The 72,089-nt window shown below is 33.4% G+C and overlaps 1 long non-coding RNA gene across 4 annotated transcripts; it reads left to right on the top strand.

Annotated features, from left to right (window-relative positions):
- The first annotated feature begins 14,567 nt into the window (after nt 1-14,567).
- Nucleotides 14,568-59,797, top strand: LOC307176271. Of its 4 annotated transcripts, none has more exons than XR_013824684.1 (4): nt 14,568-14,732; nt 41,207-41,328; nt 42,504-42,612; nt 59,023-59,797. It is a non-coding gene; the product is annotated as an uncharacterized lncRNA (long non-coding RNA). The 4 variants fall into 4 exon arrangements; XR_013824687.1 differs by lacking the exon at nt 59,023-59,797 and adding an exon at nt 18,000-18,223 and having other exon boundaries at nt 42,504-48,832; XR_013824685.1 differs by lacking the exon at nt 59,023-59,797 and having other exon boundaries at nt 42,504-48,832.
- The last annotated feature ends 12,292 nt before the right edge of the window (nt 59,798-72,089 follow it).

Genomic DNA, 72,089 nt, shown 5'->3' with positions numbered 1-72,089 from the left:
TAATGAAAGAATTAATACTCACACTGCTGATTCCTAACACAAACTTAGTTTAATATAGAATATCACTAATAAAGAGTAAATTTGCTAAATAAAATTTCTACTTTATCCATTTTTCAGAACATCAACAACAACAGCAACAAATGGTTGGCTACTTGCAGGAACACAAGTTTTTTAAAGAATAAAAGAAAAAAATGCTAATGGATATAACTCATAAGTACTGACACATTCTATATGAATGCATAAAAATATATACAATGCCACTATATATACATTGCATATATAGGGAGCTATCTATCTATCTATCTATCTATCTATCTATCTATATCTATTTACCTATCCATCCGGATATATATGGATAGCTAGATATATATGGGTATATATAGTTGTATATGTAAACAAATATATGTAGAGATATATGCATACATACAAGTATTCCTTGAAGATGTAATTTCAAGTTGTAATTCTTATCAACTGAAGAACAGAATAAGCTGCCTCAAAATGTGCCGTGTTGGCATGTGGATTGTTTTGAGCTAAAGGCAATCAAGACACAGCAGATTCAAGAAAAGAAAGCTTTTTGACCTTCGCCTTAACTGCCTAAAATAATTTTTAAATAAAGGGCCTGGTCCAGCAAGAAACTATCACCAGAGATAGCTATAAAGAGTATGGGCTACGTGTAATAAGCTGGCAGAGCTTGACAGGACCTGTTCAGAGTCCTCTCTGTGTCAAATTGTCTCTGTTAGGCATGGAAAACACTTGTTTACCAAACATTTGCTCTTCCCATCTTGCTGTGAATTGTCTTCCTTCCCTTTGAGGACCTAGACCCCTATCCGCTTCTCCTTAGCTCAGGATGACATATAAGCCTCAATTGCCTGAATGTCTGAGAGCCTCTCATGTCTATGGGTGGTTCCTGTATACATGAACTTAAGTTTGTTTTTCTCCTGTTAATCTACCTTACATCAATTTAATTACTAAATGAATCAAAAATACCTACAAGGGTAGAGAAAAATTTTCCTTCCTGACGCAACTTAAAAACGTGAGCATAATACAACAAGCAAACATAGGAAGACTCTGAATGATGGAAAAAAAAAATATGGGCTGACTAAGGACCATGGGATTTGAGGAATGAAAAGACAGTGAGCTCCGTGTGTGTTATCTTTGCCTTCTATATAGCCAGGTTGAGGCACAGGGGACTGCAATCTGAAACTATCAAAAGATATAGACAAAAAGACCCAAGAGAAGCCTGTTCTACCTAGCCAAAGAAGAAGGAAAAGGATAAGGATAGCCTAATAGAGTAGTAAACTTATTGACAATGCCCACTGTACTCCACCTAAATACCAGTGGAAAAACTCCCCCGCCCCGCCCCCCCATTCTTTGTATCAGGGGAGCTGAGCACAGAGCCAAAGTTCCACACATCTCTCCCCTACTGCCAATAGACAGCAACAGATAGTGCTCTGATTATCTCACCAGATTGTTATTGTTTGGGCTAAGCAAAGAGCTGAACTTTCACCTTACCAGGCAGTAACAAGGTGGAATAAAGCAGTGTGAGTTGGTGTTATTCAGGACGTTGCACCCACATCTCCCCCAGTATCAATGAAGCCCAGTGGAGTGATGAACCTCCATCCTCACTGTTCTCCACCCTGTTGTCAGCAGTGAGGCAGTACAAGACAGTGCGAGGCAGTACTAACTGGCATTCTGCTTTTGCTGATAGGGTAGTATATTTGTGGATTAACAGGGAGCTGAGTTCTATCCCTATCCACCAGCAACTAGGTAGTACAATGCCATTATCTGCTTTTTCAGGGATAGTGTCAGTAGAGCCCAGTGGGTATCTGAACCTGTACCTCCACACAGACCTATGTGCTACAACTAAACAGGGTGAATCTCCACTAAAACAGATTAAATTGAATCCAGAATCTCACAACATATCCTAGAAGTCCAAAATGCAATCCAAAATCACACATCATTCCAAGAACCAGAACAATCACTACTTGAATGACAAAAGACAATCAGTAGATGCCAACACTGATATAATTCAGCTATTGGAATTATTTGGCAAGGATTTGAAAGCAGTAATCATAAACTTGCTTCATGAGCAATTATGAGCTCTTTTAATAAGTGAAAAAATAGAAAATATCAGCAAAAATGGAATATATTTTAAAATACAAAGAGGAAATATAGAATGTAAAAATGTAAATATGAAAAATGAAATAAAATCTCACTGCACCAGCTCAATAGTAGATTGGAAACAACGGAGGAAAGAATCATGAACTTGATAGACAATAGAAATTACCTAATCTGAACAGTAAAGAAAAAATAGTTAACAGAGCTTCGATGGCGTGTAGATCAATATCAAAAAAAATCTAGTATTCTTATTATCAGAATCCCAAAATGAGAAGAAAATAGAGCATGGGGTTGAAAAACTATTCAAAGAAATTATGGCTGAAAATTTCCCAAATTTGGTTAAATGCATAAGCCAGCAGATTCAAGATGTTGAGTAAAACCCAAACAAAATAAACCCAAAGATGTCCGTGTTAAGATGTATCATGATCAAACTACTGAAAACTAAAGACAAAGAAAAAATCTTACATACAGCTAAAGAGAAATGATACATTGCCTATACAGGAACATTGGTTTGAATGATAGTAGATTTCTGATCTGAAAGTATGGATTCAGAGGGAAGTGTAATTCATTTTTCAAGTACTGAAAGAAAAGAACTGTCAACCCTGAATTCTATAACCAGCAAAAATATTCTTCAGGAATAAATACACTCTCAGATGAAGGAAAATTAAGAGAATTTGTCATCAGCCTACCTATCTTTAAAGAATGTTTAAACTACCTTTAAAGGAAGTTCTCCAAATAAAAAGGAAAATAATAATTGTAAACTTTCATCTGTATGTCATAGTTGAATCACATAGGTTTATCAATCTAACACTATTCCAGTGGTAGTTCTTTCAGTGGGAGTTAGTGTGTTTGTTTATGTAAGTATGTATGTATTTAGTTTGTTCACATATTAGACATCAGGCATAAGATTACAAGCCTTTGCCAAGCACTAGCTAGGTACAGAGAACACAGTCCATGTTAGAATTGCCCATGCATGCAGAGAACATAAAATTTCGTGGGAGGAAATGACATTGCACACATAATGAGACAATTTTTTAAACTTACAATTATTTAAAATCCTGTGAAAATGTGTAAGATTGAGGAGGGTGTATGTCAAAGGAGCCTTACCTCCTCTAGTGGATTGGGTAGGGAGGGCTTTCTGAGAAGGTGCAATTTAAGATGATACTAAAAATTGAGGGTGATAACAGGGTTAAAGGTGGTGGGGGCCAAGGAAGTGTGCAGAAAGAACATTCAGAGTAAAGGGACAACATGGACTGGGGCCTGATGTGGAAAGGAAGGAGTTTGGGGCATTCCGAGAACTAAAAGAAAACCAGCACAACTGAAATTTTACTGTGTAATGGGGAAATGACACTTTTGAGATAGATGGGGCCTGAAAGCCATGTAGACCATTTTGAACTTTATATAGTGATAGCAGTTATCATCAGTTTCCTCTGTTTGTGACAGGGGCAGCTACTGGCAAAAATTATTCCTAGTGACTTCTACTTTCTTTATCAATTTATTGCCCATTTTCTGGAGAAAATTTCAATTGATCATTACTTTTTCAGCACCTTATCTACAGAACATCTTCCAGCAGGATTCTAATCTTCTTAAGTTAAATGAAATTAATAAAATTACACTTAGAATAGTGCCTGACACATAACTTCAAGAAAATGCATTAATTTAAGGTAGTACTTACAGTTTACGCAAAACTTTTTCAAAGTCCACCTAAGACGTCCTGGGAAGCAAGCCTGAGTAACATCACTTACTGGTTATGCTTTTATGAGCTCTGTGCCCACAGATACCCCCTATCCTGAGAGAAAGAGCAGGCATTTATTTGCTTTCCTACCTCAAACTGTTATGTATGCTAGTCTTCTCAAGTGTTGCAATGGAAATTCCTCTAGTAGTATGTCAATTTATTTGATATGCCTAAAATTTATTTTTATGTACATCCCCTGACCCTACTTTTCCTTCCTTATCAGTAAGACACTCATGAATACCTATGTAAACTGGGCCTTGTGAAGACCTCTGAGTACATCACATAATTCTACATGCCAGAGGGGCAAACTTAATAGAAACAATCAATAAAGTCCATGAACCAATCTGTGAGACAATAAAATGTTTATTTTGCTTGTTTATGGATAATGTTTATTTATCCCACAGCTCCTCATAGAGAAAGTAAAGCAGGCAGATCACTCAAAGGTTATCTACTGGCCACAGTTAAGAAGCAGCAGCTAGTTGCTGGCACCTACTTCCTTCATGGATATTCTGCACTTTTGGTATCTTAATCTCATTCTCATTGAACTAGATTCTTTTCCTTCCAGGACCCCATCACTGCTGTACTCACAAACGCACATAGAATCTCTTTCTCTCTCTTCTAGCCACTATAGTGGCCTTATGTTGTTATGTCTGACTTGACAACCAAATTCTGACCTGATGGTTTTATTAGTCTATATCTTAACTTCTGACCCCTAGATTAGATCATGTGTGGTTAACATTAGATCATGTGGGGTTAAACCTCCAACTCTCAGAAAGAGAACACCAGAGTCTTCCATTTGAAAATAAGTAAAAAATAATGATGGCACATTACTCTGTCAAAGGTAATTTTTTATTGAATTATGATTTATTTCTTAATAATCTAACAAAGCAGATTGTTTTAAAAAATTCCATAGACTTTCCTTAATAGACTTATTTTATAATATAAAAAAATATATTAAGGAGACAAACACATGATTGCTGAGGAAATCCTTCAAAACATATTGGTATAAGAACATAAGGAGAAAGTCACTTTTCAGAAACAATGAGATTAAAAAGTAGAGTAACTTTTATACATGGTGGCTCTATACTACTTTTTAAAAATATTTATTTATTTATTTTTGGCTGCTTTGGGTCTTAGTTGCGGCACACAGGATCTTTTGTTGCAACATGTGGGCTCTTCATTGCAGTGTGTGGGTTTCTCTCTAGTTGTGGTGTGCGTGGGCTCAGTAGTTGTGGCTCGTGGGCTCTTTAGTTGTGGCGTACGGGCTGCAGAGCTCGTAGGTTCTGTAGTTGCAGCACGCGGGCTTAGTTGCCCTGCGGTATGTGGGATTTTTTTTTTTTTGCGGTACGCGGGCCTCTCACTGTTGTGGCTTCTCCCGTTGCAGAGCACAGGCTCCGGAAGCGCAGGCTCAGCAGCCATGGCTCACGCTCCCAGCCGCTCCGCGGCATGTGGGATCTTCCCGGACCGGGGCACGAACCCGTGTCCCCTGCATCGGCAGGCGGACTCTCAACCACTGCGCCACCAGGGAAGCCCAGTATGTGGGATCTTAATTCTCCAACGGGGGATCGAACTCGTGTCCCCTGCATTGGAAGGCGAATTCTTAACCACTGGACCACCAGGGAAGTCCCTCTATAATAATTTTTAAACTTTCTTAAATTTAAATACACTTTTAACGTTAAAAAATAATCACTCAGTATAATAATATTAATAGACTTTTTACTAAGTGCCTACGATGTTAGAAATGTACAGATGTATTATTATTATATTTTTATCTTAACAGAATCTCTAAGAGATAGGTATTACATCTTCATTTTAAGGTGACCAAATTGGGACTCAAGGAGGCTTAATGGTTTAATTAAGTTTACATGCTAATAAGTAGTGAAGTTTTGATGGAAATTGAAATCTGCTTGGAAACCCTCTTCTGGATTCCAGTTCAACATGATGATATATTAACTGTTGGCATATGTAATATTTTGACTACTTTATATTATAATAAAAAAAAACACTGACACAGAAATTCCAGTGAGAATTAGTCCTGCTCTAGCTGACAGTCACATACCTGCATATAAATAACAAATATTGGGTTTTTTTTGGAAAACGTACAAAGAATACCACTTTTGAATCTTTAAACAAGCCTGGCTATGAGATTTTTTTACTTTGCTTTTCAAAGACTTGTATGTTCTTTGTGATAAATATGATCAACTATCTTGATTCTTCCTCAGAACGAGACATTTATTTTCACAAAATTCACTGTATGCTTATGAGAGAATATTATAGACTACAACTGTTAACTGCCGTTACTCTCCTAAGCTACTCATTTTCCAAATTTTGGAAACTAATAGTCATTTATTGCCACATTTTTATTACAAAAAATTCCAAATTAGTGAATTTATCAGTTTTTATAATATGGTCTCTTTAGGGATATTGTCCTCCCAATGTAAGAACTGGGTGTGTATTTAACATGTCACACTTTCATATTTACTGTTGCTGCTGAAGACTTCAGTTCAATCTAGCAGGTCTTCGTGAGCAACTCCTATGTGTCAGTGCAGAGCAAGAGCTGCTGAATGAAAAACTAATAACATAATCCCTGCCCTCGATAAAATAATGGCCTAATTCTAGTATATTGTATAGAGTAGCAATTACAGAATTTCATTTTTTAATCCCAATCTAAAATGATCAGTTAAGCTCCTAATAATGAGACTGGCCAAAATTCTAATTTTCTGATTTTATTACACATTAAACAGCAGTAGGTTCCAGTTAGGGCCCTTTGTAAAATGAGATTTAGAGGAAACACTAACTTTGCTCTATACTTACGACAACACTGGGTACTCACTGCCTACAGTCTAATATTTCTTGATTCTAACTTATAATCTTTGGTGTCTTCTAGTATTCTACCTTACAATCTTTTTACTAACTGCCTATAGACTAGTTTCCCTGATTCTACTTTATGAAACACAGGGTTGACTGAATTCAGGGTAGTATCCCCAATTCTTCAGGACTCTTCGAATTATTCTCTGTTATTAGGCACGTTTCCATCTTTACTTATCTTCTGACCAACATCCCAACCACAATATGGTCAAACTAAATATTAATAGCTAACAGTGTTATCTGGCTTTTGAAAATAATTGCATTTCTGGTTTCAAGGAAATCCTCCACTATGCAAAATTGCCGTCTCTCGATGCAAGTGGGAAAAATCCAGCCCCATTAAAAAACAAGGAAGATGGGCTTCCCTGGTGGCGCAGTGGTTGAGAGTCCGCCTGCTGATGCAGGGGACACATGTTCGTGCCCCGGTCCAGGAAGATCCCACATGCCGTGGAGCGGCTGGGCCCGTGAGCCATGACCGCTGAGCCTGCGCGTAGCCTGTGCTCTGCAACGGGAGAGGCCACGACAGTGAGAGGCCCGCGTACCGCAAAAAAAAAAAAAAAAAAAAAAAAAAACAAGGAAGAGAGAGATTTATTTTCTATTGCTAAGTGGGAATTGTAGTTATCACACAAAATAAGTGTATGGTAAAGAGTTCAAATTATGTCAAAATTTTAGAAATGACTTCGTTTAGATACGTGGTTTGCACTGATTTGAGGTTTACATTGAGTACGATGTTATCATTCTCAATGTTATATTATGATTATTGCAATAGAAACACGTTTTTATTTAAAAATCAGTTTATTAACCCATTAATTGGTATCATGAAACCCAATCTCTCGGGAAAAATAATAGTATAGTATAGTAGAAAGACGAAAGAATTTGAAGTTTAGTTTCTTTCTAAAATGGAGTGATGGTACTTTACAAACTTACAATAAGGACAAAACAAGAAAACTCATATAAAATGCTTTTATAAAATGCAATAAAAGTTTTAATTTAGATAAGTATCTGGTAATTAATTGTAAAAATAAGACATCATATTGACTAAGCATATTGGAACAATTCTTAGGAGAGAACCACCTCAATTATATAAAACAAATGTATAGAAGTCCTGCTTTTAGACTTCTTGTAAAAATATGAGAGCTGCTTGACTCCCTAAGATGTCAAAACAGTATAGGTGAAACTACCCCAGGGCTGAGATAATTGGTTTCACTTTTATATTCCCCAGTTTCTACATTTGCATTAGCTGTACTAACAGAAAGACATGTTTGTTTATTTTTTTCTAAGTAGGTCTATAATAATGTTTAGAGAATATAATGAACGGAATATATCTGGTATCATGCACATTAATTTCTCATTTTAACCATGGTTTTTAAATGCAATGCAAACATCTATGAAAGTTTAAGAATGTGAGTAGATCACAGAGGAAGAAAAAGCTGAAACAGCTAATATACTTGCCCAATATGGGGGGGGGGGGAGAAAGCTGCTTGTCATTTGAAAGCTAGAAAAGACCTTGCAGTCACTGCATTTGGATGTAATAGCTACCCAACAGAAACACAAAGTGGAACTTGCTCAGCTAGAACAGCAGATAACACAGCTTGAAAGCGACTTTACAGCTGCCAGGAAACTTTGTAGTTAGAAAGATCAGCTACACCCTTGAGATTCTGAGACATGGGGGAAACAGATATCTGTTTAAAAATTGCATTGCTATTGATAAGGAGACAGAACTGGAAACACTGCTTTGTACATTTTTTCTGAATTATTGAGAAATATCTATTTTACCATAAATTTTGTGAATCCATCTTTCTCTCGTTTGTCTCTAAATTCAATATATACCTCAAGTGTTGGTAATAGAAATGCCATCTAGCTTCATTTAGATAGATATTAAAACTAAATAAAAAAGCAGTATTTATTAACTTACGCCTGTAGATGGCTTGAAGATAAATCTGCCAAAACTGTAAGTGTAAATCCTTCCCTATTCACTTTGTATTTCAGAGGCAAAGCAAACGACACATTTTTCCTAGTGGGGAAAATGACACATGTCTGACAGGTGAAATTAACACCATCTATCCAATTCAATTGACTAAGCTCTTATTGTATAGAGAGCTAAATATAGGACTCTGGGCTAGAAGCTGGCAACACACAGGTAGATAATAGGACAAAGTCCTGATCTACCTGGAGCTCATTTCTTGATGGGGGTTCATTAAGTGTACCACTGTAATACACAGTCTCCTACTATGTTCACTAAAAAATATATTCACTTTACAATGTATGCAATTTTTATTATTCTTAAGAATAGTTTTCCTTTTTCAAAATTTAGGGTGAAAATCAATTATCTGAAATCTAATCAACAAATAGGTAGTCTCTACATCCCAGAATTTTCCAATTTCTAAATCTTTAAACATATATACATAAAAGATGAATAATGAATTCTGTTTCCTAGTACTTTTAAAGCTAACATTATTTTATAAATTTGTGTGTGTGTGTGTGTGTGTGTCTGTGTGTGTGTGTGGTACGCGGGCCTCTCACTGTTGTGGCCTCTCCCGTTGCGAAGCACAGGCTCCGGAAGCGCAGGCTCAGCGGCCATGGCTCACGGGCCCAGCCGCTCTGCAGCACGTGGGATCTTCCCGGACCGCGGCACGAACACGTGTCCCCTGCATCCGCAGGCGGACTCTCAACCACTGCGCCACCAGGGAAGCCCTATAACTTTTATAACGTAGGGGTTTTTTTTGTTTTGTTTTGTTTTGTTTTTTGTTTTTTTGACTCTGGATATTTGTACAGCCTGCTCAGAATAAGGGCATGGAAAAATTGGTCATTGAGAGTTCTAGGACTTTTAAATTTTCCATAGAAAACAAACAAAACAATATAACTCTTACGTTTGTAAGAACTTTTGAAGTGCTTCATTATGTTGAATTGTTTAAAGACTATTAGCAATAGTAATACCAAATCATTCTTGGGTTGGGCTTACAATTTAACAATTGGTTAGGGAAAAGCCATTTAGAATCAAATGGACCTAAATCCATACCTTTTATTAATAATGACAGAAGTAATGGAACATTGAAATACATATTCATAAGAAGATATCACATGCCATTTACTAAGTTTTGTACACCTGAGAAAATATGTTAATATAGATAATTGTTGTGCTAAAATTATAGCCAAACATGTCTGCAGGTTTTAACTGTCTAATCTAATTCTACATTCTCAATGAATAATGTTTAACATTTGAACCAAAAACAGTTTGGCACGAATAATTAAAGGCTTAAGTTAAATACATAGACAGTCATTTAAATTTAGATCTGCAATAACATTTACTATTATTCTCCAAGGCTTTGACTGCTTGACAGAAACAAAGTACTCTGGGATTAATTTCAAGAAATGGTGCCAACTCTGCCGCAATTTGCTGTAATTAAGACATGAAAGAACACTAAATATTCAGATTAAAGAAGCATGATGGAGCATGATAGAGTGTCAAGGTGTGGCAGGGAGCCAATAAAAAAAACAGCCAGGAATACCATATTGATGGATATGAAAACAACACCGGTAAAGTTTGGTGAATTTTCTTTTAAGGAAGCACATTAGTTTATCATTTTAACCTTCGATTATTTTTTATTTCTTTCCTCACTCAAATTTAAAGCTGAGACCTGGTGCTGTTAGAAAGGCAATACAATTGAAAAAGAAAGTGACAAACATTGTGTTCTTCTAAAGCTAATTAGTTCAAGTGTTGTGGAGAAGTCATTAGGAGGGTATCATAATTATCTTTATGGTGAAGGGATTTCCCTGTGTGTCACATTAGTGTAGTTTGCTTTAGAGCTGAATGAAAGAGCCATATAGGTGTTAACTCTAAGAGATTAAATACACTTTTTGTATTCATTAAATTCTTCTTTACAGTTTAAAGAGAAAGTATTCATTTTGATCTAACAAGTCTCCTTTTTAATTCCCTAAGAATCATGGGATATAGTATTCTTTAGTCTTGGAACCTTTATGTATTGATTAACACTTCATTTAGGCTAATGGTGGGTGAATCTTCCAACTGACTTTTTTTTTTTTTTTAATGAAAGTCCCTTTAAGGTTTTGATCCTAGAAAAGATGTGGATACTTGACCCAGTTGCTAATGAGGAGTTGTATAATCTCCAGTATCCTATAGCTCAAAATAGCAGGATGCAATATAAAAAGTCCATCATAAAAGGCGCTATTGGAATGCTTTTTGTCTTCACAGGCAATACGCAAAAAAATAGGACTTTCTAAGAAAGTCAGAAGCTGGTCTCCTGCAGGCACAGGAAGCCATCAAAGTCAAAGTGGATAAGGGGGAGGCGCCTAGACAGTGCAGTCAGGAGACTGAAAGAAAATCCCAGGATCTACAGGGAGGGAAGCTTTGCGAAGAGCAATCTTCCTAGTCGTCAGAGCAGGTCTCCAGCAGCCACGTGGGGACCTGCCGAATCTGCATAGAGCAGGGCTTTGTGAGAGAAACCAGTGTACCCCAAACTGTGAGCTTCACCAGTACGGAAATCTGTTCAGCCTGACAAAAGAGAATTTCATGTTCCAGGTATATGATTAGAGGCTCAAAATAGAAAATGTGGATCTTTTCAGGCTTTGAGGAAGGTGCTGCTAAGAGTCAACATCTTCCAAAGAACCATAAAAACAAAACTGAGTTGTTTACACACACAGAGATCTTTGCAGAAACTGTGTAATGTCTTTTGGATACAGACTTTCTTCTATCTTAGCTTTTTCCCTGATTTTGCAAATCTTCATTTGGGAAAAAAGAAGCTTGAAATAAAGGGCATATTTTATAGTGCTCTTAAACAGTTCAAATTGATATTCTGCCTAGAATCTTAACATTCTAGTAAAAAAAAATGTAGTTGGAGAGATATCAAAGTATTTCACAGACGCTAGTATTTACATAACTTAGATAAGATAGAAATAATATAATTTATTATTTCATAGCATAAATAAGTAATCAATTGTGCTTATAATCTGTGATGCATAATATTCACACAACATTGAATCTCTATAATTAGAAGTCTATATGTTTGCTAAGTTTTTTTTTCACGTAAATAAATAGTATGAAGCTATGAGCATTATTATCTTTATTACATGTGAGCTATTGTTTGACTAAAGTTTGTGGTGTAATACTTTCATGAAATAATATCTGAATGAAGTCACTGGGTACATAATAGACAGCCATCGTCAACCCCTTAATTTTTCCTTCCACTATTCACAACGTTGCCAGATACGTGTTTCTGGATAAAACCCCCTAGAGATCTCCTGCAAATTCTTTTTCAATACAACCAGATCATTGCAGATAATTGTATTACACAGTGTATCGATCCAAAATCGTTGTGCACCGGAAACATCTGAAAAAACATGATTATAGCTTTCTGTTTATTGTTCGTACATCATATAAGCAGGCTTTTGTGTGAATCACCTGTAAAAAAGGCAAGGTGGAAACATCAGAGAAATTACCTCTTTACAAGAATCTATTGATCACTTTAAATCAAAGAAGTATGTTTGACATAAGATTACCTGCCAGTTTGAACATTAGGTACACTATGTTATAGCCTGGGGCAGTTGTAAGTCTGACAAAGGGATTGTAAATAAAGCATGCAGCTGCGAGCGCCTCTGGCTTGGGATCAACTCCGGCTCAAGTCCAAGGCATAGGTAAACTTAAAATAATTTACCCCTTTTTAACCAGCATATAATGAATTAGAGTAGACTCTTAGGAGAACTGTGGGACATAAATCTCTTAGTCAGTTTGAAGTGGCAAACTTCGTAGAAAATTCACATCATACATAGTTGATAAAAGGTCTTTTTTGTATATGTGCCACAAGTTTACTCAAGTAGTCTTGAAGTCAGTCTATTGGTACAGGTAGGTTCTTCAAACAAGAAACTTCCTGAAACATACCTATATCCATAATCGTTTGTATATAGTCTGATTGCTCAAAGTCCTTTTAACTTAATGACCGTTAACCTCTCAATTTCACTGTCTGAAAATTCTCCTTATTTAAAAAGTTTTGGCATAAGTTTTTTTTTTTTTTCATAAGAAATATGTATACTGTGGAAGGTGAAAAGGCATATAAAATGAAACATTGCACTTTACTTATGCAACTACATTAACAATGCTAAAAACATATCACTATGAAAATATTGATTGTTTTTACTTGATTACATTTTCTTATTGGTCAAGAGCAGGGAAAGCTAAAGTGCCTGTATATATTTTTAACCTTGAAGGGTTTTTAAAAAAAGTTTGAAATTGAACTTGTTGTAATCTTTATTGGATTTTTCCCCATACTTGAACATGTGTTGAAATTATTAAACATTTTACTCATTTGTTCAGAGAGATTTCAATGTATTTGAAATTTAATAAAGATGAGCTCTAGATGATGCATTCTTCCTTGTTAAATATTTAGCTGTTTGCGTTAGCTCTGTGGTTTCCTGAGGCACAAATTTAAACTGTTAATATATAGCAGGTTTAAGCTATAAAAATAGTAGATGCTGTAATTTCTTCTGGGGCAAAACTGGTCATTTTGAATACTTGCAAGTAAACAAAGCAAACATGTATGCACATATTTATTAAAATATAAGCACTCAGTTGCTCAAAATCTATAAATAAGAAACTGAGAATCAGATATTCTTAGATCTAATTTATAAGGGAGACATCATTCAACTTCAAAGATGACTGATAAATGCAGAATATTTATATAGAGTTTCTTCTTTATGAGGTTGGCTGTAAAAGATACCTCTGATGTAAGACTGTAATACCTTGGTTTCCAACTTTATTGAAGCTTAATATAAACACCATTTTTTAGACATAAAATGAGAATCATTAAAAGGGAAGATGCTTTTCTTGAAAAAATATGACCTTCTCCATTTCTATTTATATTGATCTGGAGATACTAAAAGTATTTCTTTTTTTTTTTCTTCATTTGAACTGCAAGATTGAAATTACTAATTTTCATAAAATATCATGATCTTTAATGCAATGAATTATATATCCAGTTATATTTAAGAATACCTCTAAAAAGACACTATTTAGCAATGTATATAAATATATACCCAAACATGTGATTAAAAATAAAATTAAAAAACCTGAAAACATTTAAAATTGATAATGTTTTTGAGGAAATTTGAAAAGAAAAAAACAGATAAATACTTTATAAACGGGAAATACGCGAATAAAATATACAGATATATATCTCTAGGAATACGGTCAACAAAGAACAAAGGAAAAATGTCTTTGTCTTTAAATCACTTATTTTTTGAGAGCTTGAAGCATACTGCCTAAGTCTGCTTTGGTCTAATGAAAGACTGCCATCTATTGGATGACCTTGAAAAAGTGTTTAAATTTCATAAGTATTATACATGAAAATAAATCAGTGGAGAGCCATCATTTTGGCATAATTTATAACGTATCAGTCTTTGTCTATATGAACATATATACATATACCCGAGGCCTATGCTAAAGAAAGAACAAGAAAAGTATACATTAATGTTCTTCTTTTATAATACACTTATGTAGCAGCAGAAGTCTCAAAAATAAGCTCAGGGAATTGTTGTCTGATTAAAACATCTAATTTTTGAATTCAAATGTTTTATAAACTCGAGATTACTGACACGCATCTTGTATCTCTTCATACATACGTTTGTTTACTTGTGTTTTAAATAAAGGAATCTGAACATTTGAATGCATGAGCTTGTATTTGGACAAGAAGGATCTGTTTAAATCTTCCTCAAAGTTGCATTGCATAAAATTTAAACCAAAAACAAAAGAAAAAAAAAAAAAACACATTAGCTTAGTTTTTTAAAAGGCAATGTTCTTGTTTTATCTTTCAGCCCAAGAACTTGCCAGTCAAGATGAAAAACTTCTTCTAATGGAATCCAGCTTGAAAGCTACTCAAGAGCAGCTAACTGAGCAAATAGCAGAAACAGTTCGCCAAGAACAGAACAGTAGAAAACCCAAGGCAGAGCTGAAGACAGTGACAGAAGGGATTATTGCTTCTGAAGAAGAAAAAAATGATTACAAGTGAGTTGTTTTTTAGTATTTCAAAAAGTTTTACTTTACAAACTGAAATCAAGTCAGTCCTTTTGACTTTAGCTGCTAAATATTTAATTCTCTCTGTCTTGCAAAAGGTTATGTGTAAATATACTAGCTTGTTCAATAAATTGTTCGTTCCAAAATAGATAAACTTTAAATTTCCAAAATCTCTTAAATGAAACGGCACATATTGAAAACGGTAACTGTCCTATTCCAGATTCTGAGTAATGACGTGGCAGTCAACTTTCTTGTTAACTATCAAGAAATGTTCAAGGTAGGATTCAAGGCAAAGAATACACTGTGTTTCTGTAGCACCTATCTGCCAATGGCATTCTCATCTTTCTCCTTTTGGAGTCCAAAGGTTACATATGGCTCTTGTTGCCTTTCTTTTTGTTAAAGTAGCAGCTCTAAGCAAGACAGTATTAAATTGAGAGACATTTAGAGTAGAAAATGTTTGGTCAGACCATTGAGGCATGTAAGGAACTATGATGAAAAGTAATAAAGATCTATGTTGTTTTGAAACATTCATGAAAATTGTTCTTAGTGAAACACCTAGTATTTAATTTCTGTTTTTATCATTTAAATCTTTATGTAATTATTATATCTCTGCAATGTTCTCAGATTTTGTCATCTACTATTCAAATAAACGTTAGTTTCTTTTTTTGAGTGTTCTGGTAATTAAGTATTCTATCTTCTCTGCCTTTTGCTTCATTTTCTTAATCTGTTTTTAAAAATAATTGTGAAAGTAGCATAGCCCAGATGAATCTCTCTCTGTCCCTCTCTCTGTCTCTATTTGTCAAGAATTACACTTTACTCACTGAACTTTGGTTAAATTGAGTAATTGCAGTTAGATAAAGCATACACATCTAATGTTTTTTATTCCCTCATCACTCATACCTTTGAACACAGTCCTGAGGCCAAAACTAAAAATGTGCATTTGATATTAACCGATCTTTGGAAGTCAAAGTCTAAACTTATACTACTTACTGCTTATCTTGATATATCTATCAAGAGGATTTCAAAATCTTACATATGATAAACATTAAAATTCTTTTTTGATTTATAGTTTATAAAGCATATTAAAACGTAAAAGTAAAATTTTTGAAATTTATTCATGAGCAATTTATTTCTGTTTTAATCCAATGATTTAATATGACAAAACCCTAAAAATAATTATAAAATCTAGGATGACATTTTATGTGTTTCTAAATAAAATTAAACACTATGATAAATGCTGTTTGCCATTAATGTAACTTTAGTCAGATGCCAGAACACAGACAACAAAAAAGCCACATTTAACAAATATTAAAGGGTAGAAATTGGTACCAAGGATTAAAAGCATATTGGGCAAAGTTTCTTTGGGAATGGCTACAGTAATGTACTATTGTTATAAATATTATGGTCTTTTAAAAAGCAAACTTATATTAGGGCAATAATATGCTTAAGATATATTTAGAGAATATGAAATATATAACAATGGTTGTGAACACATATAAAACTAATGACAGTTTTTGATGTTCTTATTGTTATTAAAATAATGTCAACATTTTTTCTACAGTTAAACATTACTATAAAGGCACGTTATTCTGACCCACAAAAAAATGTCATTTTTGATCTGAAAACTGGCATGCAAAGATCTGCTTTCAATCTTGAATTTTATAAGTAAATACACCAGACACTGATTCATTCAGTTAAATTACAATAAAAATCAAACTTAAGTTCTATATGCTTGATCTATATTTATCTATTTTATTTTACAACACAGCCTGATCATGAAATTAAGTATGATATTTCACTCTTAATGTGAAACTGCTGTCAAGGTATACAAATATCATCTCAGAGAGTATTTAAAATTGTAACAGTATTTTTTTGAAGTCTATTTGAAATGCTTTTTAGCAATTAAATATTTTAAAAGTCATAAATCAGAAATATTATTGACATAAGAAATGTTAAATTTTAAAGATACTGATAAATATCATAATCAAAGCAGTAATGGTTTCTTAGGAGAAACAGGTTTATCTTTCTTTTCAAATATAGCCTCAACGTACATTGTCATAGGATGTGCCTACATGCTAGATACACGTGTCTATATATTTTCTATGATATGTGAAAAAATATACTATTGTTTAAATGTCAAATAAAAATCAAAGCCTTTTTGGCCTAGCAAACAAAAAATTCTGTTTATTTATTTTGATTTTTTTCCCACTCAATCGACAGGTAGCATGAATTGATCAAATTTACCAATTGATCCGGTTTGGGGCAGTGCCAGACACCATAGTGCTCCCCAGTCAGAAGAAAGAAAGGCCATGTTAGGTGTCATAAGTCATAAGGCATGCAAGCATTATAGTTAGTTCCCTTAACCAGTTATCCCTTTATTTGGAAAAGTCTTTGGATTTTGACTAGAAGATTCAGGAACAAAATGTATGGAGCATAAATTTAAGGTCTTGAGTAGTTTCTAGAATTTGCAATCACAGTAGAATATTCCTGCAAAGAGCAGAGAATCTCACTAGAAAAAAGAATCTGAAACTTTTATTAAGATGAAGAGAAACTCATTTCTGAAATTATGATTTTATTTTACAAAAATAGAAAAAATGGAACACCTCAAACATGATTTTAAAATGCATTGGAATAAGTCATGAAAACAATAACTTGAATGTATATTCTAAGGGATCTGCTACAATTTGAAATATTTGTCAATCAGTGTCCCGTACATTTCTCTCTCTAATAGTGATAATGTATCCAAGTGACTTTTTGATAAGTATTTAACTCAAAATTATTTTTCATTCATTTATTTTGGGATAATCATTCAGAATTAACCAGTTTCCTATATCACCAAAATCTATTACTAGGTTAAGTCATTTCTTAACTAAATATGAAACAGTTAAAAAAGAAGCATACAAAAAAATTGGCAAACAAAAGGAAGATTTTTTAACATTAAAAGGTGACCTGTAAGTTACTGGTTCCATAAAGCTGAAGTTTTAAAAAACACCTAGGATTTAGATTTTATTTTTCCCCTCCTCTTTTTGAACTAAATGAAGAGAACACACACCTTATACACAGTATAAGCCTGTTACACTTGAAAGATTTGTTCTGAACGTCCAGTGGGAACCTGGAAATCGTAATAATTTGTAGTATCGATTGAGTGAAGCTATGCAGCTGGGGCCTCCGGTGAATAGACAGGAATAGACATTTTATTGATTAACTTTTACAGTCATATTTTCAAGACTCCACTGTAACATAATTTTCACTTCCCAGCTTTGTGTTGCTGCATCATGAAACTTGGATTCTTCTCTCTTAACATTTACCCACTTGAGGAAAAAAGTATGAAAGTATGGATATGTCTTGCCAAGGTTGTGATCTACAGATTTGCAAAACTTTCTGGAAAATGATTTCTCTCAAGTGTTATTCTACCACAAACAGTAGAAAGGAACAAAACTGGTTGTAACAGTTTATGGAAATATCATTATGGCAACTATTTGGTAATTAAACTTCTTATTTATCTTCCTCATTCTCTTTGTGCTTAGGAATCTTAATTTTCCTACCCTAACTTCATACATGTAACTCTTAAGATGAATTATCTTGTGAGGGCTTTGTTTTTATTCACTTATAATTTACATCTTATTTAATGTGAGCAGCAGAAGATATTGTAATAATAGGCTATAATTTAGTCTGAAATGAAAGCTGTTAAATATTAAATCATTTTGGCCAATAATTTCAAAGTCTGAAAATGTGAATATATACCTATTGGATATATTTGATATTTCTCTAGTCCTGTGAAAGTTTTTTAAATTATTTAAGCAAAACATGTATTTGCACAGGTGAAAATATTGCACATTTTCTGTATATAATCATATGTTTATTTACCTCAAGTTCTTTACTGCTTGCATTTTTGGTCGCTGGAAAAAATTGCAGATTTTATACTGTCATTTACATATGTAGAAAGTATTTCACTGTAATTTTATGTAAGAGTTGATGACAGAGACATTTAGACATTAGATTGGCTTTGGAAATGGGATTAAAAAAAGATGACATCAATTCCTTTTTTTTAACTCCCATCTGCATTTCTTTTATTTATGACTTTGAAAAATCTAATGTTAGAATAAATTGATCCAAAGATAAAATTCAGGAGCTTCATGTGACTACACCCAGAGGCACGAAATATAATTAAATTAGACCAAAAATTTAGCACAAGTTTTAATAGTTATGCAATATAGTTCATATTCTTTAATGTTTATGTCTTACATAGTTAATTTTAGGAATCTTATCTATATTCAAAATCATTAATAATTAATATGGAATTTATAAAATTCATAGATTGAGTTAAGAAGTATTCAAAGCATTTTAAGGTTTTAATTTACTTCTCTTTTAATCCAAAAAAATGAGTAAAGCATCCCATCTTAGTAGTGAGAATGTGAAACTGAAAAATTTTTCTCGTTACACTGAATATTATTTTTTTTTGATATTCAACAATCTTATAACTTGTTTCCCATTGACTTTCAAAGGTACAAATATTGAGAATTTCCTTTGATTTTTCTTCCAGGGAGTGTTAATATTTTCTGTGAAAAGTCTTATAAACACTTTTATGTGCAAAATATGCATACAGGCAGTGCTTGTTGAAGTTCCACAGTTATCACAATTAATATAGCACATTAATGTATTTCAAGATTTTTCAGTTATTCACATATATATGTAATTATATTTTTTCTTCTAATGGAATAGATATTTTATTTATAATGCAAAGGTATTTGAATAAAATATCTAGGAATTAATTCTTTCCTGCTTCACATTAAAAGAATGAATAAAATAATGTATAAAGAATACAGGTTATTTTTATAATGTGTGTGGGTCTTGGAAGATGCTTAACCTCTGTAATCAAGTACAGGTTTTAAAATTATTTACCAAAATGAGTTCAATTAAGACGGATCTAGTAATAAACATAAAATACAAAAAGTCTGAATTGAGATTGATTTCAGCATAATCCTGTAGAGGAATCCCCACTTATTGATCAATTTTAAAGCCCATGCATAGCACTTAGAAAGATAAAGTAAGCAAGGTCAGATAATCAAAGCATTTAAATAGTAAAAACAACAACTGCCACTGTAGACTGCTAAAATAAATCCATAATACAAATTGCTTTAGCAAAAAGTGGATGAGCAGCTGATCTTCCTATTGAACTCTGATACTGTTCAGTGACCACACTGGGAAAAGGATAGGGAGAAATGCCTTAAAGATCAATATTGAGTGAGATGTAGCAGGGATTCATTTTGAACATGAAAGCATTACAGGTGTGAGAGTATAGACATCTTCAGATGTCATCAAGTGGAGATAGTTTAATACAGTTAAAAAATGCCATCTATGCCCGATATTGCCAAACCACACTCACAAAAAAGCTCTCTTAACAGTTTCAAGAAATTGAATGGGGTTTAAAACAGCTCTCGACTTAAAAGTATAGTAAGTTGGCTTTATATGAAAATAGTGGTACAACTACTTACCAAAGACAATTAATATTTCTCTATAAATATAGTCTACATAAACTAATACATATTTGGGATATCAAATAATTATGTGATAGTGGTCTCCAGTCTTGTACAGAGGTATATAAATTAACCATAGAATAGGGGATGGAAGAAATATTTTTGGAATTTTGTGGAAATGGAGTACTCTTGTTGTGAGTTCCTGTTTGAAACTTGTTGCAAATTGAGGAGTCTTATTTTTCATGAGTATTTGAATTCTATTGGCAAATTGTATTCTTGACTCTCGTGAACAACAGGAGTTTCCAGTATATAGATCTATTATCAGCAGAATTAGGTTTAACACACTTAACTACTTTTCTTATAAGATTTGAGTTTAACTTCTACTTAATGAGACATCTTCATGGCTATAATGAAGTTTCATGGGAAACTGAATATGCATTAGCATAAGTACATGAAATTTTATTGCATTTTGAAATAAAGTGGTTCTTCAGTCAAAATGGACAAAAATGCCATTGAATTACTCCTTACCTTTTCTCAGGTTCCCATAGGTGTCATCCTTACGTCATTATCTGTTTTCATAGCTTCTAAATTCATCTCATGCTCGTTACATGAATAGTATTATGTCTTGATAGGGTAAGGACACCAATACGATTTTCCACAGAGGTATTTCTGGTGGAATATAATCACAGTCTCCTAATAATCTGAATATAGTAATTAGAGCCTTATAATATTATTTATTGAGAGATTTTACTTCATTTGCAAAAATATTTCAATATTAAACCTCTCAGTTAAATGATATAAAACATTGAATTAATTTATTTTCTTCTGGAATAGAGAAGAAAGAATTTAAGTGATGACTGGTTACATGTAAGACAGAATTTCCATATCAAAATGATTAACATATACACATTACTGTATATAAAATAGATAATCAACAAGGACCTACTGCATAACACAGGGAACTCTACTCAATATTCTGTAATAACCTACATGGGAAAGGAATCTGAAAAAGAAAGGACATATATATATGTGTCACTGAATCACTTTGTTGTACACCTGAAACTAATACAACATTGTAAATCAACTATATTCCGATATAAAATAAAAATTAAATTTAAAATAATTTAAAAAACTAAAAAAATCTACAATGAGCAAGAAGTACAAATAAATGCTATGATCATATGTGGAAAACAAACAAACAAAAAAATGAAATATAAAAATCAGGCTGAGGCTTAAAAGTTGAATAACTTAGGCTTAGTTTTTTTCCATTCCTTTCTTACCATAATGAATAACTATTTACAACTATTGTAGTCTCCATGTTTGCTGTATGAATTGCTGATAGCAGCAATTTTAATGGTAAAATTGTGGAACAATATTCATAGTTGTCAGAAAAAGGTCATTCTATTTGCATTCATTAGAAAACCGGAGGACTGCAGTGTGTGTTTCCTTTGGGATGTTGCAGCTATTGATTTATATACAGCTGTAGGAAAAATTAATTAGGATTATATTTCACTTATTACTGCAGCCTGTGTGATAAGAAAGAAAACCATTTTTGGTTAGAAAGTTGAACAGAAAAACCTAACTGGAATCATTGTTTCTTAAATCACAACTACTTTATCATATAATTTTTCTCTTATAATGTGGTTAAAGGCTTAGTATATTTATGGAAATTTAATTAGCACTTTGAAAAATGAGTGTTTTAGTATATATCCTATAATAATAATGATAATTCAAATTAAGCCAAAGAGACATTTTTCCCTTGTTAATTGAACCTTTACTTTCTTTAAGCAAAATCCATGTGTATTTGTCTACTGTGAGTCTGCAGGTATTGGGAAGCTGTTGTCAAAAGAAGATTTAAATAAAAAACCAAACAGGGACCAAGATCAGGTGAATTCTCAAGGTGAAAAAACAGATTCCAGGAATGAGAGTTTCTGAAGCATAACAACATGAGAGAGAAGCCCTCTTCAGTTTTACATTTTCAATCTAAAATATGCTTATAATTAGGTTCTTCTGTGAATTTAATACTTCAAATAAACTAGAATATGTTACATTGATAACGTCCTGTTAGTTTGATAATATCAGATTGCCAATAGGTTTAAAAATATATTTTTCTCCTTTCTATGAATACTATGAATACTCCAAGTGGAAAAATATTGAATTCAGCTCTCCACATCATTTATATGTGACACATGTTTGAGATTAATCAAAGTGTAGTCACTTCTAATTAACAGCAGAGAATAATTTCGAAAAGGGCAGAACCAGATGACAAAAGATAGTTTGTGTGTGTTCAAGACATACTTTATGAATGGAAACACATGCTTATTATGACATTTCTAACTTGAAATTTTTATTAAGTCAGCTATCATCTTTTAGACATGTCGCATTTTAAGAGAAACCCACTGCCTGGCCTCTGGTGGACACTTAGACATAGACTCAGCATTTAGGGGAAAGCCAAATCAAAGAGAGGTAATTTGATGCCCCTATAAAATCTAAAACTAAAGTACAGTATCAAAATCCATTTGTATTATTGGAAGTTCTAGGTTTTACTAAAGGAGCAGAGGCCTACAGCAAACCTGAGTACAAATACAGGCTTCTTCTCTACATTTTATAGATTAAATATTGTCTAAAATTAATGGCTAGGACTGAAAATATATTACCTCCCTCTCCAAAACTTTTAATATAATTTTTCTTAGCTATTACCATAAGAATCTATTCCTTAATGTACCTAGTGAAATGTAAACTGAGTAAACATTTTGTGCTTTACTTCTTCCCTTTAAATATTTGGGGCCCTTTAAGAAAAAGCAGTTTTTATCTTGAGTAATATGGCACTTTGCCTTTCCAGGGTGATAAGCAATATTTTCCACCATGGCACATTTTGTATCCTGTTGCAAAAATTATATGAGGTAATTATACTGAGATTCATTGCAAGTCCTTGGCTTTTGTAGTGAATCTAACATTTCCAGTTTGTTTTCAGGGTAATGCTGTGTTAGATTAATAATGAAGTAGCGAACCAAGAATTTTATAAAATCACAGAGGTCTAGGGCAAAAATTTTGAACTACTTTCTTAACTAAAACAAAATTACCAGAACTGTATTTCTTAGGAAAATTTATCGATCAAGTTATATGTTGGTCCACAATTTATTGAAAAGCTAATGTTTTAAAGGCATTGTTTCTTTAGGTTGTGAGGGACACAAAAAATAGCTAAGGTAGGGTTATTTACCATGAAGTGCTCATAAGCTAATTGGGGGAAAATTCATGAAAACAAACATTCACAAAACTAGGTAATGTGTGATTTGTCTATTAAATTGAAAGGAAAAATATCATAGTATTGAAATAACTACCTCAGAATGGGTAATTAAAGGGGCACTAACTGGTAACTATCTTTTCAAAATGTGTAAGTATTTGACGGGGTGCTTTACATGGGCAAAACGACTGAGAAGCAAAAACACAATGAGAAAGCATATTTTTGGTCTAGAAAATTGTAAATGATTTATTTTGCAGAGAACATTTGGATGTGCAGAAAGGCAAGTGGAAAGCACATTGTGGGTACTCCCTATGCCAGTTTGGGGAATTTACAATTTTCTTAGAAGTAATGGGGAGTTTATGAAGAGTTATGAATAGTCAAGGGCATATGATCACACTAATGTCTGAATCTCTCACCCACTTCTCTTAACATTTCACCTGGCTAATTCTTACTCATCCTTAAACACTGGTGTGTTAGGCCACCTCCTGCCTGTGGCTGCCTCCTCACTCGTTCCAGATGGAATTATGTTACATACTCCATGCCTCCATGGCACCCAATGCCTATGCTACTATAGTGAGCATCTCACCTTATTTTACCCTTTGTTGTAATAGTAAAGGCTCATTTTCCCCACTGGATAGCTCTGTGTTCATTACTATCATCCTGGACTACTGTAGGCACTGCCACCTTTTAACAAATTTTGGTTAAATTAGTAGTGGATTGAGGAATGGACTTAGCTATGTGCCTGGTGCAATATATCATCCATCACCTAATGAAACATGCCGAATAGCTGGACTGACTTCTACATATATTGAAAATATCAAAGGAAAACTTGATTTTTATCAAAGTGTTGTACCAATCTTTAACCGCTGGGTTATGTGTGGTCAAGGCTGAGAGAAATGGGTTTGGAAAATGGAAGCTTTATTGGCGTAGATGGAGGTTGAAGGAGATGCTAGTTTGCAAAAAATATAATAAGTAAGTGTGTAGTAAGCAAGAGGTACCCACATTATTGCTTTAAATATTTGGTGACACTATGATCTGTATATACGTGTCCCCGCAAATTCGTATGTTGAAATACTAACCCCCGAAGTGATGGTATTAATAAGTGGGGGATTTGGGTGATTATGTCATGGGGGTAGAGCCTACATAAATAGAATTTGTGCCCTTATAAAAGAGGCCTGAGAAAGCCCCCTTACCCCTTCTATCCTGTGAGGACACAGAAAAAAGTCAGTTGAGTATGAAGCAAGAAGCAGGCTTTCACTAGACATGAAATCTGCCAGTGCCTTCATCTTTGATTTCCTAGCTTCTAGAACTCTGAGAAATAAATTTCTGCCCTTTATAAACCACCAAGTGGTTGGTGTTTTGTTACAGTAGCCTGAACACACTAAGACAGTTGGGGAGAAAGAAAGGAAAAGAGAAAGTAAAGTAACTGATTAAAAGGAGTGAGGAAGGACTAAGTCCTCATGCAATATAGACTTGAACTTGACAATAGACAAAAGATAAGGAGAAAGTGGACAAGGAGGATATAAGATTGAAAGTGGGTCACTGATATGGCAAAGAATCAGAAGATACAGCAGATGTTTATGAAGTGTAAAGATAGACACTTACAGGGGTGTCCTTTACATCTGAGAAAAGATATGGGTGGATGATGTGTACAAATGTCAGGAAAATTCAAGAACATGTCAGGAAAATTAGAATAGTTTTTGAAATAAAATCATCTGACAGAATGAGTATAGCAGGGGTTTAGAGGACTGTGAACAGGACTGTCAAGAAGGAGTAAAATCATTGACCATTGAGTGGAAAATGTGAAGACAGCATATACTAATGTGTGCATAAGGAAAATTAGACTCACAAGATACTGAGAGTGTAAGGGGCAAGGATTACTGGGTTAAAGTGAATTTGAAAGTACAAGTTAGTTCATTCACCAACTGCTTCCCTTAGGTCCTGCTTTGCACCTGACACTGATCCTAAGTATAAACAGTGAACAAAGCAACTAAATTCCTGCCCTCAAAGAGGTTATATTCTAGTGGGGAGTCAGATAAAAAAAAGAAAACAAAATGTTTGACAAAATTATACAGTATAAATTGTATCTTTCATAGATTTTGTAATTTTCTCTTTTTTTGGTCTTTCTTTTTAAAAAAAAACTTTTACTGAAATATAGTTGTGTTAGTTTCAGGTGTACAGCAAAGTGATTCAGATAGATATATATATATATATATATATATATATATATATATATATATATATATATATATGCTTTTTTAGATTATTTTCCATTATAGGTTATTACACAGTATTGAGTATAGTTTCCTGTGCTATACAGTAAGTCCTTGTTGCATAATTTTCTTATATTAAAAAAAGATTTTGTTATTATGGATGCAAAAGTACTTGAATGGCATAGCTTCCTCCAGTTCTGGGAATAATTTTTTCCTCAGGAATCCAGTCCTTTGGGTTTTATGATTTACCTTCCTTCTGAAGACTAGAAAATGGAACATTTTAATGCTTATTTATAATAAAAGCCATGAAAACTTTATGACAATGACTGACAAAGTATTACAGTACATACCCAAATCACATTTTCACATTTATTTAGAGACATCTTGTATTTTTTTTCTCTTCTTTTAATTTTGATGCAATTCTAAAATCTGCCTCAGTTTTTTCTTCTTTTGGCTCTTCTCTTTACTGTCGATCTCATGGCTTCACCTACAGAGATGAATCCAAAGTGTTAGAGCTCTGGGCTATCACACAGAAGTATCAAGGATCCCCTCATTCCCATGCTTTTTCTGATCCTGGTAAAGTTAATTTAATTTTCATGTTAAAATTATTCTATTATTTATCATTGTTGGCACTGAATCTCTCTACTTTCCTTGAGGCCTAAGCCATCTTCCTCATAGTCTGTTCATAAAAGACTTAACCAAAGATAGATTCAAACTAGTGGTGACTGCTCTGTATCTGGATTATTCTTGATTTGAATTAAGACAACAGATAAACCAAGCCTAACTAGACATCTCAAGGGAGCTCAGAAGAATCCACTCAGAAACCAATTAATTTAATATTTTAAATAAAAATTGTCAACAAATAAAACAGTGATAAATATAGACCTTAAGAAGGGTTTGGATTTTCCTACCAGAGTCAACAGAAAATGTTTCTATGACATCATGCCTAACCTACCCATCTAATTGAAGCCATACTTTAAGTTGCTAATATACCTATTGCTGACAGGAAGAAATGTGTTTTTGTTTGTTTGTTCTGTGTTTGCTTTTTTTTCCCCTCTCTCTAGAGACTGATATATACTTTTTTATGACTCTAGAAACTTTCCTAATTTCATTCGATAACTCTCTTAATTGAAGACTATCTGATTCCCTCCCAAGCCAAGTGGGAAGCCTTATAACCCTGTAACTCTTAAAATATATTTTTTAAAAAATTTTTATTGGAGTATAGTAACATTACAATATTATGTTAGTGTCTACTGTACAGCAAAGTGAATCAGTTGTACATATACATATATCTCCTCTTTTTTAGATTACATTCCCATTTAAGTTACCAAAAAGCACTGAGTAGAGTTCCCTGAGCTATACAGTAGGTTCTCATTAGTTATCTATTTTATACATAGTATAAATAGTGTATATATGTCAATCCCAATCTCCCAGTTCATCCCACCCCCCACATTCCCACTTGGTATCCATACGTTTGTTCTCTATGCCTGTGTCTGTATTTCTGCTTTGTAAATAAGATCATCTATACCATTTTTTTTCAGATTCCACATATATGCATTAATATACAATATATTTTTTTCTCTTTCTGACTCACTTCACTCTGTATGACAGTCTCTAGGTCCATCCAGGTCTCTACAAATGACCCAATTTCGTTCCTCTTTATGGCTGAGTAATATTCCACTGTATATATGTACCACATCTTCTTTATCCATTCATCTGTTGATGGACATTTAGGTTGCTTCCATGTCCTGGCTACTGTAAATAGTACTGCAATGAACACTGGAGTGCATGTGTTTTTTGAATTATGGTTTCCTCTGGGTATATGTCCAGTAGTGGGATTGCTGGTTCATATGGTAGTTCTATTTTTAGTTTTTTAAAGACCTCCATACTTTTCTCCACAATGGCTGTATCAAGTTACATTCCCACCAACAACATTTCAAATGTAAGTGAATGTCAAATTGATATGTAACTGAAGACCTTCATCCAGAGCATCAGAAATGACTTCTTTCTACAAAATCGAGGATGGAATCTACAAGAATGAGTGAGCAAAATGTCCACTGTTACTACCATGTAAACTTGAAAAGGTGAAATGTAATGAGGAGAAATTCTTGTGCTGTCCAACAGCAAATCTTAGTGTGGAAAGAAGAAATACAACAACTCTTGGATAATCAAGTACCCACAATTATTAGGTGAAGCTATATTTAATCTAAGCCTGAACTAAGGTAAAATTATTCAAAAGGTTAAGAGAGAATTGAAAACAGCATGGTAATTACAGAGAATACTTGACATTTATTTCATTGAGTATGTGCTGTGTACTGATTGTTTGACTTTCATTGTTTCATTTAGTCCTAACATCAACTGATTAAAATTAATATTATTGCTATCACTTTCAGATAAGGAAACTGAGGACTGTAGAGATTAAAGAATTTGCCGGTATATCCATACGTTTTATTTAACTTCCTGTGAAATTAAACCTAGCATTCACATTTTCGACCATTAAATAAGCTATATAAGTTTAAGAATACAAGTATGATGGACACTGCAGAAATTCAAAGGATCATAAGAGACTACTACAAGAAACTATATGCCAATAAAATGGACAACTTGGAAAAAATGGACAAATTCTTAGAAATGCACAACCTTCGAAGACTGAACCAGGAAGAAATAGAAAATATGAACAGACAAATCACAAGCACTGAAATTGAAACTCTGATTAAAAATCTTTCAACAAACAAAATCCCAGGACCAGTTGGCTACACAGGTGAATTCTATCAAACATTTAGAGAAGAGCTAACATCTATCCTTCTCAAACTCTTCCAAAATATAGCAGAGGGAGGAATACTCCCAAACTCATTCTATGAGGTCACCATCACCCTGATACCAAAACCAGACAAAGATGTCACAAAAAAACTACAGACCAATATCACTGATAAACATAGATGCAAAAATCCTCAAAAAAATACTAGCAAACAGGATCCAATAGCATATTAAAAGGATCATACACCATGATCAAGTGGGGTTTCTCACAGGAATGTAAGGATTCTTCTACATATGGAAATCAATCAATGTGATACACCATATTAACAAATTGAAGGAGAAAAAACATATGATCATCTCAATAGATGCAGAGAAAGCTTTTGACAAAATTCAACACCCATATATGATAGAAATCCTCCAGAAAGTAGGCATAGAGAGAATTTTTCTCAACATAATAAAGACCATATATGACAAACCCACAGCCAGCATCACCCTCAATGGTGAAAAACTGAAACCATTTCCACTAAGATCAGGAACAAGACAAGGTTGCCCACTCTCACCACTCTTATTCAACATTGTTTGGTAGTTTTAGTCACAGCAATCAGAGAAGAAAAAGAAATAAAAGAAATGCATATCAGAAAAGAAGAAGTAAATCTGCCACTGCTTGCAGATGACATGATACTATACATAGAGAATCCTAAAGATGCTACGAGAAAACTACTAGAGCTAATCAATGAATTTGGTAAAGTAGCAGGATACAAAATTAATGCACAGAAATCTCTGGCATTCCTATACTCTAATGATGAAAAATCTGAAAGTGAAATTAATAAAACACTGCCATTTACCATTGCAACAAAAAAGAATAAAATACCTAGGAATAAACCTACCTAAGGAGATAAAAGACCTGTATGCAGAAAATTGTAAGACACTGATGGAATAAATTAAAGATGATACAAATAGATGGAGAGATATACCAGGTTCTTGCATTGGAAGAATCAACATTGTGAAAATGACTCTACTACCCAAAGCAATGTATAGATTCAATGCAATCCCTATCAAACTACCACAGGCATTTTTCACAGAAATATTACAAAAAATTTCACAATTTGTATGGAAACAGAAAAGACCCTGAATAGCCAAAGCAACCTTGAGAAAGAAAAACAGAGCTGGAGGAATCAGGCTCCTGGACTTCATACTATACTACAAAGCTACAGTAATCAAGACAGTATGGTACTGGCACAAAAACAGAAATATAGATCAATGGAACAGGATAGAAAGCCCAGAGATAAACCCATGCACATATGGTCACCTTATCTTTGATAAAGGAGGCAAGAGTACACAATTCAGAAAAGACAGCCTCTTTAATAAGTTGTGCTGGGAAAACTGGACAGCTACATGTAAAAGAATGAAATTAGAACACTCCCTAACACCATGCACAAAAATAAACTCAAAATGGATCAAAGACCTAAATGTAAGGCCAGACACTATAAAACTCTTAGAGGAAAACGTAGGCAGAACACCCTATGACATAAATCACAGCAAGATCCTTTTTGACCCACCTCCTAAAGAAGTAGAAATGAAAACAAAAATAAACAAATGGGACCTAATGAAACTTCAAAGCTTTTGCACAGCATAGGAAAGCATAAACAAGACCAAAATACAACCCTCAGAATGGGAGAAAATATTTGCAAATGAAGCAACTGACAAAGGATTAATCTCCAAAATTTACAAGGAGCTCATGCAGCTCAATATCAAAGAAACAAACAACACAATCCAAAAATGGGCAGAAGTCCTAAATAGACATTTCTCCAAAGAAGATATACTCATTGCCACAAACACATGAAAGAATGCTCAATCATTAATCTTTAGGAAATTCAAATCAAAACTATAATACAATATCATCTCACACCAGTCAGAATGGCCATCATCAAAAAATCTACAAACAATAAATCCTGGAGAGGGTGTGGAGAAAAGGGAACCCTCATACACTCTTGGTGGGAATGTGAATTGATACAGCCATTATGGATAACAGTATGGGGGTTCCTTAAAAAACAATAGAACTACTATATGACCCCAGTAATCCCACTACTGGGCATATACCCTGAGAAAACCATAATTCAAAAAGAGTCATGTACCACAATGTTCATTGCAGCTCTATTTACAATAGTCAGGACATGGAAGCAACCTAAGTGTCCATTGACAGATGAATGGATAAAGAAGATGTGGCACATATATACAATGGAATATTACTCAGCCATAAAAAGGAACAAAATTGAGTTATTTGTAGTGAGGTGGATGGACCTAGAGTCTGTCATACAGAGTGAAGGAAGACAGAAAGAGAAAAACAAATACTGTATGCTAACACACACACACACACACATATATATATATATATATATATATATATATATATATGGAATCTAAAAAAAAAAAAAAAAGGTCCTGAAGAAACTAGGGGCAAGACAGGAATAAATACGCAGACCTCCTAGAAAATGGACTTGAGGACATGGGGAGGTGGAAGAGTAAGGTGGGACAAAGTGAGAGAGTGGTAGTGTATATATGGATATATATACACTACCAAATGTAAAATAGATAGCTAGTGGGAAGCAGTCGCATAGCACAAGAAAATCAGCTCGGCACTTTGTGATCAGCCAGATGGGTGGGATGGAGGGAGACGCAAGAGGGAAGAGATCTGGGGATATATGTATATGTATAACTGATTTACTGTGTTATAAAGCAGAAACTAACACACCACTGTAAAGCAATTATACTGCAATAAAAAAGTTAAAAAAGAAAAAGAATACAAATATGCAATGAAGAAAAATGTAGTTGATAGTTGGAGAAGATGTAGAGTACCTATTTACATAGCTGTTTATGGAGTCAGAGAGTTCATTTTTGCCTCTGTGGATTATACCAATAAGCAGACAATATTGCCACAATTATAAATGTGATGAGAAATAAACAGTGGAAAAACTATAAAAATAAACTTTAAACATAAATAGAAAATTATCTTATGTATATTAAAATATTCTAGAAATATAATATTCTAGACAAAAGCCTTAACAACAGATTAACCAGTCTTGGACAATGACTCAGAATATGATACATTTTGAGATGTTTTGAAACATAGTGATGGAGTAGTTCAACTTGCTTGAGATATTTCAAACAATAACTATTATTACAGGCACACACCACATACAACCACAATAATGTAATTTGAGTCACTATATTAATGTTATTGTAGAAACTCAGGAATATGAGTTTTACCTTGACAGTGGAAATGGAGTTCTATATATACTTAGTAGACACTTAACAGAGCTAAGACTCTATGATACTTCAAGAAAAATTCTGAGTATTCACCTTCCAAAGTATCTCTAATTTTCTTAAGTGATGAAATTATGTTCACAAATATATTTTCAAACTGTAAAATATATATTAATGCATTTGTTTGTTAAGTCCAAAAAGAATTTGGGAAGACTTGAAATTAAAACACTCTTCTTTTTTTTTTTTTCAATGGAAATAAATGACAACACAACAAAAAATACAAGGCAACAGTACAATGATTATAGGAGGTATCTGGCTATGAAAATCTGTGCATTTGTGCATATGACATGAACAAAGTAATACTTGGCTTAAAATCTAGTATATCTGATGCTGGAATTTTACTTGAGAGAAGATATTCAGAGCAAACCTGGAATACTGAGATGGAAAGGACTCTAAGAAAAAAAGGGAGACTCACCCTGTCCCACCATGCTGGCCATAGCTGCCACTTTTGAGGTTGCAGTGGGAATGCAACCTGTTTGGGGAAAGTTTAGTAATTCCACCGGCAAAAAGAGACTAGAGACAAATTTTAAAAGTCCAGAATAATGGTGTCAAATCATCAACTTTCATTATTTTAGAGAAAACAAGTAGGCAGGGCTTTATTTTCTTGAAGTCCAGATAGAGATCTGCTACCTTTATGACCTGACAAGGCTGGGTTTTCTTGCTTGTGTAAAAACCTTTTCAGGAAAATTCAAGTTATGCACTTGAATAAATATACACTGCTTTGCTTAGATTTATTTTCCTCCTAACAAATTAATCAGGCTTTCTGGTCTAATGTTTTACTATAAACAACATTTTTTTTTTTTTGAGAAACAAAAAGGAATTTGTGAAATACCCCTGTTGGAATGAATGGATTAGTCACTATTTAGGACCCCTCCCCTGCTCTCTGACCTTCAGGATGCTTCACGCTGAATGAGCACATAAACTAGCTTCTATGACAAAGAGAAGACACTTTGGGAGAGCACTATTTTCTATGGACCAGCTTTTATTATTTTCCCTGATGAATCTGTAAGTCTAAATCTACTTTTTTTAAAAAATTTTTTTTGGCATATAGCATTTAGAATGCTGTGTTAGTTTCAGGTGTACAGCAAAGTGAATCACTTATACATATACATACAGTCACTTTTTTTAAATTCCTTTCCGATATGGATCATTACAGAGTATTGAGTAGAGTTCCCTTTACCTCTGCTTTTAAATTCAATTGTGTACCTAGACAAGCAAAGGTGCCACAGTGCCATGCCCATAGTTAAAGAGAACCTAAACTAGCATTTAAGAAATATACAGTCACAAAAAGAAGAAAGAACAAGGTTAAAAAAATGAAAGAAAGATGCCAACTTGAATTTGTAGTGCATTTTAGCCTTATCTATACACTGGAATTTTAATTTATATTATCTTAGTAGAAAATTAATACATATATCAAGTATTGAGATTTGTAGGACATTCCATCTACTTTTTTAATTATGAAGAAATAAAAATAGAGAAAGTCTGTGACATACCCCCAGTCTAGTGGTGGATCTGATACTAGAACACTGATTTTCTGACAAACATCAATAATCTTCTAATTAGGAGTTCCATTAAATGAAATCCGAGCTTTATAACAATGTCTTTACCAAAGGACTGTATTGTCTGTATTTCCGGTTCATGTGGCTTAGTTTGAGTCTGAGAGTTGAGGTTCAGTAGATAAGCAGTAAAAATGTGAAGTGCAAAACAATTCTTACCCTTCGGTGAATATTTCAAATATGATATTCTGTGCTTGAGGTTAAAGTAAATTTTTGCTCATGCAAGACATAAGTTCCACTAGGTAAAATGTAGTATATTAGTTTCCTTCTTATAATTAATAAGTGGCCTTGAGGTATCAAAATCACTGAGTAGTATGATAAAGCACTTGTTAATGGAGATACATTTATCCAAAGAAATATTTGGTTTTTTTCTTAAATGAAACCTCTTCAGCTAAACTGTATCACACAGTCCTTCTCCACTCCCACCGTCCAACCTACCCCACCCCATCAGCTTTAAAATAATAGATTATATAAATTACACAGTAATGCTCAAAACTGAGCTTGACTGGGCTCAAGAGAAATGTTGCTTTACACTAGAGAAGCTTTTAGAGGTCTAGGCTCAAATGTTCTTAGGTGGATTTGGCTGCTACAGATAAAGGAGCAGAGCCCTCGACTGCTCATAGAGAAAGAAGACAAAAGATGAACACTTACGGTCTTTTCAGTAGTAATACAGGGGTGATTCTTCTAGGATTTATACTGGATATAATTGTAAACAACATGTATGGTTAAATCCACACAAAATTCAGTTTGGTTTATAAAAAATATTTCAAATTAATATATTGAAAGAATTACTTGTATTTCTTTGAAAACAATAGAGACCTCGAATAATAGGGCAGCATCTCATAATGGACAATGGAGTCAGATACACCTGAGCTTGAATCCTTTTAAGATATCACCCCTTTGAACAAATTACTTTACTTCTAAGACTCAGTATTTTCATCTGTAATATGGAGATAATATCTTCTTCATAGGTAGGTTATGAGAAAACAGACAATTTTGTAGAGGGCATGCACTCTGCCTGACACAGTCGTGATTCTCAATTATTGGTAGACATTATCGAACTAGAAATAAAGGTTCTTATTCATCAGGTACAAGATGTTACAAGTTTTCTAATAACAAAACTCCACCATTAACCTTTGCATTGGGCCATGAGGGATACAAGATTAAACAGATTAATGTGTTTAGAGGATATTACCCTTATTTATGTGTTAATAATGGATATAAAGTAGTCTCTGGCAACCCCCAAATGAAGATTTTTTGGATGATTTTTCAACCGCACATGGGTTATTGACTCCTATCAGCTCAAGAAAACAAAGGCTTTTCCCCAAAGCCTAGCAGCAGCATCATGTTTGCAATACTATTAATCTATTTAGAGAAAAGAAAAATCTGGTTCTCTTAGAATTGTCTAGAAGTATTCCCTTTAAACTTGCAATCTATTCAAATTTAGTATTTTACTAACTATGATAGATATAGTTTTAACATAACCCTTTTAAGAAGAAAGAGATTGATTAATTTGCTGCTGACAAGAGTTCACATTCTTTTTGTTTTTCTCAGAGGATGTATCTGATTCCTATTCTGAACATGGTTCTACTTTTACAATCTAGTTGTGCTACCCTACACTGCTCTATTATTTTCTGAGTCTGAGCCTACATTTTAGGCCAATCATAGAAGATTCCAGGAAGAGAAGACTTGGACATTGAAGGCTGCACAGATACATAGTACTGTGTGTGTGTGTGTGTGTGTGTGTGTGTGTGTGTGTGTGTAACCAGCATAGCTGCTTCATATTTTGTAAGCATGCAGTTCTGTGCTTTAGGCTTGTCCTCACAATTTCTTGAGATAGGTCAGAATTATTGTCTCCATATGATGTGTGATATTTGTCATCTAATAATAAGTGGCTGAATGATTTAAGCACTTTCTTTGGCTTCAAACTTACTTTGCTTCTTTCATTGGGTATTGGGATATATAGTTAGAATATTTTCCAGATGTATAGACAGATATTTTGAAGAATTCAGGTTTCAAATTCAGGCTCTATTAAGTTTAACTACTAAAATATCACTGTGAGTAGTAATTGAATGTGTCCATGAAACACTATAATTAATGAGATGCAAGTTGAAGCAAATATTACATATGTAGAAGCTAAATACAAAGTAAGATCCCCTTTTCTCCAGGTTAACTTCATGGATTAAAGTTTTGTTGCAAAGTCATCTCATTCCCTAGAAAATGGTGGTACCAAATTTAATAATATTCCATCATATTTTGGAATTGGAAAGTTTTGAGAGATTGAACTTTCGGAAGCATCTGTATATTTGAGCTTGTTATACAGGGCTGAAGTATTGATCTTCTGTTTTTTTTCTCTCTAGACATCAAATCTTTAATTAGGAACTTACCTGATTATTTCTTCTGCTTAGCATAGAAAAACCTTACTGCAAAGTTTAGTATGAGAGACAAATCCTACCTCACAACAGAACCATCAACCTAAATATTACAGAAGGCAAAATTGTTCAAACTCATGTTGTCAAGTTCTCTCTTCTGAATATTGATCTAATCTATTATACTTCTAGAATCATTGGTAATATACTAAACATGCAAACACTGAACATTTATTCAAATAAGTACCTAACATGTCCTACAAGAATGTTATTGGAAACTTCCATACATCAGAAATATAATCTCAATGTCATCATTTTACAAGTGAACAGAAGCATTCAGAGAGGTGGTTTTAACTTTGTTAAGGTCACATAGCTGATAAGCTGAAGGTTAGAATTTCAAATCTAGGACTTCTAACTTCAAGGCCAAATTTATTCAGTTATACTATATTTGACTCTTAAAATACTATAAGATTTAATAGAATTTTGGGAAAATTGTGTTTTATTCATTAGTCTTGGTCTTCCCTCTGCCTTGTGGGTAAAACCAATGATCCATTTATTTAGTAAGCTCGTCCAAGGGCAGGGACCAGGTCTTCCCTCCCTCTGTATATTCTCAGCAACTAGTACAGTGTTCTTCTGCATGAGTAGGCATCCAATAAGTGTTGACTCAGACAAAGATCATACTTTAAACCAAATATATGCCAAACTCAGATTGTTGTACCCACAGAACATGTCTAATTTTCCCAGAAATAGAAATTCTTATTCAATCTATTACAAGATTTTCTGTTTCTGTTTTATTTTAGTGTGTTAGGTTTATTGTTTTCTTTTTAACTATCACACCAGGAAATTCTTTGACAGAATATATTGGACCTCCCCTAAGAGAAACTGACACTAGCCATGAAAATTTTCCTATGATCACATTACAATATTGTTCTTTCTTTCTTTACAGTTCGAGATTAAATTAAGAAAGTATTAATAAAGCTATAGTAAAGCTTGTAGCAGCATGATGAATAATCAAGAATGTTTATTCTTTGTACTATACTATTCTATATAATGTGGTATCCTTTGTACTGAAGTCTACAAAATTAGAAAGTTAAAACTCACAATAACTTTTACAGAGAAAAATCGAAGCACTACAGTTGACAAGGTAATCTTTACTTTTACAAAATATACTCATGATATAAATCCTCTACAATATTACTTTAGATTAATAGTAATAAATCCCTAAGAAGATTTTAATACAGGTTAGTCTAACATTTACTTGAAAATATCATAGCTTCTGATAATTAGAAAAAAAATTCAGTTCATACATGAACTGCTAGGTGCAAATGAATTCCATTTTGTTTGAGCAGCAGTGGAAAATCTTACTGGTGGTATGTGGAGATTGTATTTTTTTTCTATAAATTCAGAGAAATGATATATATTCTTAAAAGTAGCTCATTCACAATATTTTCTTCTCATAGGTGTTACCCATATACTGTTGTATCTGTTTATCTGAAAATATATATGTACACACACATATATATGCATATGCAGAGTTGATGACATCCATCAAAGAAACCATAACACCTTATTCAAATAAAGACTAGAAATATATACACTGGCAACAGGTAGGCTCTTTAAAATAGTATCTCCATGGTTATGTAGTGTCTTTTGTTTATATTTCCTTATATGAACTGTGCACTCTATTTTTAAGAAACCAGTCAGAGTAGTACCATTCACTTAGAACCACAAATATTTCTGAATCTGTTACTTTCCTCATAGGTCGCTTTTCATTCATACCATGATTTTGTTCCATAATTTTCAAATATATATATTCATATTTATGTGATATATCCAAATAAAATTATTATGTAAATGTAATTTATTCATTCATTCATTTTGCTTACCCAACAAATATGTATTGTCACTTGCAATGTGCCAGGTACCTCTTAAGACCCTAGAGAGTTATGACAGGAAACCAAACAGACAAAACAATTCCTTTCCTGATGGAACTTAGATCAAACTGAAGAGACAGCACAAAATAAAATGATCAATTTCCACTTCTGATGAGTTTTGCAAGGGAAACATACATTTGCAATAAGAGAGTATGTAAAAATAGTTTAAACATGAAGCATAGAGTCTCTTTAAATTAAAAAAAAAATCAATAATGGTTTGGTTTGCAAGCCAAGAAATGTGTAACTTCCGGTGGTATTTTGTGCACTGCTAGAGCACACATTTTGTTTTTGTGTGGGGATTGTTTGGGGTTTACTGTCTCACATCCTTGACAAATTTTTACATATTAAAAAAACAACCACATAATATCACAGCTTAGAAATTATAAATATGACTTTTCAATCCTTCCTTTTTTGTTCTGTAGAAAAAGAAATGTGAAACTTTTGATTCATACCTATTTTCTTATAGGCTGATCAAATTCATACAAAAAAATAAAAATAATCATGTATATATTTAAATTTATGAATTCTACCATAACTCAAATTAGAAAAACTTCAGAGTTCTGAATTTTAAATTATTGTCAAAGTCATTAATTAAATGTAAACATACTCTGTGGAAGTTCCACTGGAGAATATTTCCATGCTCCCATATTTTATACAGGTGGAATTTAATGGGAGATTTGTGGTGTATTTATGATCAGTATGTAAACAAGAAAAAACAAATTGTGAAAAATAATGCTGCTTATTGAATGTTAAAACGTGTTAATAACTTTTAAATTTCACAATAATTATCATTGACCAACTGCAACACACCAGGCCCTATGATGAGACTTCACATAATAGGGTTAACAGCTATTTGCCATTATTTCCTCTTATAATATTTGTCTATAAATCATACCTCACAGAATAATTCTATATGAATTTAACTGTGCATTTTAAATATCCATCTCCTGCTCTGACAGTAAATTCTGTGAATGCAAAATACAGATCTGTTTGTCCACTCAGTGCACAGTACTTGGAAGATAGTATACATTCAATTGCTATCTTGTGAATAAATAAGTGAGTGAATAGATAAATAAAATGAAATGTGGGCTAACAGAGTAATAATGGTTATTTCTCTTTTATCAATGAATTTCAAAATCAGGTGTCATTTATTGCATAATTCTCGTATGCCAGGTTTTGAACTTAACTTGGAGTGATTGTGTACATGTTATTGGATGTGAACAAATTTAAAATTTTGATCTCTTCATGGTGCTTTACAAGTCATTATGAAATGTCCCTTTTTATCTCCATGTTGCCTTCCTTTAAGTTTTCTTTTTCTGAAATTACTCTAAATGTTCTGCTACCAGTGTTTGCTATTTTTTTTCCATCTTATCACTCACTCAATCTCTATCTTTATAATTAACATGTCTTTTATAAGCATTAAATCCTTGGGTTTTTATTTTATCTATTATGACAATGTTTGTCTTTTATTTGGAGTATTCAATCCATTTACCAATAATCATTAATGTGTTTGCATTTATATTAGTCATCCTACTATTTGTTTTCCGTTTTTCACATCTATTTTACCCACTTTCTTGTCTGGTTCCTTGATTTCCTTTGTATAACACAAGGTATTATAACATTTTTGCTTTTCCTCTACTAACATGTTAATTACATTCTTTTTATTATTATTTTAATGTTTATCCCAAATATTAAACCATGCATTTGTAACTCATTAAGGTTTTGAAATATTATTATTTTTACTACCCTGTCAATAATGCTCGTACCTCAGAATACTTTAACTCTGCTTACTTCCTTTCTATGTTTTGCATTACTGAGATCAGGGTTTTGGGTTTTTTGTTTGTTTGTTTTGTTTTGGGTTTTTGTTTTGTTTTGTTTTCTCATATGTTTTAAACTCTAGGAGATAGTATGATTATTGTTTTGTACAGTCAATATTTATTATGTCTCACACTGCACTGTTTCTCTCGGGGATCATTGTTCTTTGGCGTAAGGGAGTTCTTTTAATATTTCTTGTAAAGAAGAGCTACTAGTGATTTCTCTTAGCTGTGATTTGTCTGAACGTGTCTTTATTTTGCCCTAATTTTTAAACTATTTTCTCCAACTGCATAATGCTATGTTGGTGGTTGTTGGATTCAGTATTTTAAATATATAATTTTTCCTCAACTTCCATTGTTTTTGGTGAGAGGTCAACTCTCAGTCTTATTATTTCTCATTTTTCTTTGGCTTTATCTCTTTCTTGTCTTTATGTTTCAGTAATTTGACTATGGTAGGCATGATGCTTTTTGTATTTATCCTGCTTATCATCTATGGGTATACATCTTTCATTTTGAAAAATCTTTGATCAACTTTTCAAAGGTTGATTTTGTCTCTTTCTGTATTTCTGAGACATCATCAACATTCAAGCTAGAAAAATTGACTGAGTCATTTATAGGTATTATGCTCTCACCTCTATTTTTCATTTTTTTCCTGCTGTTTTCAGTTTACAAATTTTTTATTGACCCATTTTCAAATCTAACAATCTTGACTTTTATTTTACCTTAGTTGCTAAACCCATATATAACCACTATCTGTATGATTTTTCAATAGGTTACATACTTCTCTAAATCTTATTCCTCATTTATGGACTAAAGTGACATAATTAGTTAATTTCTAAACATTTTATCTCTGAGATATTATTGAGCTCTACGTCATTAAGGTAACGTTTTTTATATGTTAATTGCATATACTCACACTCCCTTGTTATTGTTTATTCACTACAAAATTGTTAAAACCATATATTGAGACTTCAAGTTCATTTATTTGATTTTCAGTCCTAGAATCAAGTTCATTAATCTGATTTTCTATCCTAGAATTCCCTTTGATTATTTTTATAGATTCTGAATATTTGGTGAAATTATCCATTAAAAAAATTGTTTTTGTCTCATTACCTCTATTTTTGAATATACAAATCATTATTATAAAATCCTTTTGGATAACAGCAATATTTTCATCTCTTGTTATTTCTCTTGGTCTTTGGTCATTTGGTCTAATTTCCTGTCAATGATAAGAACTTGTAAATGACTTGTAATTTTCACTGAATGGCATATATTTTATTTACAAAAAAGAAAAAAGTATCACTCCAAATAATGTTAACTTCCTCCAAAGAGGATCTATCCTTTCCTCTAGTGGCAGATAGATGTGGGCGCTATAAGTTTAATCAAATCAGGGATTATGTTGATTCTAAACTGGACCACAGTTTTGGTATGACTCTGTTTACCTTTGGTTTGCCTCATTTTTGAGGCATAGATCTCCAGGGATTTCAGATGAGAGCGTATTGTTTTCACTATAGTCCCTCTACCAGTATAACTTGAATTTTAATGATCATTTCTCAGCATTTTGAGAATGTCTGATAATCTGCTTTGCTTTTCAGAGGCTTTAGGTTAGATTTTTAATCTTCCATTCCACATAGTTTCAGAATTTGGGCAACTCTTTTGATGGAGAATCAAGCTATTAACTTGGAATTCTTCAAGTACTGCAGGTTTTGTTTTGTTTTGTTTTTTCCATTCTGAAACAGACAAAAGCTTTTGCTATTTTCTCTATCTCCACCAGCAGAAGCCTTCAACTTGGATTCTTCCTTCCTTGCCTACAGGGAAAGTCATTGATGTTTGAACCGCTAGTCAACAAACCTTTCCACAATTCAGTCCAAAAAGGAAGAATAAAGATGATATTAATTTGTGAGTTTATGAGTTGATTCCCATGTCTTTGCAATTTCAAATTTTGGAATAGTAAATACCAACATGTTTCAGAATATTATAAATCAGATCAGTGTCTCCTCAAAACACTCATTAATAAAAGATGAAACATTGATGGAAAGATGTAGCTCTTGTTAAATTGTGTAATATAATTGTATAAATATCAGAAACTTTATTAATTAAAGTTATTTCTTGGATTTTATTGTCATTGAAGAGATGAGATGGTGAGACAAATTTTCAAATATTCATGAAAACAAGTGCAAAAAATTGAAGTTGTTTTGAATAAGGCATGTTATCAGGCTTAAGATGGCATATTTTAGATGATTTGCAACAACATTGGTTTATCACTGTCGATACTTAGGAAGGAAGTACCAAAAACTTTATGGAGAAATTATCATTTACACACTTTTATTTATTAAAAATTTTAATAACATTTTTATTAAAAAATTTTAATTTATTTTAATGTAGAATTAAAAACAATCTCTAAGTATCAACAGAATAATTTCTTCATAGTGTCTTTTCTATAAATCTTTAAAATTACTGAAAATTTTCTAAAATACCTGTAAGCTACATTCTGGACATAATTTAGAAAGTCATACATTCTTTGCTGTGATTGAAGAGTGTCTGAATACGATGGAAACACAAAGTTATGGCAATACCTTTCTCTAACACAGATGGATATTAAATTAGAGAAGTATTTTACATTGTTTTCTTTTGTTTATAATTCCTATATAAGTGTAAAGTATACCAGAAATGCTTTTAAAGTACTTCAAGGTAAAAACTAATGACTTTTTCTTAATTTAAAAATATAGGTGCAATGATTAGTATACAAAGATTATTTGGGAGAAAGCTTGAGTATTATACTAAATATCTCATGCTTTTGAATGGAAAAAATGAATTTCAATTAAATCAGGAAATATTCTGAGGAAAAAAAGATTATTCCTTCTTTTGTTAGTGCAGATTTTTGACCACATTAGAAGAATAAAATATGATATATATTATCAACCATCACAGAATAAATAGTTCAGAAAATTCTTTTTCTAGAACACAGCTATCACTCACTACTTGCCCTTATGTTAGGATGGAACTCTGCTTAAATATGTCACACAGTGACCCACGCTTAAAAATTAACCACTATCTCTATGATTTTTCAACAGGTTATGTACTTCTCTAAATCTTATGCCTCACTTATGGAATAAAATTATATAACTAGGTAATTTCTAAACATTTTATCTCTGAGATATTATGGAGCTCTACATCATTAAGGTAAGGTTTTCATATGTTAATTGCATATACCCACTATCCCTTGTTATTGTTTATCCACTAGAAAATTGACTCAGTGTTATGAATTCAAACACCAAATCGCATTTGGTAATGACACAGTGTGTGTGCATGCATACGAGTGCATGTGTATGCCAAAGCACAAAATCATACAAATGTACATCCTGAAAGACCAAGTGAGATAGAAGTGAATTTCATCCTTTGAAAATTTCCAATACATAATCCATATTTCCTCACTTTCACTTCAACTTTGAACAGTAACATCTAGGAAGGTTAAATAGATCTAAGTTATTAATTATTAATCTCTAACTCTGCTTTACCCTCATGGTGGTGACAACAATAATAAAGTTCATTCCATCCCCACGAGGGCTCATTCATCTCTTCATTAAAATAAGACTTATTGCTGGGCATAGTGAGAGTCACTGGGGTGCTCTCCGTACAACTGGAGGCATTTGAGTGCTCTAGAAATAACCAGGAGGAGTGTGAACCTCGTTTGGGGAGACAACAGGGAAGATTTCTCAGAGAAGATTATATAAGGTAGAGACAATTCCTAGACTCCAATAAAGACAGTTTTTGTGAAAATACACTCATAAAAAAGCAAGCCCTTCTTCTCAAAGTACCCATACTTTCATCTATCATTTCCCTTTCTTTCTTATGGGAAGATGGATCTATTCTGTTCTAAACCCAGCTGGTCCCTTGTTGCAGCTTTTACTTCCCCCAAGACCTCGTACCATTAATTATCAATTCCTTGTTGAATAGTTAATTCATCTTCCACTAAGTTTTTAACCTTCCAACTACAACTATTTTCAATGATGTCTGTGCACTAAAAAAACAAACAAACAAACAAACAAGCAACCTGTCTTCCAATGTCCCCTTTACTTTAGCCACTACCTCTTTTGTACTCATAGGAAAACTTCTGGAAGATGTAATCTACTCCCACTAGCTTGCTCAAGCTTCTACTGAAAGACCCTCTCTAAGATCATTAGAGATCCCTCAATGCTAAATCCAACAGCTCCTTCTTTATCTAGAACCAGCTTGAATACTTAATATCTTTACAACGTTTGACTTTGAGGACCACCCCTTTTTGAAAAAGAACTTTTCCTTCAGCTTCATTTATGATATTCTCTTTTAGCTATTTATTTAAATTTATCATATAGGCTCTTCTTTCTAAATTTTTTTCTTGAAAGTTTGTGTAACCTTTTGTCTCTTTCACATTCTTCACATGTAATGATATGTGTGTTGACTTCAGAAAGTTTCAGTAAGGATAAATAAGATAATCGGTCCAAAATTATTGACACATGCCAAGAACTTTAATAAATGGGAGATATTATTATAATAATTGTGTTCATAGTTATATATTCTAGTCTAACATAGAGATGACTGCTGGATACAAGCTCTATGATCACTTTAGATCACAGCATGATCCAATACACTTTTCCATGAAAATGTTGAACAACTCTGGTGTCCAGTATGGCAGCCATTATCTACACGTGACTTTCAAAGTGCTTGCAATGTGACTATTGTGAAGGAGGAGCTGAAATTTTTAATTTTACTTGGTTTTAATTAATGTAAATTTAAATATCCATATGTGACCAGAGACCACTCTATTGGATAGCACAGTTCTAGACCTTTACTTTTAACTTAGAGGACATTCAGCTTGCAGAATTAAAACATGTCTAACAATCAGCTTCCCCTTCTATATATTATAGAACAAGCTAATATTCTGAATTCCCTATTTCAATTAATGGCATCAGCATTTGCCAAGGCAGCAATGTTCAAATGCTATGAGATGTATTAGGATTCATATTGAAGTGAAAAGAGCATGATCTTTGAATCAAACACACCTGGCTTTGAATAAGGCATCACCATTTCCTTGTCATTTGACCTTGGACAAATTAAATAACCTGCAAGAGAATCATTTTTTTTTTATTTGTAAAATAAAAATATGTGTATCACACAAGGCTATTATCAGGATTAAATGGCATAGCATATGTAAAACACCTGGCATAGAGGCTGGGCATATAAAGCGTATATATTTCATAAATATCCATTACTTCTTTTCTTGCCTCCAATTTCAAATGGATTAACAGATTCTATTGATCTCCTGCTGAAATATTTTATGAGTCTCTCCTCTTTTTCCATTCCCATTGAATATATTCTTATTAATCTTCTTCTCATCAACTTTTTACCCACTTAATCAATGCCTCTTCCCCCATTCTCTTTTAGTAATATCTCATATCCAATCCATAATCTAAATTGCTACAAAATAGCCTTCCAAACTATTGGTCTGATCTTGTTACTCACTATTTATTGCTTTACAATTTTACTACATGAATATGTAATTCTCTATTGCATGGTTCTAATTTGTATAAAGTAAGTGGTACCACAAGTGTATCATAGGACAAGTAAGTATCCTTCTGCAACCCTCAAACCTGCAACTTTGAAGTCCACAATTTCTAATTTTAGTTATGCATAACTCTCATTTCTTTATTTGTATATTTATGGCTCATGTAAAAAGTAAGTGACAATTTAGTTATTTTCTTGATAAACATTTAAGGCTGCTTTGAACATTCTAGTATATTTTTCCTAATGAACACATACAAATTTTTTCTAAGATATATACCTATTATATGGAATAAAGTGAGCGAATACTAAGGGTACAGCTCATTGATTTTCACATATGTATACACCTCTGTAACCACCACCAAAATCAAGTTACAGAAGGGTTCCAATATCCCAGAAAGCCATTATTCCCTCCCGTTCCAGAAACACAGTTCTGAGTTGTATTACTCTATATTCATGCTTTGTAACTTCATGTACATCAGTGCACTCTTTCATGTCTAACCTCTTTTCCTAAATACTAGGTTTATAAGATTCATCTATATCCTGCATGTAGCTTCAGTTCTTCCTCCCCACCCATTGCTCTTGAGTATCTACTGTATGAATTATCCATGACTTATTTATCCATTGTACACCTGACGTGTATTTGAATTAGTTCCAGTTTCTTATTATTAAGAATACAACTTTCATGGAATGAACACATGTGCTCATTTATGTTCAGGTTTTTCCTAGGACTGAAATTGCTAGATCACAGGGTAATACATTTTTAGCTATAGTAGATACTCTCCACATTCTTTATCAATGTGGATTACCAATATACATTCTTACCCGAAATTGCTGAGAGTTTCAGTTGCTCCACGTCCTCCACAATACTTGAAAGTCTGGTTGCGATTCTCATAGGATCCTTGGGATATCACATTATGGTTGTGCTTCTATTTCACTGATAACTAATATTATAAAGTACCTTTTCATGTGATTATTACCATTTGGATATCTTTCATAAAGTGTATTTTCATGACTCTTACCCATCATTTTGTTCTCTTCTTTGTCTTTTTGGTTTTGATTTGTAAGACCTATTACATAGTCTGGAATGAATCATTTGTTGAATGATGCATTGCAAATATCTCTACTAACTCTGTGGCTTGACCTTCCCCTCTTATTGTGTATTTGATGAAAATAAGTTCTAAATGTTCATGAATTACATTTTTACAATTATTTGTTTTATTGTTAGTGATGTTATATTATAACCATTTAATATTAACTCTAAGTTCATGAAAATGTTCTCCTCTGTTTTCTTCTTTAATCTTTACTATTTTAGATTTTACATTTATTTCTACAATCCATCTGAAATTAATTTTTGTGTATGGTTTGTGTAGGGTCAGGGTCCATTTTATTTCTATATGAATATTCAATTGACCCACCATCATTTATTGAAAAGAAAATCATTTCCCCCACTGAATTGTGGAGGTGGCTTTGTCATAAATCAGGTTACCATGTATGTGTGGGTCTGTTTCTGGAAACTGTATTCCCTGCCATTAAAATATTTATCTTTGTACAAACAGCATACTGTATAAATTGCTGTAGTTTGAAAATAAGTTTTATGGCTAGTAAGTCTTCCAGTTTTGAATTTTCCTATTCTAGATTCTAGGTCCTTTGCATTTCCATGTACATTTTGGAATTTGTTTGCCAATATCTAGAAAAATCTACAGGATTTTCTAGTATACATTACATATTTCTTTCTAAGAATTGTCTTTGATATCTTTGGTACGACATATCTTCACTACTGTTCATTTCAAGTAATGTCTAATCTTGATAAGTTAGTCGCATGTTTTAAATTTACAAATATTTGGAAAATTTTTGTTTTTCTATTATTGATTTCTAATTTGATTTTGTTATGGTCAGATAGTCTGTACATTTTCAGCCTATTGAAATGTGAAGAGATATGTTTAATAAGACAGATTTTGATCAGTTTTGGTAAATACAGTGCATGCACTATTATGTGATGGTGCCTCTCTCCTCAGGACACAAATGATGTCTGTGTGCTTCTGTGACAGGTTGTATTTTCCAAAGATTGGCCACACAATAACCCTCATCCTACATGTTCATTTACAATGTGACCATCAGATTTTTATCAATAAGAAGTGGGGTTTATGTCTTTTTCCCTTGAACATGGTGGACTTGCGATTTCCTTATAACCAAAAGTATGTTGTGGAAATGATACTGTATGACTTACAAAGTTAAGACAGAAAGTGCATGCACTTTTGCCCTGCTCACTGGAACACTTAGTTTTAGAGCACTAAGCCACCACCCACTAGGAAGTCTAACTACCTTGAAGTCACTATGCTGTCAGAAGTGAGACCACATAGAGAGGCCATTTCAGGTGCTCTGGTCAGCAATTCTAATCTGTCTTCCCCACCAAGGCACCAGACATATGAGTAAATGAACCTTCACATGATTCCAATCCCAAGATGTCAAGTCACCTATAGTCTTCAAGTCTTTCAAAACTGAAACTCCGATCATCATGAAACAGAGCAAAGCCTCCACCTTCCATGCCTTTCCTAAGATTCTGTCCCACCAAAGTTGTATAATAAAATAGTTATTATTTTATGTCTCTAAACTGAGAGAAAAACAGTTATTTAATACCTGGAAATGAAGGGCTGCCATAACAAAATCCTGAAACATTTGGTATTGGCTTTGAGATTGGGCAATGAGCTGAAACTGAAAAAACAAAAACAACATCAAGATGACTAGAAGAACAGCAGATAAAAAAAGACTTTTGTTATTTGACTGTGGACGATGTAGCAACTGTTACCTGTAGCAGTATGACACATAGAAAATGTACCTAATGAACTAATGATCTATCTAAGAGGATTTACCAGCTAGACAATTGATTTTCAAACTATACCAATTTATACAGTATGATGTTTGTCATGTAAGAAATCTGACTAGTCTGTGACCACAATGCTGTGTGGAGGTCAAGAACTTGAAGATACCACATGTGCTGTTATTGGTAATCCTAGTCTTTGATCCTTCCCAGCTCAGAAAAAAAGACATAGGGTTAAATAACCCTTCAGGTGAGTTTATCCACCAGTGTTTGTATCATAATATTATGAATTTGTGGATTTAAGTTATTTGATGGCTTTCAACCTATGCAATTATTACCTTTTTTGAAGCTCATTGGTTTCTCTCTCTTCATAGCTGGATTCATTGTGAAATGATTCTGGTAGTAATTTCTTTCTTGCTCTTTGGTGTAACCAGATGTTATACTGTCATTTTGACATATCCTACAATCAGACATTTCCCCAAGGAACTCTGTTTTTGCATGTGTGTGTATGTGAACAATGATATTTTAAGAGAACACCCTAGGTACAGAGAATGATCATTGCTACTCAGTTGCATACTGTTTCTAGATGGAGTGAATATACGTATATAAATAACAGAAATAAATTATATGTAGATATAAATAATATTAGATATAATTATATTTAGGTATAAAAAGATATTTATATTATATATATATACATAAATATGTGCGTGTGTATATAATCATCATGGATTCATACAGATACCTCCAATTCAAGACTAAAAAGATTACATAACATCCTCTATTATCAATATCTTTTCCTTCCACACTGTGAATCTTGGCTTTATAGGTAGAGAGAATAATAGCATCAGAGTATTCTATTATTAGTTATTTGTTTTACACAGGCAACAGTCTAAGACTAACAATAAAATTACTGAATTTATTATTTTCATGTGCTGTACACTTTCTCCTATTTTTTATAGGTGCACTATATCTATGTTGTCAGAGCATATAACTATTATATAAAATCTTCTCATCTTTAACCTTGATTTAATCTTAATTATACAATTAATTATATATTTAACACTCACAATTTGTATTCAATTTCATGTCTCTTTAACAATTTTGAATGCTTGAAGTTTACTCTCTAGTAGATGAATCTTCAGGAAAGACATATCAAGAATATATCTTACATTCTTGTTTGTTGATAAGCCTATTCTTTTCGTATTTGAAAATCTGTTTACTTAGAAAGTCTTTAGTTCACATTTTAATTCCTTGTGTGCCTTAAATATGTTCTTCCATTTTCTTCTGACTTAAGAAGTTGACAAAAGTATTGATGTTAACCTATTTTTTTTGTCTTATAAAACATATGCTGTTTTTCATAAATGTCAAAAGGATATTTTCTTTTTCTCTAAATTATAGTAATTTTGCTAGAATTTTGGGTGTTGGTCTTTGCGGATCACTTTTTCTTAGTTATATAATGTATTAAATCAATATGTGTTAATTTCTGTCAGAACACTTTTCATGAAATACAATTTTATTTGCTCTCTTCCCTCACTTTTATTTTCCTTTTTTTTTTTTTTTTTTTTTGCGGTACGTGGGCCTCTCATTGCTGTAGGCTCTCCCGTTGCAGGGCACAGGCTCTGGACGCGCAGGCTCAGCGGCCATGGCTAACGGGCCTAGCCGCTCCGCGGCATATGGGGTCTTCTCGGATCGGGGCACGAACCCACGTCCCCTGCATCGGCAGGCAGACTCTCAACCACTGCGCCACCAGGGAAGCCCTGATTTTCCTTTTTAGAAAATCCTATTATCTGTCTTTGGATCTTCTTTGTCCATATTCAGTATTTGTCAATTTCCCTCAAATACTTTATCTTTTTCTCCATTTCTTATAAATTTTAATTTTTTCTTCTTTTTCATTGTTAATTGATTTTAAAGTGTTATCAGTTGTGTTTATTTGTTCTTGGTTTCTTTTTAGTTTAGTCTTCATTGCAGATACTATTTTTTCCCTTTAATATATAATTATTTTCTAAGTTCTGGTATCTTATTTCTGAGTTTTTCTAATTCTGAGTTATGCTATTATTTGTTTCATATAGCACTCTCTTATGCCTTTTAGCTTTTGTTCTAAGTCATGTTCTTCTGGTGTGCTTTTGTTGTCTGCTAAAAGGGACATAATTTTAGTCCTTGTTACCTTTTATTTTTTCTTCTCTTCAAAGCCATACAAAACAAATATATACTATAGTCTTTTGAAAAGAAGAAATCCATAACTTTAATGAAGTCCAGTGTATTATTATTATTTTCTTTGTTGCATTATACTTTTGGTGTTATATCTAAAAAATCTTTGCCAAAACTATGGACATAACAATGTTTCTCCTATGTTTTCATTTAGAAATTTTATAGTTTTAGGTTTTACTTTTCAGTCAACTTTATCTTTTAATCAATTTTTTTTTTTTTTTTTTTTTTTTTTTGCGGTATGCGGGCCTCTCACTGTTGTGGCCTCTCCCGTTGCGAAGCACAGGCTCTGGACGCGCAGGCTCAGTGGCCATGGCTCACGGGCCTAGCCGCTCCGCGGCATGCGGGATCTTCCCGGACCGGGGCACGAACCCGTGTCCCCTGCATCGGCAGGCGGACTCTCAACCACTGCGCCACCAGGGAAGCCCTCTTTTAATCAATTTTTGACATAGTTTATTTTTGTTTCCTAATGAAGAACCACTTGCTCTAGCAACTTGTTTTGAAAAAGATGGTCCTTTCTTCACTGAATTGCCTTTGTAGCCTTGTCAAACATTTGATAATGTGTGTGTGTTTTCATCCGTCTATTAAAATGTCTTTATGCCAATATCACAAAGTCTTGACTACTGAGGCTTTATAATAATTCATTTTTTGCGGTACACGGGACTCTCACTGTTGTGGTCTCTCCCGTTGTGGAGCACAGGCTCCGGACGCACAGGCTCAGCGGCCATGGCTCATGAGCCTAGCTGCTGTGTGGCATGTGGGACCTTCCCGGACCGGGGCATGAACCCGTGTCCCCTGCATCGGCAGGCAGACTCTCAACCACTGCGCCACCAAGGAAGCCCTATAATAATTCTTGACATAGGATATTTCTAGCTCTCTAACTTCATTCTTCTTTTTCAAAATTGTTTTAACTATCTTAACATCTTTGGAGTCCCCCTATATATTTTAGAAACAACTTGTTAATATCAACCAAGAAATTCTTTATAATTTTTTCTTGAATTGTGTTAATCTTCATTAGATTTATTTCTAAGTATCTATTTAATATTTTTGTAACACTGTAATTAGTATTTTTTTAAATCTCAATTTTGATTGTTGCTAATATATAAAAGTACACTTGCTTTTATAAATATTGGTCTTATATACTTGATAAATTTTCTTATACATTCTGGAAGGGTTTTTTTTTTTTGTACATTTCATCTACATAGATGACCATATTGTCTTTAAACAGAGAGTTTTGTTTCTTCTCTTTCAAACTTTGTTGACCTTAAAAAATAAAACAGTCAGTTATTTTACCAGCAAAAATGAATTATTCAGGAATAACAGAGGAATGGCAATTCAGAACAGGCAAGCTATAGCAAAAGTCATAGGCAAGTCCAACAAAGAATGGAGAAAAACATTAATTTATAGAGAAAAAGAAGAAGTTGGGAGGGGTTGTTTGGAACAAAATTCCATCAGAGAAAAGTGAGTGTTCAGGGTGATGACAGTTTCTCATTGACTGAGTTACTGGGGTATCAGATTCCTTGTAGGAGATGCAATGTACATCTTCTCCTGTTGGGGCCTATAACTGATGATTCTTTCCTATTGATGGTTCTTCTGTTAGGGTCTATAATTGACAATTATTCCTATAATTAGACACTGGATTGTACTTCATGAGAGCTCCCAATTCTGGTGTCCATCTCCATTTTAGTGAGGTTTCTCTTTGTTAATTTTCACAACTGTGAATATAATTTTTTCCCTGCTTACTGTACTCTCAAAGACCTCTAGTGCAATGTTGAAGAGAAATTGTGGGAATAGATATCTTAGCCTTCTTCCTAATCTTGAAAAGCATTCTATCTTTTACTATTAAACATGAAGTTAGCTGTATGTTTTTAAATGATTTTAAACTAGCTTGAGGAAGCTTATTTCAATTCCTACTTCACTGTTTCTAAAAGAAATGGATGTTACCTTTTGTCAAGTGGTTTTTCTATATCTATTGAGATGTTCATTAACTTTTTACTCTTAAGCTGGTTAATACAGTGAGTTATATAAATTTATTTTTGAATGTTAAAAAAACTTGTATTCCTATAATAAACCCCCCTTTGTGTTGAAGTATTGATACAATAATTTTAAACATTTACTTTGCAAAAACTTAAGAATTTTTGCGTCATTCTTCATGGAGGATAGCTGTCTGTAGTTTTCTTTATTTGTGATGTCTTTGGCTTTGGTATAAGGGTGATTCTGGCCTCATAGAATAAATTAGGAAGCATTTCCTTCTCTTCAATTTTTCTGGAAGAGTTTTTATAGAATTGGGATTATTTCATCCTTGATTTTTAGGTGTGTTTCATTAGGAAAATGGCCTGGACCTGAAGTTGCTTTTGTTGGACTGATTGTTTGACAAATGTTTTAACAAATAATTGAATTTAATAGACATAAGACTACACAAGTATCTGTCAGCAAATATTCCCTTTCATCTATGTTTTTCATTTTTTGACATAAAGTTTTTAAATGATAGTTACTTATTTTTCTTTTAATAACCACATAATCTGTATAGATGCCACTGTTTTCATTCACAATATTGGTAACTTATGTCTTCTCTCTTTTTGTTTTTATTAGTCTAGCCAGAGGTTTGTCAATGTTACTAATCTCAAAAGGCTATATTTTGGTTTTAATGATTTTTCTCTCTTATTAGGCTTTTTATTTCAGTGATATATTTTGTGATTTTATTATCACCCCACTTCTGATTACCACAGTTACATTTGCTATTCTTTTTTTAGTTTCTTAAAGTAGAAGCTGAAGTAAATGATTTAATACAGGTTTTTAGGGTATTTATTAAAATAGTGATTTAATACATGTATTTAGTGTATTTTTCCTCTGAGACACTCCAGTTTTCATTTCTAGAGGCTTGATTTAATTTTTAAATTTTTTAACAATCTACATGCCTCTACTTAATTTTTGGATCATGGGGGACATGGTAGTAACTTTTAACATCCTTGTCTGCAAAGGCTAATATCTGTGTCAGTTCAGATTCAGTTTCAATGTACTGATTTTTCTCCTCATCATAAGTTTTATTCTTCTGCTTCTTTGAATTCTTTGGTACCAAATGTTGAGCTCACCTTTCTGTGATATTCTTCTGTCTTGAATCTTAGTTCCTCAAGTCTTTGCTGTCTATGTAGTTCTCAAATAACTTCACACATACCTTTATTTTTTTTAAATCTAAGTTTTCTAGTTGTTTTTACTAGATGGTTGGTACAAAAGAAGCTATCCTATCATTGCTGGTAGTGGGATTCACCAATTATTTCATTTTGATTAGAAAATAAAATAACAGTTTAGAGAAGAAAGTTATTACTAGCTGCAAACAAGTTGCTTGATAGTTAACGCTCCTAAATAAGATCAGAATTTACATAAGTTTCCCTTTTGATTTTTTGGAATGCTGGAACTCTCTCCTAGCTCTTGATTCCATAGAGACTACATAATAGATTGATTCCACAGCAAAACTTCAGTTGCAAAATCTCAACCAAAAAGTTGTCAACTCCTGGGTGGCAGAGACGTGGTCATCTTTGATTCCCACTGTAGCTAGTCCAGCTTCTTGAACTTTATTTTTGAAATAAAGTCATATTTTGAGTTTAAATTATTATTTTGGAGGTCAATATTTAAAATATTTAAAAAGTATTTAGTATGTGTTGATCACTGTGTTAAATGATTTAATTATATAATCTTGTTTACTCTGCACAGCAATATTATACTGTAGGTTTAGGGCAGGGTAAATTCAAATCTTTCACCCAAACACTGTTATACTCTCTCCCCAAAAGGCAACATATCTAGTTTTTGCTTTGTTCACTTGAAATCAAATCACAAATTACATATTTAATTTTTTTATATCCTAGGAGTTACATTAGAAAATTAAATGATTGGATTTCTGACAATTTTATTTGCCATTGTAAAGAGAATGCATTTTATTTTATTTTATTTTTATTTTTATTTTTTTTGAGAATGTATTTTAGAGTTAGAGGTTGCTTTTGGCCCCTACAAGGGTTCTGGCTATACTATTACACTTCCTATTCTCTTTCCAGTAGCAGTAAACAAATTGTGGCTTAGATCCTGCTATTATTCACCCATCCCTTATGCCAGGTGAAAGTTTGCTTGGCTTAGAGTGTACATGCCTTCCCTTCTGCCCTCTTCTACTGTGAACTCCTTCTCTGTGCTTAATTTCCTTGCTCTGACAGCCTAGCCTTCAGCTCTCATTGCTCACTGCTTACCTCGACCAGGAGCTCCTTTATTACCTGACAGAGTGCTTTGCCTGCCATGACTCCCTCAAAAAATTACATTGATTTATTTCCCAAAGGAGCAAATCTAGCCTTAAATTCTGTCACCACCACTCTTTCCCTGATCTGAAGGTAAGGCTAGAATTTTATAGCTCCTTCAGTGCAGACTACACACTGTAACTCAGAAGAGGCAAGAGATCTACCAAGTGAGGTCATTCACTCAGATGGAATTAGAGCTCATATCTCTTGGTTATACTTGAGTATAATAATAATAAATCATAAAATACACTGTCCACACCAGAAAAGAAGGGTAGTCTACTTACCTATGCAAATCTACAGCATTATATACAAAGAGCTTCTAAAAAGCAGAGGCCCAGGTAAACATATAAAGATATACAGTATTTCCACAATTCAAAGATGAATATTTTTCAACATATTAATATTTTTGAACCTTACTATCATTTATATATATATATATATATATATATATATATATATATATATATATACAATTATAGCACTTTTTTACTTATTTGTTTTTCCTGAACAAATTTTTAATTAACAATGTGTCTTAGAATTCAGGAAATTAGTGTTTATCAATTTGTCTCTATATATTTCTCTCAGTGTTTACTTCATAGACTTCAGACTCATTATCCAATTTTGCTCTTAGTATGTGATTAAATCATTTTATATTGACAGACTTTTGTCTTAGCAAAGCACAAATAAGTTCAGGAAAATAAAAAAATCATTTTTTCCCCTCCGGCTGGAAATATCTTTATTTATAAAAGAACTTATTTATGGTAGCACCATATAATATTAATTGTGTTAATATTTTTCTACTTTAATCATAATGATAGCATTGTGATTAAAATAAACAATATATTTGATTGAAATCATTCAAATAATTTTGTATGGATTTATATTTTCTTGGGCAAAGTGCTTATGATCTTTTTATTCGTTTAGACTATTGAAAGAAAGGCAAAACAGGTTTAAAATGGGTATAAATTATTCATAGTATTTTTATTCAATTTGCCTTTAAAGAAAAAAATCAAATATATTTTTCTTCAGCCTTTAAAATGGAGATTTGGACTCTTATGCTCACTGGATCAGTAACATGATGTCATGAGGAATTTGAGTTATATCACATCAGTTTTCATACAGAGGCCCTTGTCTCAAACTTTTGCCACTTTCACAGAAAGAATTCCTACATTGACTATGAAAATTATACTTAGGCTTAATTTTGCAACTATATAAACCTATCCTGTAGTGGTAGGCACTAAATTATGGGTTCTTAAGTTTGGTTTCATGTGATTTTACTTGCTTTGTTTTCAGTATTTGGTATGATATTGGCAATAGAGAATGAATTATTATGCACTGATGGTCTGTCTTCTATGTGCTAGTATTCTTCCAATGTTAAAAGAAATTTAGTTTGATAAATTGAAAATAAAAACTATATCTGTAGTTAAAGTGTTCAAGAGTTACACTTTATATTCTTTTAAAAGTAAAAATAGAAACTTCACATGCTGAAAAATTGTCATGCACCAAGAATTGTAAACTTGTAATTTCTCCATCAAGAGAACTAGAAATTCAACATATATAAGCATTATAGTCTGAACATCTATTTCAAAATCATCCTGAAAGATGTGTTAGTAAATGCACTATATGTCTTGTATAATCTGACTTTAAATTCAAGATGGCCAGGAATTTGAGATGTTTTAAAATTAAAGTTGTAATGTTTCCACATTGTTAATTTTAAAATATCTAGTATGCCAAACCTAAACAGCATTGTTGCATGCACTGATGTAATGTTACATACTAAAACACTTTGCATAATTTTAGTTATTCTGCTAATGACTTTTTATGCACTTAAGTTAATATCCTGAACAATGATTACTCTTTAACTTTCTCATGCTAGATCATGGCAATAAAATTTGTATTTTGTTACATAGGCAAATTTATTCAGGTGACTTTTAACTAAGAATATTAGGTACCATGACAAACACAAACAGTGGAAAAATAAAATAAAACATTGTGCATATGTCATGTTCTTATTTTTACATAATACTACTGGTAATGATACTATAACATGGTCAAAATGCTATAGATAGAGTTCTGGGGCCTTTAAATTGTAGACTGTGATAAGATTATGCTCTCTTAGTGTCCATAATACTGCCTAATAAAGTGCCTAATAAAGATTCAGCATGGGGCTTCCCTGGTGGCGCAGTGGTTGAGAGTCTGCCTGCCGATGCAGGGGACACAGGTTCGTGCCCCGGTCCAGAAAGATCCCACATGCCACGGAGCGGCCAGGCCCGTGAGCCATGGCCGCTGAGCCTGAGTGTCTGGAGACCACAACAGTGAGAGGCCCGTGTAAAAAAGATTCAGCATTTATTAGATGTGTTTTGGCAATACCAGTTTGTTTGACTAGCCCAGAGGTATAGATTTTGTGATCACGCCTTCAACATATTTAGTCATTTATTTAAAACTTAATGAATACTATTGAACTATTATATGCATTATGAAACAGATACAAAAGAAGAACGGAAAAAGTGAAGTCAAACTGAACATCAGCAGAACTAGGTTTCTCTTAAAACTTTGCTCTGTAGACCACTATGCTAGTTTACCGAAGCTAGCCGGTTTTATCTGTAGAAGTGTTACACAAACCTACACTTAGTCCAATGAAAGGATTTTTAAAAAACTGTAAATAAGTGTAATTCCCTTTACTCTTCAAGAGTTACTCCTTCTAGTCTACTCTAGTCTAGTTTAATCTATTCTTAATTCTATATTTCTGAGCATTTTATGACTGCTCCTATTTTCTTGAAACTCACAGCATGTGACTTTCTTACAACTGAACAGAGTTCTCTAAATATGGACACCAGTATCCCACAAAAGGACTTCTATAATTAAAAAGTTATATAATTTTATGTCCAAACCAAGACACGGTTAATAATTATTCAGTTCACTAAGATAACAGGCATAAACAGCACTGTCCTGGGAAAATAACAGCTTATATTTATATGACCAATAATGGTTACTATGAGGTATAAGTAAAATAACTATTCCCCCACTATATGTCACCTGAAGCTCTTTGTTTATATGAAAATTGCTTGTATATAGTTGTTTCAGTTTCTAACTAATTAGCCTACCATTGTCTTTTAGCTCCCTCTGAGTTTCTCATAAAAAGACTTGGTCTTCGACATTTTATCACTATTTTCTTCCTTCTGAACTTTTAAAATCTTTCATATAATAACAATTTTTAAAATAATTGAATAAAATAGGTTGTTGTGGGTTCTTTTTCTCTCTTCTTTTAAACAGTGGCCAGACTAAAACGTATAGAGTGGGAAAAGTACCAACAAAAAAGTGAGTGTGTGGAGAGGATGTGTGTAACATAAAGGAAAAAGCACAACGCCAAAATGTTCTTTGTTGAATACACACAGTAAAATTGCTGTAGGGGCCAGTCTAGTGAAGACTTGAAGCAAAAATAATTCTCAGTTTGAGAAAGTAGAAACGTTTTTCTCTATGCCCATTTAATGACACTACTGTAGAAAGAAAAAACTACTCTGTTTTTTTCACTTTTATTTATGCTTGAGTTATAACAACACTACATATAACTTTATTAGACCAAGTTAATGGTATCTGACACATTTTAGTGGATAATCCTTGTCCTCTGTAATGCTAACTTCATAACTGCTTGGGGTGAGAGGTACATCAGGTCAGAAGACAAGTCTTGGCTGGACTGAACCAGCTAGACTGAAATTAATGGTTTTGATCTATCAGGTTTTAGAATATATTTTAATTTAATTAATTTTAGTTTAAATTGAGTTCATTTCTCAGAAAAAATTCTTAACAGCACAGTTAATTAGCTATGGTCTAAATTTGCCAGCTGATTTTAATTTGATGAGGGATTTCTACTGGGCTGTTAATTGCTATATTTGCCTTTTTAAAATCACAAATTCAAAGTCCAAGAAAAAGCTGCCAGCAAATTGCATTAATGCATTACAAAGAAAACATATGTTAACAAGAAAAAATTTTAGAACTGTGAGCATTATTTTAAAAAAATGAGAATTTAATATGTGTGATAACAGAACTGTAATTATGTTTTTCAGATATCACTGGAAGTTCAGTAGGAAAAAAATCTTTGTTTACCAAAAAAAAAATGCATTCTACAGAATGAAAATGTTATAAAACAGTGAGCATAATGCTTTTGAGACTGGTAAACTTAAAGGATATTTTTTTCATTTCAATTAAAAAATGCAACTACTATCAAAAATATTTTGCCTATGTAAATGTTCTGTTCGAAAGATACATGGCAGAAAGTCATTTTAAGCAGTCCATTTTCATCTTTGCTGTTTCTTAGATAGTACTCTATAAAACAAAGTAGTACATATGTTTGTCTTAATTATCATTTTAAGACTAGAACCTTCCATATATTTTTTTAGATAGAAAGCAATATGGACCATTATACTTACAATAAGTCAGAAATGCAATTCATATTTCTATGGGGCGATTATGGAAGAAGAACAACGTTTTTATTTAGAAGTTTGAGGTGAACTATGGTGAGCCAATCATTACAAGCAATATCTCAAGAAAATAAATCTTAAAATTATATAGTGATTAGATATATTTTCCTAATGAGCCTATAGTAATGGAAACTGTTGCCTAAGCCATCTAAGTTATCAACAATTTGAAAATTTGTAATTATCGTTCAAATGTATTGAGATTTCATGAATTGTTAGGTTTGGAGTTAAAGGATTTTGAGTTTAAATAGTATTATTTTACTTGCAGATACTTTCAAGACCCTTAAAATATATATTATAGTGGTTACTGTCCTGAAGATGTAATCTGGAGTCGGTCAAGTCCATGAGTCACCACTAAGAAGAAAGGCCCTCAGAAGAAATGTCTATCCTGGGCCATGTACATTGGATTTTTATTAGAGAAAAATAGACTTTATTATGTTAAACACACAGATTTTGAAGTTGTTTGTTATAGCATTCAGCCTGTTGTGACTAATACACTTTCCAAATAACATTTATTCTGTGTCCTAGAGAATGAAGTGAAGTCAGTTATCAAAAAGTGGTAAAAATGACTTCTATGGAAACAGAATATCTAGTTTAAAATAGAGGAAATAGAAAGTGCAAAGGACAAGAGGAGGGAGAGAGAAAGGAAGGGAGGGACAGAGAGAGAGAGAGAGAGAGTGTTACCGTACCTTGTTTAGTAACTGTAAAGTGTAGTATCTGTAGGTCCCATATTTACTCCCTTCTTACTCTCCCCTTGTTCACTGGGCTCTAACCCCATTACCCTTATCTCTGTTCCCTAAAGACACCAATCTCTTCTCTGCTCTGGCTATTTCCCCTGCTTGAAATGTCTTCCCTGGAATCTTTGGCTAATTCCTATTCACCCTGAGTGTCTCAAATTAAATGATTCTTCCAAGAAGAAACATCTCCTGAAAATCCAGTTTAAATTAGACCCTTATTGTTAACCTCTTTAGAGAACCTTGTTATTTTCCTTTAAAATAGTTATCACCATATGTAAACATGTAATAATTTGGATATTACATTTTAAAATATCAGTTTTACAAATATTAAACTGAATGAAAGTTTAAACTGAACTTTTAATAAAATTTAATTTAATTAAAATTTAATTAAAAATGAAACTGAATGAAAACTGAAAAATACTTGCAACACAATAAGTATACAATATTTAACAAATGGAGTGACTTATATGAGATGAAAATGGAAAAAACTTAAATAAAGGAGAGTTTTTGTAAGTTACATGTTTATATTTTATCTTGGTGACAGTCGGGAGCCACTGAGGGATTTTAAAACATTGAGTTATATAATCAGACTGGCCTTTCAGAATGATTACTTATTTTGGAAAGTGAATTGAGAATGAGGTAGGGTGAGATGGTGTTAGGTAAGTCTAGAGGAAATTTTTTCTATAATCTATGAGATAGCTGAACACAGTATTAATTTAAAAAGCATGAGTGGGGATCCAAAGAAAAGCATAGAACTGAAAGATGCTTTGAATATAAACTGAATGGAGAAAACGGTATCAGAAGACAGTATAATGGAGAAACACCCAAGTTTAGTCTTGGCCACTTAGAAGCTGTGTGACTTAGCTTTTCCTAAGACTCAATTTTCTCAGCCAAATAAATATGTGTTTTCTTTAGCAGTTTTCAAACTTTTATGTCAGCAATAAATAAGTAAAGAAAATGTTCTGCCATGCTGGATCTTAACTGATTGAATTAGAGAATGGGGCTCCAGAGCTCCAAAGCCCCAAAGTCCCCAAACTCTTCTCAGGTTGCCTTTCTTGTGCCTCACACTCTTCTCTGAGGAACTCTTGGGATCTCAGGAGGCAATGAAAAAACAATTGGTCTCTCCTGGACCTCTCTATTTGGGTGTTATAGATACATCCCAAATTGAACTCATAATCATATTTCATATCTGTTTTTCCACATATTGTCTCTTTCTTGCTCAGACTATGTGTTCTCTGGGAGTTAGCCTATCCATTCCCAATGCTTCCTTTTTCTTTACCAACTATTTACTAATTACTTTCAGATCTATTATCTCCCTCCTATATACTTCCTATGAGTTCTAGTTATCAGCATTAAGATGACCTACTAGCCCATCATACTTAGTAAATTAAACTCAATACATAAACCCCATCTGCACACCTTTTCTAATCCTGTATTCTCTCATTAGAATGAATTCTCTTAACCTCTACTGAGCTGCTCATGTGAACAACTTAGGGAAGTGTTAGAATCCTCTCTCTGTCTGCCTCTTTCTTTTTCTTTCTTTCTCTTTTGTTTAAATGTAAATGGTTAAGACCTCAACTTCAATCCTATTAGAAATATCTAGAGAGCAATTATAGTGATTCAGTACATCAATTAAATAATTATTGAAACAATGGAAAGAGATTAAATCAACCATACAATGGATGTATAATGAATGATGAGAAGATACTGGCAGGGGGAAGCCTTTTCCAAAGTTCATTTTAAAGACTAGGAAAAAAAAACAACAAGAAAAAAATGAATAAATAAATAAACAAACAAATAAATACATAAGTGTGGGAAAATGAAACTGGAGGTAAGAGGAAACCCAACAGAGTGTTAAACTACAAGAGCCTGGAGAAGAGAGAGCAATCAACATTGTGAAATACTGTAGACAGTAAGACAGGGAAATTTAGTAACAAAGAGAAGGTAGAAGTTCTTAGTGAAAGAAGTTGGTGGAATTCTGAGCATAGCATTCATGTTTTAGTGTGCTGAAAGGTAAACAGGGGGTAAAGGAGGATTGGTACAGACACCTATCAAGAGTCTTGGCCAAGAAAGTGAGGATAGCAAGTTATAGCATTTCTGAGCCTCACTTTTCTCATCTATTCAATTATCGTGTGTTAAATTAAAGAAGCCAATTTAGATCATATAAACAAATTTTAACACTTCATGAAGCAGGCCGTCTCCTTTCTGCTAAATGCAAGAAGGGGCAGAAAGCAGGAAAGTTTTATAAGATAAAGAGTAAAGAACAAGGAAGATAAAAAAATAGAAAATACCTGATTGGCTGGAGCCATATAGTTAACTTTGTTTGGGGTCTGAAGGCACTTGGTATTTGGGGATTGGCCATGTGGATAAACTGTATTTCTGGTTATAAGGCACATTTACAGGAACACAAAAGTTATCTAAATTTTAGGATTGCTAATGGGGGATCCTGGCAGGAGCAACTCCCTCTTGGGTCTAGAAAGCTATTTCAACACGTGATGCATACTTTGCCTTCCTTACAGATTTTGTGGGTAAGACTGGATCTGTGGGGTGGCTCTAGAAACTTTCCAAGTCATTTCTAAATCCCTGAAGTAAGCACCCCCTTGATGTGCAGAAACATGCCTTATGAATGTCAGCACATTTTATTAAAATTATCTAATTTTGGAGACTGAGATCTCTTTGAAGATAGAAGATGTCTTATTCATTTTGTAGCTTCAGACTCTAGCACAGTATCTATCACATAGTAAGAATAAAGTCAACGTTAATTGTGTTTCCCAAACGGAAGTTTGGTATGTCACTTAAATTCTGTGAAACTAAGGGTTAATGTCTTTGTTCCCAGCCAAGATACAAGAAACAGATAAAAATAAAAGGTAGAAAAGTGGATGTCATTCAAGAATTTTATCCAGCACATCCTTCCTTTTCTCTTCCTCTCAGGGATAGGACAAGGCTGAGTAGTTCACTAAACCCACCACTGTCCTGCCATACTTCTAGCTTTCAGTTGTTAGCATTTATTTTGGATAAAGATATCTATAAGAAGACACACATGAGGCAGTTTCTCTCCTCAATCTACAAACCTGGTTTCCACACCTAATGAATAAAAAGCAGTCATAGTGGTTTTCAGTAACATTCTAAAATCTCAGAAATATGCTGTACTTGCTATATGCAGAAAGACATTAAAAACCTCAAATCAACCTCCTTCTATATAGCAGCTGTAATATAATATGATATAGAAAGTTACCTAGATTAGAACATTTTCAAAACTCTTAAAGAGTTCCCTGGTTTCAGATGTTATAGTACTTTCCGACTTAATTAGAAATTAATTTGGGATATGTGGAATCTTTATATTTTCCTTTGCCTAACATAATATTTGAGCATTGCTCAGAAAGTTTCCTTTGTTCTATATGGCACAGAATGGCATGGCCTAGGGAGGTATTATTTTATCCATCAGAAATATCCCATTGAACCAACTGAAGCCCATGGAATCCCTAGGAGAGGGAATCAAGTTTAAGAACCTTTATGGATTTCTCAAATTAAAAGAAATATGGAACATAGGGGCCATGGTACATCAGAGTTCTTCTAAGCTCTAAATGATGATTGAAATCAAATATAATTTAGTATTACTTTGAGTCTGCACTGTCAGGGCCTGGCATTGTTCTGAGCTCACCTCCTCAAGAGGCACCACTGCCAATATTGCATATGCTACAGTTGCCCTTCAAACCAGATGTGTGTTAACTATGTGTTATATAACTTCTGGTTCCTTTAGCCAATATGCCTAGTCAAACTTTCTTTTCTCCAAACAATCACATCCTAGGATCCAATGTATAAATCCAATATTGCATGTCTTGTGCATAACTGTTTTAAAGAATCTTATTTTATGTACCATATGTGTCAGAATGGTGTACATTGTTATGTAAGTAAAAAGAAAAGTCTACATATAAATAATGCAGTCAACTATCAGTGTCATATCAACTAAAACATCAAATAAACTTTGAAGAGTAAAGAAAAATAAAACTGAAACCAAAAACTCTTGTACAAAACTGATCTAATTCTTCACTCTAAGGAAGTCTGGGCTGTGAGTGGAAAATGGGATTTTGGGGCCACCAAATTTTCTCCAAAGTTTTCCCTTCTTCTTAGGGTACCGCAGACTTGTCACCAGATTTTTATTTTTTTTTCTTTCCTCTCTTTTAAACCAGGCATTATAACTTTGAAACCAAAAAAAAAAAAAAAAAAAAAGAAAAAAGAAAAAAAGGTTAAGTTGTGGATAACAGTCTTTGGGAATATTGTATTAAAAATACTATCTAAATGTTTATAAAGAAGAAGAATAGAAAATCAGAATGATTTTCTCCAAAAGAGAAGAAAGACATTTTAAGGGATAAGATGATGGGGTATGTTTTAAAGAAAGTTTATCAGAGCTTATATGATTTACTTCTCACCAAAGTAATGACATCTCAGCTATATCTTTTAAAAAATGAGCCCCAAAATATTATAAACATTTATATACAGTAACAGTTATTGGTGATGTTATGACTCAAAGCCTTTTGCCATTTCTCTACCCCCTTTCCATGGCCTTGGGTGTCTTTGCTACCAACAGCCCACACTCACTACTCTTCTTTGGGGAATTTCCCTCGTTCTACTGGAGTTACTTTCTGGATGGTTGTAGAGACCCGGAAGTCAGTGCCTGCATTTATACCACTCTACACAAGCTCACTTGCCTCAAGACAGAACAACACTGAGGTATAATTTGAACTTCATAGATCTTTTGCAAGATCAGACTGAAGCTAGCCTCTGAGGGAAAGACTTGACCTAAAATCACTTCCTTGCTTGTTTCCCCTCATCCCCTTTCTTTTTGCTGTTCCTTCCAATTCCTTACTGGCTTCTCCTGGGATCACTTCTTAATTAATCACTTGCATACAAATCCTTTTCTTAGGTCCATTTCTGGGGAATCCAATCCAAGGGAGTTATTATGCAAAAATATTCCTGTACAATAATTGGTATATTTTAGAATTGTCCAATGAATGAACTCTTTGTGAGAGAAAATGCATATATTCAATGAATTCATTAAAGAGATATTTATTGAGAAGCTACTGGGTACCAAGCACTGTAGTAAGAACTTTGGACATAGGAGAGAGGAAGATCTCTCCCTGCTCTTATTCTACTGACAGACACAAGCATTAAATGCACAATATACTTAATTAAAGATGTGATTATTTCTATGAAGGGAAAGTGCAAGGATCTATGAAAGCAGACATGGGGGAGGGGTAAACTAGACTGGACTGTCATAGAAAGTATCCCCAAAGAAGTAATATAGAAACTGAAACCTGAAGATGACTAGGAGAAAACCATATGAATAGGATGGAGGCATTTCTCCAAAGGGGGGAACAGCCAATGAGAAAGTCTTGAGAGCAGGATAGAAGACCAACATGGCCCTGGTAGAGTGAGCACTGGTGAGTGATGTAGGGTAAGCCTGGGGAGGTGGGCAGGTGCCAAATCATACTTTTCCTCATAGTCATATTATGGATTTCTGTTTTATCTTAAAAGCAATTTGGGGACTTCCCTCGCAGTCCAGTGGTTAAGACCTCATCTTCCAGTGCAGGGGGCTTGGGTTTGATCCCTGGTTGTGGAGCTAAGATCTCACATGCCTCGGGGCCAAAAACCATAAAACAGAAGCAATAATGTAACAACTTCAATAGAGACTTTAAAAATGGTCCACATCAAAAAAAAAAAAGTCTTTAAAAAAATAAATAAAATAAACGCAACTGGAAACCCTGAAGAGTTTTAGGAAGAGAAGGGACATGATCAAAAGGTTGCTTTGTTTCAAGTGTCTAATTTAGTCTTGAAGGAAGCAGAAGCAAGAGGTCTTTTTGGGGACCCCTAGGTACAGTGTATGAGTTGACTGATGTTGGCAGAGGAGGTGGAGAGAGGAGGAGGTTGGATTCAAAAGACATTTAAACAGTAGCACTGAGTGAAGAATTAGAAATGGGACAAGAGAAGGGGGAGGTGTCAAAAATCATGGTCCCATTTCTATCATGAACACTTGGGTACAAGTTCATGTTATCTAGGAGATGTCAACCACAGGAAGAAAAGCTGCTTTGGTGGTCCTAACAGACACTCAAGGTATTGATTATATATTCCAAATATGTCCAATATATAAAACACATATTATCAGTGAGAAACACCTTTAATCTGTGTGTATGAATGAGATATACACATATATGGGTAATTTTTGAGTTTTTGATGAAATATTTAGTTTGTTTATGACTTTATTATATCTGTGTTTGTTCAGAATATAGAAATATTGTATAGTTACTGTTAGCCATGTAGAACATGTAAAATATATGAAGCCTTTCTGGAAAATATTGTAGGAAAGAAGAGGAAGAAAAGGAAAGGGGTGGGGGCTTCCCTGGTGGCTCAGTGGTTGAGAGTCTGCCTGCCGATGCAGGGGACACAGGTTCATGCCCCGGTCCGGGAAGATCCCACATGCCGCAGAGTGGCTGGGCCCGTGAGCCATGGCTGCTGAGCCTGCACGTCCAGAGCCTGTGCTCCACAATGGGAGAGGCCACAACAGTGAGAGACCTGTGTACCGCAAAAAAAAAAAAAAAAAAAAAAAAGGAAATGGGGAAGACGTGCAAAGAAAAAGAAGGGAAAAACAAGAGAAATTAATGGAGAGAGAGAAGAAAGAAAAGAAAAAAGAAGGGAAGGAAAGAGGGAAGAAATGAAGAAAGGAAACATGGCTTAATTTTTTTCCCCATTAATTGTCACAGTCATATTCAACCCTGTATTTGGCCATTCACTTGTTTGTAATGAAGACAAATGTAATATACTGGATCCTGCCTAAATAATAATAATAAAAAAATCTATTTTTTTCAGTTGACAGTTCAGACTTTTAATTTGTTTTTTTTTTATCTTCAAAAGATAGATTGAATTGGGTTTGGTGTGATTGTAAATTTGGATTAAGGTTAGACTGACCTATTCTGTAAGCAAAATGTCTTATTACTCTTTCAAACTTTAAGATGAGATCAAAGCAATACATTCCATTAACTAGACATTTTCCACTAAAGGTAAGTCATTTCTTGTTCCTAAGAGAATATCTAAGAATAATTTAGAAAGAAAATTCTCCATGTTGCTCTGTGTGATGAGAATAATCATACATGTAGTGTAAGTACTATAGGAAATCTCTTCCATGTTTCTTGGTCCTGCATTGTGGATTTTGTATGGTGATATGTAGACCTCTCCTCATGGCGTCGTAACTGAAACATCGTTGTATGTTACAAGATTCCATTTTTGATCTCCCTTCCATAATAGTCACTGTTTAATCTTTTTTTTTTCTCCTCTGTTGCCTCATTTTGTCTTCTCAAAGTATTACACATGCTGAATACCATTATTACTTTTGGTTATTAACTAGGAATGGATTTGGAAAAAGTAATTCTGTGCCAGCTTGATGTAGCAGAATAAGCTGTCAAACATCATAGCAGGTGACAGTGTGCTGTCTTTCTGTGGAGCTACAGCAGAGTGTGTGTTATAGCTGGAAGGTTATAGGTAATCAGACAGGATTACTGACGGCAGCTTTATTAAGTATCTGCGGAGGTCTGCTGCGGCTGTGACCAGATAATATGAGCTTCCAATATGAAAACAGGAAATTATTAATAAACTGGATTGGCTGTTCTGAATGCCCTTGCAAAAGTTTATCTAATTTTATTTTCCAGGGAGATGAATGTCAAGTATTAGATTTATTATTACTTAAGGTGTAGGTCTTTTATTCTTTGAAGTGATTCTCTTTTAATTTGTTATATTTCCCTGGATGTTTGATGATATTAACATTGTTTAAACCAGGATGTTTCCATTCACATTTTCTAGTAAGTAAATTTTGACAGTTCAGAATAGAGCAGGTTTTATGTATTCTTTCTGATGGTATATGATAAAATACAGTTTACCAGGAGACTTAGATATATAGTTTTGCATGAAGCTTTTCTACTTTTGAATAAATCATTTTTATAAGCTTGCATCAAATACAGTTTTTTAAACTTTTGTTGTGGAATTTTGTAAAAGCACAAAATTCATTTTGTTCATCTTTTTAAAGTATGCTTGCACTTATGGAAGAAGAAAATGTTGATTTATTTTTGTTTAATTGCAGCACAAAATAATAAGGTATAGCATTTGAAGAACTCCTACAACTGCTTTGATGCACCTTTATCTATTCAGAGATGTGAGAAAGGCAGCACCTTACGTTTAACACTGTGAAGTTTGACAAGCATTGAAACAAAAAAGGAAGTGTAAATTTTACTAATCAAAACATCTGTATGGTGCAGCCATTTACATTTTCCTATCAAGACATGAGAGAAATGTTAATTTTAGACGACTCTTTTTATGACCTATAATTACTGTCATTAAGAAAGCTCTGGAGACTTACAGGGAGCTTTGACTGAAATACAGTTTGACATGTTCTATAATTAATGCTGAATTAACGTGCTACATGAAGTGCCTTTGAACAAAAAAAAAAAAAAAAAAAAGGTTTCTTTTTCTCAAAGAGAAGTCAAAGAAATTGTATTACAGGAATGCCCGCCAGTGCAGCAGTATTTCAACATATATTTTTAAGCCTGTGAAAAGCTGACTTCTCAGGTACTTTAAAATTAGTGTTAAAAGTTTCTTTCGTTTCAGTGTGAGTAGGATACGTACACAAAAGCACAGATATTTGTTTCCAGGTTCTTTCTTTCACATTCTTGTTGAAAAGTTAATACTTAAAAGTAGTTTAGTTGCTTTTGATATTTTAAGAACATTCTGAGAACAATGAAAACAGAAAATTTGATCATAAAATGCACAATGAATGCTTCTAGCGTAATAATTCTAATGCTTTCTTTTCAAGGGCATTGCTGTAATCTTTCCCTGGAATATAAGATCCATGAGGGCAGGTGATATTGTCTTAAAATCTTTTACAACTAGAATTTGCATGATGTCTACTGGGTGCTTAATAAATATTTCATGAATGAACTAAAAGAATAAGGAATATAATAATACTATTTCAATATTTCCAAAGATCTTTAAGCTACTGTAATATTCAAAAAGTTTTTGAATTCCCTGACAAACAATGTGATATAACATCCTTTTAGCATTGGACTCTTAGTATGTAGGGTTTTGTGTGTGTGCGATATGAAAAAAGACCAATAGTTCTTCAGAAAATTATTTTAAACAAAAACTGCTCAAATGAATTAAAAAAGGAAAATCTTATTTTGGGGCAAAACACATTTTGTGTTAGTTCTAATAATTTTATATTAGCCATATTCAAAATAAGTGAAACTGTAAAACATCTTTGAAGACATTTCCAGAAAGTATCTTAAGCAATTTCAGTCCTAATAATATTTTAAATAAAAACATTTATGAAATTCCTTGCCATCAAAACAATACTAAATATTTTTCCTTATAATTTTAATTATACTGCTACTAATTTTTTTTATTTAATGTTTATTACAAACTAGAAAGCAGATGCTCTGAGGAAGATCTAAAATAACGTGTCCTCTACCAGATTCCATCTCTAAGTATAAGACCCAGAGTCAATCTCAGGAGGGAGTTAATTAACACAACAGTAAAATACTTCTGGGTCAGATTTATTATTTTTGGTTTGAAAAATTAGGCATCTCAGATTTTTTTGTTGTTCAGAATTTTCCAGACTATCTAGGCACCTGAACTGATTCCTTCTTTAACAGGAGCAAGACTGGACTAATCTGCTGTGAATTAAAACAAAACAAAACAAACAAACAAAACTGAAAACCAAATAAAAAAACCCAAAACGGTAGGACACATCAATAGACCCAGTAAAAGCAAGAGAGACTCTGATATATTTCAAGCTGAAAAAGTTATGATAAACTGACACAGAAATCTCTTCTTTAATTTCATGATATTCCTGTTTCTGTGTGAACAAATTTTTGTTTTTATTAAAATGGGCTTAGAAAAATGTCATAATAAATATGTGTAATCATATTGGACAGAGAACTATTATTCTCAATCTGGAAAGCACACCATCATATGAGTTTCTAAAATAATCTGGACTCAAATGAGACCCATGCATGAAAATACAAGGAAATAATTTGCAAGTATGCAAAATTAGAAAAGAAAACAAAGATTTTAAAAGTATAGGCAATCATAATTAAAGATCATGTCACTTTGCTTTTAGATTTAAATTTTGCTTATTGCAGCATGCCAAAGTGGTTTAACCCTTTGAAGAAAGGTTTCCATAAAAGTTAAATTCTTCTTCTTCTTATGATTGCTATTGTAATCAGACTGTATATTGTTTGGAGCTAAAGTATATCTGATTTTTCATAAAGTGGAACATTAATTGGGACTTACAAGCTATATTTAAAATGCTCTAATTTGTTCTTTCCTCCCTCATCTTTTGTTGGAAATTAAGCTCAACAATTTTTTTTTTCTTTTTGACCCATCCAGGTAAGAGAGGAGGAAAAACGTTATTCCAATCAGAATAACTGCAATGAACTGAAGTTAAGTACATTACACATTTTAGTTTTGTAGGCAGATTTGCTACTCCCATTTTAGGAAATAAGGAAATGAAAAAAATTAAATGGTGGATCCTCCCATTGTCTGAGCCTCTTCTTTGCATTCACAAACAACTCCTGTTTGGTTGTGAGCTTCTGGAGGAGAGGGACCATGTACTATTCCTTTCAGAATTCTAACTGCAACATTGGTGTTGATACTGCTCCATCCCAAGTTCTAGGTGAATGCTGTTGACACAGATGCTAAGTCTGGGAACTAGGGGTCCTTCATATAGGAAGTGAGGATACAGCTGGTTTTTGCAGCACTTTGATGTCTTCTCTGAAACAAGTAAATAGTATGAAGAAAGTGCAGTGGTGGAAATAATAGAAATGCATAATGTATTCTTCAAAAGGTGAATGACATAGTGTATAGTGTGTGTGTGTGTGTGTGTGTGTGTGTGTGTGTGAGAGAGAGAGCGAGAGAGAGAGAGAGAGAGAGAGAGAGAGAGAGAGGGATATTGAAGCAACAATTGGATAAATGTTATATTAAATATATGGCTTGTGGGCTGTAATCAAAATAAAAAGTTTCTCTGAAATTGCTGCTATCTCGTCAACAAAAGTCCTAAGATGATTTTACATTCCAAATTAGTCTCAATTCAGTGATTAGAATGTATCCAGTCCAATATATTAATCCACATTTTGTTTTTAGTCAAACTTGAAGCTTATTCCTCCTGTAAACCATGATCAGGTCTGTAACGGGAGGTGTTTTTCTAGAAGAAGGAGAGTATTCAGTGTCGACTCTCTGCATTCATTTCCTCTGTCTCCCATGGCAGGGCTGAAGTGGGAGGAGGCAGGAAAGGTTGGGGATAGAAATGAAGTTTTTATTTTCTAGGTGGCCTCACACTTCCTGAACCCCTGAGCCTGAAGTTGGTTAAGGTGACTTTTGCTATTGTGAGGGCATTTGTGGGAAGTCCAGAGTCCATCACCAAAGAACACATTCTGCAACCCTCTTGACTCCAACCCAGTGTCACTCCTGGCTGACTGCAGTCCCTGTGTGGCCCAGTCTCTCTTCTAAGGTAGGACACAATTATAGCGTGCAGGTCTATTAATGCCGCCATTTCTACCCTACTGCTTTCCCAAGGGTGAGTCAGGAACTGTCCTCTCTCCCTGGCACCACTAAGGTTTAGAAGGCACATAGCAGATACTTTCCAGGGACGTGTGGATGTCCTTTTATAAGGCATAAGGTAAAGGATGTGGTACCCCTCAGCCCTCTTTACTTTGGAGAGGGAAATAGCAACATTGTTCATTTCTCTCCAAAGATGTGGCTTTACAACTCTCTCTCAACTATAAGCCTTCCTTATTTCCCTGATCTGACCCATGATCCTACAGTTGCAAAACTCATATTTGTCCCCATAGTAAATTGTGCATTTCAAATTGTTTACCTTTTTTGTTTTCTCTACAAGATCTTCTATTTTCTCATGTTACAATTTCATTGCAAGAGGTGTGAGAGAGGAAGAAAATTAAGTTGGTAAGTATTTGGAAGCCAGAATGAAATATTTGGCCGTGTTTCTAAACAGTAAAACTACTTCAACAGATAAAATCTTACTTATATGTTCAAAAAAGAAAATAAAAATTGCCTTCATTGAAGTAGAGTCGGAAAGCTTGATAGGTGGATCTCCTTCCCTCTCTCTCCAATTCTCTGCCCATGAAACCACAGCCCTCCACAGAAACCACTGGATACGAAGGGCACATATTGAAAGACCTCTCTTTCCTAGAGACCATATATGATTCAGGACAAGTAGGTTTACACTAAGGAAGACTGAAAATCATATCTGTGCTGGGGAGAGAATAAAGATTAGGAAAACAATTAGGAAACAATAAAGTGGCTGTAGAAAAGGCAGAAAGAAAGGATTTGAGAGAGATTTAAACGGGCATTAATTGTGATTTAGTTAGTTTTTAGTTAGAAGAGCAAAATAACGCAAGCTTTTCCTTCTTTTTTTTTTTTTTGTTTTTTCTTCTTAAGAAGTAGAGAAATGCTTTATTTCTGTATCTCTCTAGGCCTCAAATTCAGGTCTTCTTATTCTTCTTCCCCCTTTCTCTCCATGGAGATGTTGAGTTACATT

Source organism: Stenella coeruleoalba, assembly GCF_951394435.1.
Source record: "Stenella coeruleoalba genome assembly, chromosome: 17".
Classification (NCBI taxonomy): domain Eukaryota; kingdom Metazoa; phylum Chordata; class Mammalia; order Artiodactyla; family Delphinidae; genus Stenella; species Stenella coeruleoalba.
Note: the sequence above shows the minus strand (reverse complement) of the source record. Positions and strands in the feature narration are given on the sequence as shown.